Below are 71,977 nucleotides of genomic sequence, written 5' to 3'. Positions count from 1 at the left end.
CATTTATTTATCTAACAATTACCTACTTGGCATGTATCACTCACTAGACACGGTGAGAGTAAATAAGACAAAGAAAGGAAAAATATTGCAGACAAATAGAGACAATTACATTGCGGTGTAATAAATAATTAACTGTGATTCAGAGGCTGAATATAGTATAAGGACCTAACTGAATTGTGGAGAATCGAGAAAGACTTCTCAGAGTAAGTGACACTTAAATTTAAACTTGAAAAACAAGTAAAAACTAAGAAGTTAAAGAGTGTTTCAGGCACTTTGCATTGTGTACACAGATGCAAAGAAAGAACTCATCGCCTAGATGAGTAAATTTAAGTGTCTCATGTGCCTGAAAATAGACCTCTGGAGTGACAGAAGTTAATAAAGTTAAGGCAGAAAATGTAAACCTATTGGGAAGAGCTTTTGTAGGTTAAGTTAAAGAGGTCAGATTGGGCCAGGTGCCATGGCTCACGCCTGAAATCTCAGCATGTCGGAAGGCGGAGGTGGGTGGATCACTTGAGCCCAGGAGTTTGAGACCAGGTTGGGCAACATGGAGAAACCCTGTCTGTAGAAAGAATGTGGTGGCACATGCATGTAATCCCAGCTACTGGGTGGCAATGAGGAGGAAGGATCACGTGGTTCCAGGAGGTCGAGGCGGCAGTGAGCTGAGAAGGCACCACTGCATTCCAGCCTGGGTGATAGAGACGCTGTCTCAAAAACAAAACAAAACAAAACAGGTCAGATTGAATTCATTGATGTGAAAAAGTAGGTTTTATCCAACTGTGGCTTGGCTTAATATATTTTACATGTTAAAGTTACCATATATATAAAACAAAAAAAAGAAAAATAGATTGACTTTTTGATGATTGCTAGATGCATCAACAGATAGATGGATGATAGGCCATACAGTGGATAGGTACAGATTATAAATTCTATATAGAATATTATTGTATCAATACATGCAGAAAAATATCTCTAATTTAAACATGCAAATATAACTGAGAAAACATAAAACTGAAAATAGTAGAAACTGTCTTAATTTGAGAGTATCTTTGAAAATCTATAATAAATAAACTTACTGATGAAATAGAGGAAATTTTTTCATTAATATCAGCAATGAGACAATAGTGCCCATTATCTCTGCTTCTATTCAATATTTTATTAGAGTTATTTCTTAATATAAGGAAAACACACAAAAGAGTAGTAGTTTGTTTGTAACATAGAAATTACCTAATAATATTCTGATTGTTTTCTTCTTCTTCTTTTTTTTTTTTTTTTTTTTGTTTGAAGACAGAGTTTCACTCTTGATGCCCAGACTGGAGTGCAATGGCGCAATCTCAGTTCACAGCAACTTCCCCCTCCCAGGTTCAAGTGATTCTCCTGCCTCAGCCTCCCAAGTAACTGGGATTACAGGTGCCTGACACCACACCAAGCTTATTTTTGTATTTTTAGTAGAGACCAGGTTTCACCATGTTGGCCTGGATGGTCTCAAACTCCTGACCTCAGGTGATCCACCCACCTTGGCCTCCCAAAGTGCTGGGATTACTGGTGTGAGCCACCACACCCCACCGCTGATTGTTTTCTTTGCTGTTCAGAAACCATTTAGTTCCATGTAGTCCCAGTTTCTTATTTTTGCTTTCATTGTCTTTACTTTTGGTATCGTATCCAAAATACCACTGCCATAGCCAATGTCATGGAACTTTTCCCTATCTTTTCTTCTAGAAGTTTTACAGTTTATGCCCTTAATTAAGTCTGACATTTAAGCCTTTAATCAATTTTGAGTTGATTTTTTGTGTATAGTATAAAAGTCAGTTTTCATTATTTTGCATGTGGAGATCTCATATTCCTAGCACCATTTTTTGAAGAGACTGCCCTTTCCCCATTGTGTATTCTTCACACCCTTGACAAAGATCAATTAACCACAGATGTCTGGATTTATTTCTGGGCTTTCTATTGTGTTTCAGTGATGAATGTGTCTGCTTTTATGAGAGTACCACACAGTTTTGACTACTATAGCTTTATAATATAAATGGAAATCAGGAAGAGTGATTCTTCCAGCTTTGTTCTTTTTGCTCAAGATTTCTTTAGCTATTTAGAATCTTTTTCTGGTTCCATATAAATTTTAGAATTCTTTTTCTATTTCTGTGAAAAATGCCATTGGAATTTTGATAACAGTTTCATTGAATCTGTAGATCACTTTGGGTAATATGGACATTTTGACAATATTAATTCTTCCAGTCCATAAGCATAGGATGTCTTTCCATTTGTTTTTTCTTCCTCAATTTTTTCCATCAATGTTTTATACATTTCAGTTTATAGATTTTTAATCTCCTTAAATTTATTTTTAAATATTGCATTCTTCTTATGGCATTTTTAATTTTTTTCTCAGATAGTTTGCTGTTAATATACAGAAATGCAACTGATTTTTAACATTTCTTTTTTCTTAATTTTAGATAAATGTAGTACATGTGCAGGTTTGTTACATGAGTATACTGTGTGATGCTGAGCTTTGGAGTACAGATCCCATCACCCAGCTAGTGAGCATAGTAATCAATAGGAAGTTTTTAAACTCATGACCCCCCTTTTCACTTCCTCCTCTAGTAGTTTACAGTGAATATTGATCCCATGTTTGGATATGTAGCTCTCAGTGAATATTGTTCCATGTTATGTCCATGTGTGTTCAATATTTTAGCTCCCACTTATAAGAGAGAACATGCAGTATTTGGTTTTCTGTTCCTAAATTAATTTGCTTAGGATTATGACTTCTAGCTGCATCTATGTTGTTGCAAAGGACATCTATCATGCAAAGGATATTATTTCCTTCTATTTGTGGCTGCATAGCATTCTATGGTGTATATGTACCACATTTTCTTTATCCAGTTCAACACTGATAGACATTTAGGTTTAGTCCATGTCTTTGCTATTGTGAATAGCATGGCAATGAACATGCAAGTTCATGTGTCTTTTTGGTAGAATGACTTACATATGTCGATTTTGTACCTTGCAACTTTACTGAATTCATTTTTTGATATTAATAGTTTTCTGGTGAAGTTTTTATTTTCTAGATATAATACTATGTAATTTTCAAACAGAAATAATTTTACTTCTTTATTTCTGATTTGGATGACTTTTATTGCTTTTCCTTCCGTAATTGCTCTGGCTAAGACTTTCAGCACTAGGTTGAGTAGAACTGACGAGAGTGGACATCCTTGTCTTGTTCCAGATTTAGAAGAAAAGGTTTTATTATGCAGTATAATGTTAGCTGTGAGCTTGCCATATATGACCTATATTGTACTAAGGTACATTTCTTCTATCCTTAATTTGTTAAGGACACAGAAAAAGAAATACTCAACAAGATGAAAAGGCAAACTACAGAAGGAGAAAACATATTTGTAATCCATAAATCTGATACAGGGTTAATATCCAAAATACATAAGGAACTCATATCGCTCTACAGAAATACAAATAAACAATGTCATTTTAAAATGGCTAAAGGATCTGAGTAGACATATTTTTCCAAAGAAGACAAACAAATGGCCAAAAGGTATATGAAATGGTGTTCAACATGACTAATCAGGGAAATGCAGATGACCACAATGATATGTTACCTCACGCCTGTTAGAATGGCTATTGTCAAAAAATCAAAAGATAACAAGTGTTGGAAAGAATGCAAAAAAAAGGGAACCCCTGTATATTGTTAGTGGCAAAGTAAATTGGTATAGCCATTAAAGAAAACAGTATAGAATGTCCTCAAAAAATTAAAAATAAAACCACCATATGATGTAGCAGTACCACTTCTGAGTATATATCCAATGAAAATAAAATCACTATCTCAAAGAGAGATCGGAATTCCCATGTTCATTGCAACATTATTTACAATAGTTAAGATATGAAACAATGAAATGTCCTTCAATAGACAAAGGGCTAAAGTAGATGTGGTATATACTTTTATACAATAGAATACCATTCAGCCTTTAAAAAGAAGGAAATTCTGCCATTTACAACAACGTGGATGAACCTAGAGGACATTTTGCTAAGTACAATAAATCAAGCAAAGAAAGATAAATACTGCATGATCTAACTTATATGTGGAATCTAAAATATTCAAACTTATAAGAGCAGAGTAGAAGGGTGGTTGCTAGAGGCAAGGAGGTGGGGGAAATGAGAACATTTTGGTCAAAAGTTACGAACTTTCAGTTATAAGATACATAAGCTTTAGATATTTTAATGTACAGAATGTTGACTACGGTCAATAATGTATTTTATACTTGAAAAGTTGTTGACAGTAAGTATTCTCACCACACACACATGAAAAAAAGGTAACTATGTGAGGTGACAGGTATATTGATTAGTTTGATTGTACCAATTATTGAAAAATGTATTTGTATATCAAAACTTCACATTGGATATGAAATATATATATATATAATTTCTGTCAATTGTACCTTAATAAATACATAAACAGTACAGAGATACAAAAACAAAATTACATGAGAATAGGCAGATAAATATAAGAATTAAAAATGAAATGTATTTACATGATTGCCTTATACAAAGCTGGTAATACAAAAATAAATTCTATTTCTGTATGTCAGCAGAAAGAATTACTATGCCTAGGAATACGAAATATGAAAATACAAGAAGTCAAAGAGTACAGAAGTAATCTTTTGTTTAAAAAGTCAAAGAGAACAAAAGTCTAAGTCAAATACCACATGTTCTTACTTATAAGTGACAGCTAAACAATAGGTAAACATGTTCATCAAAAGACATCTTCAACTGAGTGAAAATGAAATTTACAAAGTCACACAAAATATTTGAAGTACATGTAATCAATAAAGTATTGATATCATATAAAATATTTTGGATCAATAATAAAAATGAATATCCCTATAGTGCACAAAATATCAAACAAGACTTTCAAGAAAGAGGAAATTCAGGTGGCTGGTAAACATGAAAATGTGCTCAATGTCACTAATATCATGAAAAGGAAAGTCTAATTACACATACTCATCAGAATTTCTCAAATAAAAATGAGTTGCAATAGCAAATGTTACAGATGAGAAGCAACTGGAATTTCCATACAATGCTGGCATGAGTGTAAATTTATACAGCCACTTTGAAAAACTATTTGGCAGAGAATAGTATACTAGAACATGTATATACTTTTATTTACCTTTTGCTGTGTAACACACCACTTCCAAACACAAGTTAAAGTCCTTGCTTGCCTTTTTGTGGCTGTTCTATTTCACTTAGGAAAAGAGAAGTTGTTTAATAGGTGCAGAGTTTCTGATTTGCAAGATGAACAAGTTCTGGAGATCTATTTTACAGTAATAGGAATATACTTGACACTACTGAACTTTACACTTAAAATGGTTGAGTTGGTGAATTTTACGTTATTTGGTTTTTAACCACATTTTTAAATTTTTTTTATTTGCTTTTGTGTCTGCAAGTCAATTTAGAGATCTAAGCTGGGCTTAGAATAGCGGCTCTCCTTCAAGCTTCATGTCACTTGGGTTTGACTCCTTTTGGTAGATTGGGGTTAGATTTGCATCAGATATATTCATCCTAGAGCTCAGGTTAAAAGAACAGAAGCTACTTGGGAAAAAACTCTTTTCATGGTGATGGCAGAAAACTTGCAATGTTTCTTTTGGCCAAGGTTTGAAACTGGCTATGACTTCTGCCCACATTTCATTGGTTAATATAAATCCCATAAAAGCCCAAAGTTTAGGGTTAGGAAGTTACATTCTGCCTCTCATAAGAGAAACTGCAAAGTCATATAGCAAATGACATAGAAAGGAATAAAGAATTGTGGCTAAAAATTTAATCTACAGCAATATGCTGTGACTCAGTGGTTTCACTGTTAGTGGATACCAAATAAATTGAGTGATATGTTACTTAAAGCGTACAAGTATGTTCCCAGCACTGCTTTCCACTATAGCCCAAACCTGGAAATAACCTAAATATCCATCAATGGTAGAACAAATAAATTGAAGTACACTCATATAATTTATTTTTGTGCAACAGTGAAATTTTACTATTATATTTACTAATATGGGTAAATCTCACAAACATTATTTAAGTGAAAGAAAACTAAACAAAAATCTTATATACTCTGTAATTCCACCCTGATAAATTTCAAAAACTGGAAAAACAAACATATGACCATAGAAGTTCAGAATAATGGTTTCTCAGGCAAGAAAGTGGGTAATGTTCTACTTCTAAATTTCATTGTGGATTGGTGTGTGTCACTTTGTGAATCCAGGTACAGACTTTGATTTGTGTACTTTTGTGTATGTTACACTATAATAAAAGTTTCTTAAAATTTAGGAAAGAATCAGATTGAAAGGCTAAATTGAAAATACAAAGGCAAAGGAATAATGGACAATTTCTAGTTTATGGATATAAATTGTTAGTTTAATATACAAAACACTATTGTTTTCTAATTGTTTCTTACTCCATAAATATATTAAAACTCCATGAGGACAAGAACTGTATCTCATTTATCTTTACAACCCCAGAACTATCAGAATAGTCTAAGTCATAGAGTAGTTATTCAGTAAATACATACTTAATAAAATGTTTAACCTTCTGTTTATAGCAAAAGTATCTAACAAATAAATGAATAAATACATTTCTACAATGATTTTGATTATTTTTATAATCGATTATCATGTGTCAGTTACTTCCTATTTTGAAAAATGAACTTATACCAATATCCATTTGTATGCTGGCATTAGGCATTTCTCTCTGTTATTTTTCACAACCTGCCCTCAACCTAAAAACACACTGGGGGCCTGGCTATGAGCCATCTGGTCCACAGCCCAGAGACAAAATTGAACTTCAGAGATCTGACACTTAGAATGGATTACTTATTTCCTCCTCTCCTCTCCTTTTCAACTATTCCCATTTCAGGCTGAGACTTATCCTGACTGTGCAGGAGGACGAATATAGAGGATGTGGAAGGAGAAAAACTGAGCAAAAGAGGGATATTTGGCTTTCATCCTTTTAGTTCTTCTTGGAGAGATGCCTGTAGAGCAAGGAAGTGAGATAGGTCTCTGAAATTCAGACCACGAAAAAGAAGAACAAACAAAGATGTGAAGGAATGCCAGGCATAATTTTAAAAGAAGGAACTATTGAGAAGAGAAGAGAAAAATAAGGTGGGTGGTATGGAAATGTCAGGTGATTTTGAAATGCTCTTTGGAGCAAAATAACAGAAGTTGAAGTTATTCAGTTCAAGGGCTGCAGAACCACACTCTTGTGTCTGTTTTACGGAAGGGAGAGGAAATATGGGTAAATGGGCTGGGATGTTTGGAAATAAGTCACAGTAAGTCCTCATGTCTTGTCCTTTGTCATCTCGAACTCCTGAGGCCCTGAAGAGGTTGGAGAGTGGGAATTGTACTAGGGAAGGTCTGGACAATCTTCATCCAGAGTAATGATTCACATAAACCAGACATCTGGGTGGGCTGAGGCAAGATAAATAAACCTATGCTTTTCACTTAGGCTATAAATCTGATATTTAAGGTGTGGTACAGCCACATTATTTCATAGTACTTCTTCCGTTCTACTCAGATATCCAATAACTACTTAGGGTTTCATTAATATGGCCAACACTTCCCTATTAGAAATCACATTCCTCGCATGTTTTATACCTGTGAACAACATGACTTTTACATATTTATATTGTCTATTGAATTAGCTAGTGTGAAATTTGCTGTTTAATTTTTGGTCTAAAATTTAGTAAATAAATTGGGCCTCATGGAATATATTTCTATGTCATGAGTCCTCCAAAATTCACCTTATTAGTACATCATTACTTTACCTTTGCCCTAATTTGTTAACATATCTATGTAATATGTTTATTCTTGCCTTAATAGTACCTATTTTAAATCATCTCAAATCCTTTCTGAAATGAGATATGTTCTTATTATTTAGGAATTTTTGGGTTGTAAATAACAGATAATCCAATTCAAACTGGCACTAGCAAGCAATAAATCTATTGTCCCACATAAGCTAAGAAATCTGGTGGTATAATGGTTTCAGGTACAGCTTGATTCAAAGTTCAAACTATTATCTGGATGCATCTCATAGAGCTGCTTCTTGTGACTTGGTTCTATTTTTAGGCTAAACACAGTAGTCTCGATACTTTCAGCTTATAAAATCTAGTCAAGAGGAAGAGAGAATTTGTTTCATCAGATGTTAAAATAAGCATCATTAGATGGAATTTTTTTGCTCCTGATTGTCCAGAATTGGAGCATATGCCCATCCTTAACCTGATATTTTAGCAAAGAAACTCCAATGTCCTGACCACCTGAGTTAGTGCATGGCACCTATTGCTCTCTGAAACTTTAGGATGAAGCAATTAGATGAGACTGGAGACAAAACAAACCAAAATAAAGTTGGGCCACTATTAGGATAAGTAGTGGGAGTGAACCACAAAAACCAAATGTCCAGCATTTTGGTATGTTAAATGCCACTCTTCTTGCTTCTTACTTCTCTGGGCATCATTTGTTGCTCTCAGTAACATTTTTGTTTTTGGTATCATTATTTCTTCATCAACCAGATTATTGGTGAGCTCTTACTAATCACCGAAGTATTGTTAGAAGTCCTTAATACCCACTGACATAGGGATGGAAAGTGATGTTGAAATTATATTAATTAGGTGGCTGGCAAGATGGCTGAATAGGAACAGCTACAGTCTACAGCTCCCAGTGAGATCAGCACAGAAGGTGGATGATTTCTGCATTTCCAACTGAGGTACCTGGCTCATCTCACTGGGACTTGTTAGACAGTGAGTGCAGCCCACAGAGGGTGAGCCAAAGCAGGGTGGGGCATTGCCTCACCTGGGAAGGGTAAGGGGTTGGGGAGCTCCCTCCCCTAGGCAAGGGAAGCCCTGAGGGACCATGCCATGAGGGACAGTGCATTCCCACCCAGATACTATGCTTTTCCCACAGTCTTCACAACCCACAGACCAGGAGATTCCCTCAGGTGCCTCCACCACCAGGGCCCTGGGTTTCAAGCACAAAACTGGGTAGCTGTTTGGGCAGACAGCTAGCTAGCGGCAGTTTTTTTGTTTTTTTGTTTTTTTTCATACCCCAGTGGTTCCAGGAACACCAGTGAGACAGAACTGTTCACTCCCGTGGAAAGAGAGCTGAAGTCAGCGAGCCAAGTGGACTAGCTCAGGGGATTCCACCTCCACGGAGTCCAGCAAGCTAAGATCCACTGGCTTGAAATTCTCGCTGCCAGCACAGCAGTCTGTAGTCGATCTGGGACACTCGAGCTTGGTGGGGGGAGGGTTGTCCACCATTACTGAGGTTTGAGTAGGTGGTTTTCCCCTCACAGTGTAAACAAAGCCACTGGTAAGTTCGAACTGGGTGGAGCCCACTACAGCTCGGCAAAGCCACTGTAGCCAGGCTGCCTCTCTAGATTCCTCCTCTCTGGGCAGGGCATCTCTGAAAGAAAGTCAGCAGCCCCAGTCAAGGGTTATAGATAAAACTCCCATCTCCCTGGGACAGAGCACCTGGGAGAAGGAGCAGCTGTGAGTGCAGTTTCAGCAGACAGAAACCTTCCTGCCTGCCAGCTCTGAAGAGAGCAGCAGATCTCCCAACAGAGCCCTTGAGCTCTGCTAAGGGTCAGACTGCCTCCTCAAGTGGGTCCCTGACCCCCATAGCTCCTGACTAGGAGACACCTCCCAGCAGGGGTTGACAGACACCTCATACAGGACAGCTCTGGCTGGTATTTGGTGTCCCTCTGGGATGAAGCTTCCAGAGGAAGGAACAAGCAACAATCTTTGCTGTTTTGCAGACTCTGCTGGTGATACCCAGGCAAACAGGATCTGGAGTGAACCTCCAGCAAACTCCAGCAGACCTGCAACAGAGGGGCCTGACTGTTAGAAGGAAAACTAACAAACAGAAAGGAATAGCATCAACATCAACAAAAAGGACATCCACACAGAAACCCCATCCAAAGGACACCAACATCAAAGACCAAAGGTAGGTAAACCCACAAAGATGTGGAAAAACCAGTGCAAAAAGGCTGAAAATTCCAGAAACCCGAATGCTTCTTCTCCTCTAAAGGATCACAACTCCCTGCCAGCAAGGGAAAAAAACTGGACAGAGAATGAGTGTGACAAATTGACAGAAGAAGGCTTTAGAAGGTGGGTAACAACAAACTCCTCCGAGCTAAAGGAGCATGTTCTAACCCAATGCAAGGAAGCTAAGAATCTCAAAAGAAGGTTAGAGTTATTGCTAACTAGTATAACCAGTTTTGAGAAGAACATAAATGACCTGATGGAGATGAAAAACACAGCAGGAGAACTTTGTGAAGCATACACAAATATCAATAGCTGAATCGATCCAGCCGAAGAAAGAAATTCAATCAGAGATTGAAGATCAACTTAATGAAATAAAGCATGAAGACAAGATTAGAGAAAAAAGAATGAAAAGGAATGAACAAAGTCTCCAAAAAATCTGGGACTATGTGAAAAGACCAAATCTACATTTGACTGGTGTACCTGAAAGTGACAGGGCAAAGGGAACCAAGTTGGAAAACATTCTTGAGGGTATTATCCAGGAGAACTTCCCCAAAATAGCAAGACAGGCCAACATCCAAATTCAGGAAATACAGAGAACACCACAAAGATACTCCTCGAGAAGAGCAACCCCAAGACACATAATTGTCAGATTCACTAAGGTTGAAATGAAGGAAAAAATGTAAAGGGCAGCCAGAGAGAAAGGTCGGGTTACCCACAAAAGGAGGCCCATCAGAAAAACAGCAGATCTCTCAGCAGAAACCCTACAAGCCAGAAGAGAGTGGGGGCCAATATTCAACATTCTTAAAGAAAAGAATTTTCAACCCAGAATTTTATATCCAACCAAACTAAGCTTCATAAGCAAAGTAGAAGTAAAAGCCTTTACAGACAAGCAAATGCTGAGAGATATTGTCACCACCAGGCCTGCCTTACAAGAGCATGTGAAGGAAGCAATATATATGCAAAGCAAAAACTGGTACCAGCCACTGCAAAAACATACCAAATTGTAAAGTCCATCAGCACTATGAAGAAACTGCATCAAATAAGGAGCAAAAAAAAAAAAAAAAAAAAAAAAAACAGCTAGCATCATAATGACAGAATCAAATTGACACAAAACAATATTAACCTTAAATGTAAACTGGCTAAGCACCCTCAATTAAAAGACACAGACTGGCAAATTGAATAAAGAGTCAAGAATCATCGGTGTAGTGTATTCAGGAGACCCATTGCATGTGCAAAGACACACATAGGCTCAAAATAAAAGGATGGAAGAATATTTACCAAGCAAATGGAAAGCAAAAAAAGCAGAGATTGCAATTGTAGTCTCTGATAAAACAGACTTTAAACCAACAAAGAACAAAAAAGACAAAGAAGGGCATTACATAATGATAAAGGGATCAATGCAACAACAAGAGCTAACTATCCTAAATATATATGCACCCGATACAGGAGCACCCAGATTCATAAAGCAAGTTCTTAGAGACCTACAAAAAGACTTAGACTCTAACACAATAATACTGGGAGACTTTAACACCCCACGGTCAATATTAGACAGATCAATGAGACAGAAAATAAACAAGGATATTCAGGACTCGAACTCAGCTCTAGACCAAGCAGACCTAATAGACATCTACAGAACTCTCCATCCCAAATCAACAGAATATACATTCTTTTCAGCACCATGTTGCCCTTATTCTAAAATTAACCACATAACTGGAAGTAAAATATTCCTCAGCAAATGCAAGAGAACAGATTTCATAACAAACAGTCTCTCAGACCACAGGCAATCAAAAGAGAACTCAGGATTAAGAAACTCGTGCAAAACCACACAACTACAAGGAAACTAAACGACCTGTTCCTGAATGACTACTGGGTAAACAGTGAAATTAAGGCAAAAAAAAATATGTTCTTTGTAACCAATGAGAACAAAGACACAATGTACCAGAATCTCTGGGACACAGCTAAAGCAGTGTTTAAAGGAAAAATTTATGCACTAAATGTCTACAGGAGAAAGTGGGAAAGATCTAAAATCAACACCCTAACATCACAATTAAAAGAACTAGAGAAGCAAGAGCAAACAAATTCAAAAGCTAGCAGACGGCAAGAAATAACTAAGATCAGAGCAGAACTGAAGGAGATAGATACATGAAAAATCCTTCAAAACTTCAATGAATCAAGGAAGTGGATTTTTGAAAAGATCAACAAAATTGATAGACCACTAGCAAAACTAATAAAGAAGAAAAGAGAGAAGAATCAAATAGATGCAATAAAAATGATGAAGGGAGTATCACCACTAATCCCACAGAAATTCAAACTACCATCAGAGAATACTATAAACACTTCTATGCAAATAAAATAGAAAATCTAGAAAAAAATGGATAAATTCCTGGAAACATACACCCTCCCAAGACTAAACCAGGAAGAAGTTGAATCCCTGAATAGACCAATAACAAGTTCTGAAATTGAGGCAGTCATTAATAGCCCACCAACCAAAAAAAGCCCAGGACCAGACAGACTCATAGCAAAATTCTACCAGAGGTACAAAGAGGAGCTAGTACCGTTCCTTCTGACACTATTCCAAACAACAGAAAAAAAGAGGGACTCTCCCTAACTCATTTTATGAGGCCAGCATCATTCTGATACCAAAACCTGGCAGAGACACAACAAAAAAAGAAAATTTCAGACCAATATCCCTGATGAACATCGATGCAAAAATCCTCAATAAAATATTGGAAAACAAAATCCAGCAACGCATCGAAAAGCTTATCCACCACAGTCAAGTCAGCTTCATCCCTGGTATAAAAGGCTAGTTCAACATATGCAAATCAATAAATGTAATTCATCACATAAACAGAACCAATGACAAAAACCATATGATTATCTCAATAGATGCAGAAAAGGCCTTTGATAAAATTCAACACCACTTCATGCTAAAAACTCTCAATAAACTAGGTATTGATGGAACGTATCTCAAAATAATAAGAGCTATTTATGACAAACCCACAGACAATATCATACTGAATAGGCAAAACTGGAAGCATTCCCTTTGAAAACTGGCACAAGACAAGGATGCCCTCTCTCACCACTGCTATTCAACATAGTATTGGAAGTTCTGGCCAGGGCAATCAGGCAAGAGAAAGAAATAAAGGATATTCAAATAGGAAGAGAGGGAATGTCTCTGTTTACAGGTGACATGATTGTATATTTAGAAAACCCAATTGTCTCAGCCCAAAATCTCCTTAAACTGATGGGAAACTTCAGCAGTCTCAGGATACAAAATCAGTGTGCAAAAATCACAAGCATTTCTATACACCAATAATAGACAAACAGAGAGTCAAATCATAAATAAGCTCCCATTCACAATTGCTGCAAAGAGAATAAAATATCTAGGAATACAACTTACAAGGGATGTGAAGGACCTCTTCAAGGAGAACTACAAACCACTGCTCAAGGAAATAAGAGAGGACACAAACAAATGAAAAAGTATTCCATGTTCATGAATAGGAAGAATCAATATGGTGAATATGGCCATACTGCCCAAAGTAATTTATAGATTCAATGCTATCCCCATCAAGCTACCAGTGACTTTCTTCACAGAATTAGAAAAAACTACTTGATCTTTCATATGGAACTGAAAAAGAGCCCATATAGCCAAGACAATCCTAAGCAAAAAGAACAAAGCTAGAGGAATCACACTATCTGACTTCAAACTATATTACAAGGCTACAGTAACCAAAACAGCATGGTACTGGTACCAAAACAGATATATAGACCAATGGAACAGAACAGTGGCCTCAGAAATAACGCCACCTACCTACAACCATCTGATCTTTAACAAAACTGACAAGAACAAGCAATGGGGAAAGATTCCCTATTTAATAAATGGCACTGGGAAAACTGGCCAGCCATATGCAGAAAACTGAAACTGGACCCCTTCCTTACACCTTATACAAAAATTAACTCAAGGTGGATTAAAGACTTAAATGTAAGACCTAAAACCATTAAAACCTAGAAGAAAACCTAGGCAATACCATTCAGGACACAGGCACATGCAAAGACTTCATGACTAAAACACCAAATGCAATGGAAACAAGAGCCAAAATTGACAAATGGGATCTAATTAAACTAAAGAGCTTCTGCACAGCAAATGAAACTATCATCAGAGTGAACAGGCAACCTACAGAATGGGAGAAAATTTTTGCAATCTATCCATCTGACAAAGGGCTAATATCCAGAATCTGCAAAGAACTTAAATAGATTTACAAGAAAAAAACAAACAATCCCATCAAAAAGTGGCCAAAGTTTATAAACAGACACTTCTTAAATGAAGGCATTTATACGGCCAACAAACATATGAAAAAAAGCCCATCATCACTGGTCATTAGAGAAATGCAAATCAAAACCACAATGAGATACCATCTCATGCCAGTTAGAATGGTGATCATTAAAAAGTCAGGGAACAACATATGCTGGAGATGATGTGGAGAAATAGGAACACTTTTACATTGCTGGTGGGAATGTAAATTAGTTCAACCATTGTGGAAGACTGTGTGGCAATTCCTCAAAGATCTAGAACCAGAAATACCGTTTAACCCAGCAATCCCATTGCTGGGTATATGTCCAAAGGATTACGAATCATTCTACTATAAAGACACATGCACATGTATGTTTATTGCAGCACTATTCACAATAGAAAAGACTTGGAACCAACCCAAATGCTAATCAATGATAGACTGGATAAAGAAAATGTGGCATATATACACCATGGAATACTATGCAGCCATAAAAAAGATGTGTTTATGTCCTTTGTAGGGACATGGATGAAACTGGGAACCACCATTCTCAGTAAACCAACACAGGAACAGAAAACCAAACGCTGCATGTTCTCACTCGTAAGTGGGAGTTGAACGATGAGAACACATGGACACAGGGAATGGAACATCACACATTGGGTCCTGTCAGGGGTTGGGGGCTAGGGGAGGGATAGCATTATAAGAAATACCTAATGTAGATGATGGGTTGATGGGTAAAGCAAACCACCATGGCACACATATACCTATATATCAAACCTGCACGTTCTGCACATGTATCCCGGAACTCAAAGTATAATAAAAAAGAAATTATATTAATTGCCAGTTGAACCATGAGGAAAGTGGAAATCAGAAATATTGGAATTCAGAAAATGAATGATGGTATTTTTATTTAGCTGAGATATTTATGTAGTTGGGGTATTGTTGAATACGACCATTTATTCACTCAATATTCAGCATAAGTTTATTTAGTGTCTCATACATATAACAGCACACTATATTCATTTATGGATGATGGAGTAGAAAGGTAGAAAAAATCAACTCGGGGTTAAGACGGTGAACTGAATCTCCTCCAGCTTATTCTGAGCACAGTCTTCACTCTAAAAAGCCATTGCCCAGTTTACCTTCTCAGCCTAACAAAGAACTATCTTTCAATTATGAGTACAAAATCAGATTTTCAGTTAAACCAACATGTTTTACAATGCATCTATTATAAAATGTCTGCATAAAAATTCTCTTTTGTCTCTTCAATAACATAACAAAATGAGAAATAAGCTTAAAATTAGTCACATTTTCTAAAATTGCTGCATCTGAGGATGGCTTAGAGCCTTCTGCTCCCTAAGCCCTAATGTCTGGGCCCCGTTTTGAGCAATTGGGCATTTAGTGACTTGCCTCTATTTTCCACAATCAACTCAGTAGTTAATTAAACCCAGTGCAATGTCCCCATGGCAATGGCTTTGGCATCAGGAGACCCACAGAAGAACCACCTGCTGCCAACAAACATAATGAAAATTCCTACTGCTTTATGGTCACTGTGAGCTGTGGCTTGTGATCTTTAGTCAATTGACATAAAATGGCAGGAGACTGGTTACATTTGACTTTGGTCTGGGTCTAAGACCATAGACCATCATCACATCTCTACCTCTGAGTAAATATCAGTAGCCTGTGACCCATTTTGACCTTTTTCCATTCTACACGTCAACTTGAATTCTGTCTCTTGTAGCCTCTATGTCCCTGGCTTCTCTTAGGGAGAGGCAGAGAAAAATGGAAGCACTCCATGAATAACAGACATCCATCTTGCTTGGACTAAGCATCTACAACCTTGAGAAACTGGGCAATGGACAGGAAATGAAAATAAACATCTATCCTCTGGCAGGACTTATGTTTTCACATTTCAGGTAAGAGAAGAAGGGTGATGAGCCCATGCAAGTGTACTACCAATAACAGAAAGAGAGACTCACAATTAAAAGTACATCAAATAATGTTAATCAGGATTATTTAAGTTTTAAAGTGTTTTTCTGCAAAATTGTGCATATAAATTTTATATATTCTTAAATTAACTGATTCATTTTTCTTTCTAAATTTTTATATGCACTCTGTTGGTTCTGATTTAATTTGACAGGGCACTCAACAATATTTTAATTAAAAATTTTAAATAATGACGTTTTTGTAGAAAGGACTGTATCAGATAGGATCTACACAAAGATATAATACCTAATATGTGCTGAGAACTTAATAAATGCTCTGAAAATAGTTATAATTGACAGATATAAAGACTAAGAAACCCTGCCCTCTGGGAACCCAAAAACAGAAACAGGCAAAAACACTAGCACAAGGACATAGACTTAGGAAAAGAACACCGTAAGTAACTGCTGCCAAAAAAGAGAAAGTAATTATGGATGAAACAAATATCTTCAGAAGGCAGGATAATACTGTGGAAATCACATTCTTCTGAAAGAGAAAAGACCTCTGTTCCATTGCTAACACATCCACTCAGTTGCTTTCTAGTCTTAGAAACTTCATAGCACTCTCTGAAGCTCAATTTCTTCATCTGTCTGATGAAACTACTAAGCTAGATCTTTAAGATCATATACAGCTGTAACTGTGACTCTGGCTTTCTGGAGACCTCTTGAGTAAGAGACAAGAACTACTGCAACATACCTTTCCCAGTCCTGAAAAATGAAATGATCTTTATTTTATTAAATCCCTCCCAAAACCAACAAAGGTACAGGAAGCAATGTGAAAGGTATGTTCTTCTCAAAACTAGCAGTGCTCTCTGCCCCTTTTCAATTCCAAGTTAAACTTACATAAATAATGTCTGTGAAACCACTCAACTGTTACAAAAGCATTGTCTCATCCATTTTAAAGAAATCTTAAAAGTTAGGTTAGCTGACATCAGAATGAATGAACCGCATTACAAAGATGAGAAAATTGATTCAGACTCATCAAAGTCCTGTAGCTAATACATAGCAAAGTTGAAAACTGAGGCCATAACAAAATTGTAGCAGAAGTCTTTTCCTTGAAATAGCTTTATCTGGAAGGAGAGTGTTGAATACTGCTTTCCCTTTCTCACCACACACACACACACACACAGATTGTACTGTAGTCTAGTGTTGGTTCCACCAGCTGTGTGAACTTAAGAGGAGTCCCCAAACTCTGATTCTCAAATTTCTTATCTTTATAATAAAGATATTAAAAGTAATAAAAACTTCATAAGGTTGCTGTGAGGACCAAATGAGAGAATATATGTAACAGTATTTTCACCAAATCTAGAACAAACAGAGCATGTGATAAATGTCAACTTGCCTTACATTATTACAAGATAATTCTAAATTTTGATTAATAAACTGATACCAAAATTGTGTTCTATTTTTTCTTCCTGGAAACATCAAAAGCAATATTGATAGACACAATGGAATAATGCTCCCAAAAAACATAACTGAGTTTATTTTTTCTTTGTTTTTGTCTACTTGTTTGCTAGTTTTTTGAGTGTGTGACCTCAACATGAAACATGAAGTTTATTGTAAGGAAACAGAAGAAGAGAAAAGGGAGAATAATTAGTGTGTCTTGTTTCATGGGCCTTTGTAAACTTACATTTTAATTCTGAAAGGCCAGTCAACATTAAAGAAAAGATTAGTTAGTTCAATCAAAATATCTAGATAAGTAATGGCATTTAGACTCAGCCAGTACTTTTATTAAAATTCTTACAGGTGAAATTCAAATACTACTTGTTCTTCAAAGCCTTCTCTAAAATTATTGGGTTTTTCCTCCAGATTTTCAGGACATTTTGTTTATACTTATTTTATAATGTTTATAGGCTATTTTATAATATGAATAGGTGTTTGATTCTTCTCTGAGAAAAGGGCAATGATTTTATTCATAATTATATCTATAGTGCTTAGATAGTAACAGAAATCATGAAATCGTAAAACATGAGAATTGTTAGACAATCTGCCCCAGTCTTTAGGAACTCAATAAATTGTTGAGATTGATGCCTAAATATGTATGGCCTCCCTTCAAGAGCAAAACAGAACTCCGTGGAAAACCAAGTTACTTTCAGTCAGGCTTGGAGAGCCTCAAGGGAAGAATAATTTCTCTTAAATTTTCTCTTCCTGAGAAAATACAGAAAAATCAGTTTCAATAACTTCCCATGAGTTAAATGCTTATTGCCTCACTGATGAAAATATTTCTGATACCAATACCTATAGAACAACAATAAAGTAATAAAACAGAAGTACTTACTAAGCACTCCTTATTTATGGGACAAATCTCTTTCATATATATTGCCTGAATTAATTCTCATGATAGCCCAGGAGGCAGGAATTATTCTTATCATACAAATGAGAAAATAGGCCTTAGAGAATTTATTAAGGTTTTACCACTAGAACTTGCCAGAGTCAGGATTAAAGCCTACATCTGTCAAAATGTAAAGCCTATTTTATTCCTACATTACTCAACTTTACATGTGCTTGTGAGAGGAAAATTTCAGATTCTACATGTAGAAATTTATTAGTAGTACTAAAAACTAGAGAATATAGAATTTGAAAGTTAATAGTATGATAGTAATAAATATGCCAACCACCTAGGCAAAAAAAAAAAAAAATATTGGGCGAAGAACCAGAGGAATAAGATAGAGGAGGAGGAGGGTGATTGCCCCTTTCATGGGGTTGAGGAAGGGAGTGATATAAAGTAGAACATGCAAGCAGAAAACATCCTTGCACTCTTCCAGGAGCAAGGAGAAGCAAATGTACTTACTTGCCCTATTTATATATTTAGATTAAAAGTTTTAGAAACTAAATAGTGCCTGTGTTATGATATTTCTCCAAGTATACTTAGTTCAGCCTTTTCATAACATATATAAAGAAACCTAGAAATAAATAAAAAATACATATCATTTTTCAAGGATGTATACAAGATATGTCTCCTGAGTGCTCCTATAATTTCAAATGCATATCCATCATCTCAATCACCACATTTTTAATAATATCTTCTGAATGGGTCTCACCCTTGAAACATGAACTAGAGGCTCGGGACTGGGTCTTATTTAAATGTGTATCTTCATTGCAGACCTAGTAGCTGACACATTGTTATAATCACACTGCTTAATACATGTGTACTATCTGATATTCTTGATTTGGTGGTTCTTAGGTAACATAAAAATGCATTGTCATTAATTTTGTTATTAATATTAGTTAAGGTGATTTTAATAATATACTTTTAATGGGATAATTGTAAGGTTATCTTTATGATTTTTCTCTCACTTATTTGAATTCTAATTTGCTCTACAGAGCAGCAAATGTACTAGGAATTGGGAATCACCTTAGGTACACAGAATTCTGATGACCAGATGCTCTCTTCAGTGCCAGTTTTCTATTGTAAACAGAGATTTCTCTTTCAGATTTAAATGGGCCAGACTTAGTTTTATGTGGTGCAGACATTCTTAGCATTCTTGACACTGAGCAATTCTTGTGCCTAGAAAGAAATAACACTGAGAATTCTCTTACTCTGTGAGTTCTAAGAAGTCTGTGCTGCCCATGAATAAAATAGATAATGTGGCAAGTTAACTCTCTTATTTATATAACAATTATTTATTGAGAAGGTGTTAAGTACTTAATATGGTTCTAGATGCAGAGGAGAACTCAGGCAAAGATACATAAAATTCACATATTTTCCTCAAAGGTACAAAATCTGGTAGAGAAAATAGATATAAGAACAATTCATTAGAATATTTCAAAATTAAGTAAATATCACATAATTTTGGCAATCAATGTCTTATGTGAGTTCTGAGGAAGAAACAACTCCTTTCACCAGAAGGTAGCAAGAAAGCTTTCAAAAAGGTAGATTTTAATGGAGGCTTCAGAAGAACCATAAAATATCTGTAAATAAAAGTGAATAACAAACTAATATGAGCAAGGAATAGAGGCAAGGAAGTCCAGAACATATTTGGGCAATAGTGATACATCCCATTAAGGTCTGAAAATGAGCACAGAAAGATAGTTTATTTCCCCAAAGGAAAGACTTTTGGAAACAATGAAGAGTTTGAACTCTATACTATAGCCATAAGTAAAATTTTTGAAGAGTGAAGCAATATAATACAATTTATATTTTAAAAGATTAGGCTGTCATCACGGGAAAGATGGGTTGCAGAGATGTAAGAGTGGCCATGGGAAAGGAGCCATAATGTGACTTCAGAAGGATTTAAGGGAAGTGATGAAAATGGACAGAATCCTGAAGAAAGATTGTGGTCCTCCCTGCCAGAGGAAAGACTCTGATATAGGTATTAGAGAAAGTGTAGACATATTCCACCTTGAAATTAATGAATAGAAAGAAGAAGATAATTTTTTTCCACTTTGGGACCAGGATAAAGCTACAGAAACAAGAGCCAGCATAATAAAAGTATAACTGACAATTCCTGCCAGGAGGTAAGGAAAACAGTGTTGAAGAGAATTTGAATCTAAGTTATGGAGAGACTAAAACTAAGAGTGGGGGTTTAGGTGTAACGAGAATGACAATTAAGAACCATTGAGTTATAGACAACTATGGTATATTCAGATGGTTTACTTTGCAACTGTAGGAAAGATTTTTTTTTTGAGAGAATACAGATACAAGAAAGCCAAAAAGACAAGCTTTGCAAGATAATCTAAGAGTGAAAGGCTAAGAATCTGAGCAACAGCCTCATGATGGGAATGGAGGTGAAGGGTTGTTTGAATCTGAAAAGTATCAAGAACTTTTTGGCTATGGTGTTAGAACTACTATGGAGACTCAAAGTTTGATGAACGCTTGCCTGATTTTAGCAACATCATGTCTTGGAAAAACAAGAGGGAGGAGAAAAGATGAGTTCAGAATTCAAAATCTGAGAACGCATGCTGATGATCAATTTTCTGTGAATCTACTTATTTTCAGGGATTTCTTTTGGTGCTGACTCCTCTTCTCTCCCTAATTGTCTCCTGATGATGTATGCTCCATGGAGCGGGTCAATGAGACTGTGGTGAGAGAGGTCATCTTCCTCGGCTTCTCATCCCTGGCCAGGCTGCAGCAGCTGCTCTTTGTTATCTTCCTGCTCCTCTACCTGTTCACTCTGGGCACCAATGCAATCATCATTTCCACCATTGTCCTGGACAGGGCCCTTCATATCCCCATGTACTTCTTCCTTGCCATCCTCTCTTGCTCTGAGATTTGCTACACCTTCATCATTGTACCCAAGATGCTGGTTGACCTGCTGTCCCAGAAGAAGACCATTTCTTTCCTGGGCTGTGCCATCCAAATGTTTTCCTTCCTCTTCCTTGGCTGCTCTCACTCCTTTCTGCTGGCAGTCATGGGTTATGATCGTTACATAGCCATCTGTAACCCACTGCGCTACTCAGTGCTAATGGGACATGGGGTGTGTATGGGACTAGTGGCTGCTGCCTGTGCCTGTGGCTTCACTGTTGCACAGATCATCACATCCTTGGTATTTCACCTGCCTTTTTATTCCTCCAATCAACTACATCACTTCTTCTGTGACATTGCTCCTGTCCTCAAGCTGGCATCTCACCATAACCACTTTAGTCAGATTGTCATCTTCATGCTCTGTACATTGGTCCTGGCTATCCCCTTATTGTTGATCTTGGTGTCCTATGTTCACATCCTCTCTGCCATACTTCAGTTTCCTTCCACACTGGGTAGGTGCAAAGCTTTTTCTACCTGTGTATCTCACCTCATTATTGTCACTGTCCACTATGGCTGTGCCTCCTTTATCTACTTAAGGCCTCAGTCCAACTACTCCTCAAGCCAGGATGCTCTAATATCAGTATCCTACACTATTATAACTCCATTGTTCAACCCAATGATTTATAGCTTGAGAAATAAAGAGTTCAAATCAGCTCTTTGTAAAATTGTGAGAAGAACAATTTCCCTGTTGTAAAATTAATCTTGATTCTGGCCAGGTGCAGTTTCTCACGACTGTAATCCCAGCATTTTGGAAGGCTGAGACAGGTGGATCACCTGAGGTCAGGACTTCAAGACCAGCCTGGCCAACATAGTGAAATCCTATCTCTACCAAAAAATATACAAATTAACCGGATGCTGTGGTGGGCTCCTGTAATCTCAGCTACTCAGGAGCCTGAGACAGGAGAATCACTTGAACCCAGGAGGCAGAAGGTTGCAGTGAGATTGTGTCACTGCACTCCAGCCTGGGCGACAGAGTAAGACTCTGTCTCAAAAAAAAAAAAAAAAAAAAATCTTGATTCTGCTCTTTCCAAACCGTAAACCACAAGTTATACAGGAAAAAATTCCCAGAACACAAATGATCAAGCAATTGAGCATTATGTTCAGGAACATAGATCATTTCCCGTCATCTCCAAATATAAAATTTAGAAAAACACAACTGCTTGCCACACTCACATGAATTATTGCCTATTGAAGGTTTTTTTTCAATTGATTAAAAAATAACAGATGGCTATTATGGGGAAGCATATGTATGTTCAGAATTTTAGGCTGTAGTAAATACTGTCACCCAATCTCAGCCAGGCTGAAAACTAACCCTGCAAAATGTGGCACAACCCTAACTCTCTGTTCTAGGGACTCAGGAAGCTTCTATCTCTAGGATTTTTCTAGATGTTTTCTGGACCTCAGTCTTCCAAAATCATCAGATCACAATTGTTAAATGAGATACTTGTTAAGCGTCATTACAATGTTTGATGCATAAGATATATCCAAATAATGTTCAAGTTAGAAAATTATGAAAAGTTATCCATTTCCATGCTTCTAGTGTATTAATGAAATACGATCATTTCTAATTTTGTATGCAGAGGCATACATCTAAATTTGGTCAGCATACCCTGAAGATATTCACAGGGGAATGGATTAATGACAAGACCTAAAATCACCCTAAATGACCAGGCAAGGCAAGCTAAAGATTAAGTCAATTTCACTAAATATTCACCAAGTGGAAAGCTTTGCATATGGAACAATCAATCTGTTCTCCATGCAACTCAAGAGTTTGCATGTACATTTGAGACCAGAACTTGAATTTGATGTTTTCATTCTCTGTCCTTTCTGCAGGAGTGATAGCAAAAAGGAAGTTTCACAATAGTGATGATTTCTCACATTATAACTCTTTTCAAGATCCACCTGTCAATAAAAGTCTCCTGATTGATTAATTTTGTTTCTAAGTTTTTTCCTTTTCTTCCACCAGTCTGTTCATCAATGACATATACCTTTTAGGGGTTGAAGCGGGAGGGAAGGAAGTGGAATGTTTTGTTCACAGGCCCTGTTTATTGTAGGACATCTGCCAAGAATGTAAGTCAATTGCATTTCTTCCATTTCTTTGAAGCTTGAAACTTGCTGCTGATGGGGGTTGAAAATCAGAGATTGATGCAAAATTAATTTCAGTGGCCCCCAAGTTGTCTTTTCCTTGGCCATATTGCCCACCCCAGGCCTCTAGCATATCAAGTTGATTCATGAAAAGTAAATGAGCTAAGTTTAATGTGTTAATTATTTATAGCTGCATTGTGTGCTACAGTTTAACAATGTTACTTCATCTAAACTTTAGAGCACACTGGGAAGTATATATTATAATCGACATTTTGTAGATGAGAAAAATGACACTCAGACAAATAAAATGACTTGCCTACTAATGAGTAAAAGAATTAATACTGAGTCCACACGATATATTTTCTTTATTAATGCTTTTATAATGCTCTCACATGACCTCTTGAAAAGACTGTGATTTTTTTAATTAATGGAGTAGAATGTGTAAGTATTCACCTTTAACAATAGAAGATTAAGCCATGGGTCATCTGTGGGAAGATATACTCTTGATGTTAAATAGTCTTTTAAACCTTGTTTCTTTCCAAGAGCTGTGGATACTATTATTTTGGTGTCTGACACCACAACACTGACAAGTGGGCAGGACCACTTTGTGTTAAAAGGTCATGAATATAAAAAATGACTCTCCTGGCATTTTATCCTTCCTCTTATTTTTTCCATGTGAATGAAAAATTAAGTTGACATTGGCCTGCACTCCCATGTGTTAAAACTGAACATCTTGCTCTCTCTGTTCCTCTTTTCACACATGTGCATACACACATATCTCTATTGTCCAGTCATATGTAATTTGCAGGAGAGGGGTAAGATTTTTAGATTTGTAGTTGGCCTTAGCAAGAGAGTAAAGTCCCTTAGGCCTTCTAACTAGGCCACATATGCCTGTTTAGCTTACAGAGAAATCTGCACTTGAATTTTAAGCATAAACTCAACCAATAATAATAAATTGATGTTTTGAATTCCCATTCATCATAGTCTATTATGTATATATGTTTTTGAATACATTATAGGGAAAAGAAAAGGTTATACCAAGTTAGGATTATGGAATTTCTGTTACCTTGGCCACAAAAAATTATAATAGCACTAAAACTAGATTTGTAGCCTATGAGGCTGGCTTTGGACTGATTTTCTAAGACATCCTTTAACATTGAACAGATCGATGACAATTGAAATCATAAGACAGCTCTCACCAAGTGCCAGGACAAGTACACATTTACACTAACAGAAGGCAACCCACATAATAGCTGTTTTCAGTGCCCCATATAAACCAATATCCAACCCCTCAGGTAAATTTTTATTTTCAAAAAAACATTTAGCGAAGAATCACATTCCACTCCAACTATCACCTTTAGATATCTCTTCCCAAATCTCTCCCCTAGATTGCCAGCCTCCTACTCCTTCAATTGATCCTACTTTCTCTTCCTCAAACCAAAAGCTTTTTTTAAAATAGATTCAACAGGCACATGTGCAGGTTTGTTATATAGATATATTGTGTGATGCTGAGGTTTGGGCTTCTAGTGTACTCATCACCCAAACAGTGAACATTGTACCCGATAGATAATTTTTCAGCACTAACCTCCCTCTCACCCTCCCTCATTTGGGGTCCTCAGTGTCTGCCATTTCCATCTTTATGTCCATGCGTACCCACTGTTTAGCTCCCACTTGTGAGAACATGTGCCAATCCTGAATCTCTACCAGAGTACCACTTCCGTTACTCACTCCATCTTATGCTGAGCATTCCGTTTCTCCCACATATCATGGAAGTCTAAAGTGCTTACCCACACTCAATATTCAATGTTATATTCTGTTATGTCCGAGGCTCTAACTCTCAAGGGTAAGCCAATAAAACAAAAGTAATGGCAATTATTTCAAACAGAACTGGTTTAATATAGGGAATTGCTTACACGAATGTGAAAATTTGTAAAAGCAAAAAGGGATGCTAGGGCAACACATTTGTATAATTAAGGAAAATGGCTACTCTGCTTAGACTTGCAATGGATGGAGAAAATGTGGTGTTAATAGAAACCAGGAGTTCAGAGAAGAAACCTTGGAGGTCCAATGCTAGAACCTTCCAGGAGTGGGAGTGGCCTGACAGTTGATTAAGTGATCTATTGGGTATACCCAGTGGGTGTGGGAGCATGCAGTAGTATCATGATTACCCAGAGGATTGGCATGGATGTGGCTGGTACCTCTGAGGGAACACAGCAAGTTTGGCACTAAGAGTGTTAAAGGAAACTGGAGGCTGGATCCACAGCTATCTACTGCTACTAGGAAATGCCAACAGGAGCTGGAAGCAGAAGGGAAGCACCTTCTCTTACATCCTTTTCTTCAGTGCTTAACAAGTATCAAAAGCCAGAAGGCAAGAGAGTTAAAGAAAAGGCAATTTGCAAAATATAGAAGAATGGGGTATTGCTGAGGGGCAACAGGTAAATAACTGTCATAGAGGCATTTATACCGAGGAAGATGAGTAGGTTTGTGTTTAGCAATAAAGAGTCTTCCACATCAAGGCTATATCTTCCACACAAGTTAGTGAGAGGTTATTTAAAAATACAGTTTGTTTTCCTATGCATTAATATATAACAGTCTTAACGGTTACAAAGATCAAGAGTTAATTAGGTTGATTGGGTAGTAATACTCAAAGAAAAAAATCCAACTCATAATTATTCTAAATCAGTTTATTTCCTGCTGATTTTAGTGAGATATTAATAGTTTCACACATTTTTAGAAAGTCAGCCATTGTAAAATAAAACATTTTGTTTTACATAGGCTAGCTGAGTCCTGGACACTTTTCTAGGACAGTAGGGGTCTTTCATTTGAAAAGGCAACTCCTCACAAAAGTGCCCATGCACATTTAAAAATGTGTGGAGCTATCCTCTTCTTATAATCCTTCATGATTAAATTGTGTCTGTGGCTGGGCATGGTGGCTCACACCTGTAATCCCAGCTACTGGAGAAGCTGAGGCAGGAGGATAACTTGAGGCCAGGAGTTTAAGACCAGCCTGGACAACAAAATGACTCCCCACTCATCTCTAAAGTAAATAAATACATAAATTAGCTCGGCATGGTGGCACATCTGTAGTCCCAGCTACTCGGGAGGCTGAGGTAGGAGAATTGCTTGAGTTCAGGAGTTTGAGGCTGCAGTGAGCTATGATTGTCTCACTGCACTCCAGCCTGAAAAAATAAAAATAAAATAAAATGTGTCTGTAGCACAAGTGTACCTGTTTTTAATAGGATGTTGACTCTAACAACCAGAAAATATAGTATGACTACATGTAATGGGAAGAGAGTAATTAAATCATGGCAAAATAAGATTTTAGAAACAGTCATTCTCTAGCAAATTATCTGACACTAACTGACTCAACTTCCGTGCATTGATTTCATCCTCTCTCAATGCTCACTGAGGTGACTTCCTATGTCCTTCCGCCAAAACTTCTGTGATTCCTGAGATGATTTTCCCAACCATTCCACTCTACTTTTAACTTTCCATCATGAAAACCTTTTGGAATTTGATTCCACTTTTTTTGCTTCTTCACTTTCATGTCTTAGGAAAGTTGTTCATTTCCCTTGATTAATCTTTATTAGCAAGGTCGAAAGAACTGGTGTTAAAACATAATGCAGTAATCATTCCCAAAGGATATGATAACACCGCTACAAAGCAGATGTTGTATCTGTGGTTGGCAAGAGACCAAAGGGGACATCACTGGTCATCAGTGGGGAAACAGCTCAGAAGGATCCTGTAGAAGAGACAAACTCCACAGAGCAGTGATTCAACAAAGTAGGGGGATGTGCTAGAGACCACAGAACTCTGATAGTTTAAGAGTAAATCCCTGAACAGCCTACAAATGAGGAAAGCAAGAGGACAGTGTAAGGTGTGAGATATATGAGATCCTTTAGGGAGCTCAACACACCTGTGTGAGGTAGATGGAAAGTGGTTGAAAAATAGGAAATTTAAATTAGTCAGCTCACAAAACTTCCAGAAACACATTTAACAATTTCTAGTGAAGGCCTATTAAAGTAAAGCCATTAAAAACTTTTCACGGGGATACAGAATGAAAAATGAATGAATACAGGCACGCATTATACAAGGATAGGATTTCTCAATTTTAGAGATGCCAATTAATCCTTATTTCACTTCAAAGTTTAAATAAATTCCAATCAAATACCTATTTTTGATAATATGATAAATATCCTTGAATTTCAAGTGCAAGATTGGTCATGAATTAATATTCAAAGAGCTTCTAAAGAATAGTGATAAGATTTGCTCTGTCAGAAAGTAAAATGTACTATAAAATAACTACTCAACCAGTGTGATATTAGAGCAAACTAGACACACAAATCAAAGCACAGAATGGAATATTCAAAAGTAATATTCAATTAGTGAGGAAAGGTTATTTTTTAAAGAAATAGAAGTATGCACATTGTTTAATACTAAAGGATGCCAATTAGATTATGTTCAAAATATAATCTAAAATAAAATAGATCAGATATTACCATATTTTCAAAATTATAGTGAGTTAAAAAGCAAATTTAGGTAAATGCATCTAATGTTGGAGAGTTCTCTAAATATAGACGAGCTCTACAAACATGAAAATAGAAGTTGTAAGCATGAAGGAAAAGATTTGAATGTGTAAATTATTTATATAACAATATGAAGTGGCTATTAAATAAAATTTAAAAATGAGTAAAAAATATTTTAAACACTTATGAAAGATAATTACTTCTTTAATTGTAGAAATGTAAATATCATAAAAGTAAAGCCAAATAATTTTTAAATGAAAAATATAAATAAATAAGCATTTCTAAAAGAAGAAATCATAGTCAATTTTTAGAAGAATTTTGAAAAATGTCCAATTGTGTAAACAATTGAAGTAATGCAATTTAAAACAAAGAATTATCACTCTGCTGCATCAATCAAATTTTTTTAAATTAATGATTTTATCATTCTGGAAATGGGAAATGAGACTTTTGATTACACATTATCTTTATGTGGACACTGGCTCATGCTTTCTAAAGGCCAGTTTACAATATGTATCAAAAATCATAAAAATGTATGTAGACCCAGAATTACTATTTTTTAAATTTCCTCATAAGTAATAATGAATGAGGATTAAGTGTTGCTATATCTCAAGGTTTTTTTTTAAGTCACAGTGTGGTAAAATGTGCAAAACTTAAAAGTCCAAGACTAACTATAATGCTATGCAATAATTTATAATATTATTATAGGTCTATATTTATTGATGTAGAAACATATTTTCTATGTATTCTATATAAAAAGGTAGAAAAAGGTGCAGATAATACGATCTCTTCTTTTAAAAATATTACATGTGTTTGTTTTGTTGGGGAGTTCCCAAGACCAACCCCACATTCAAATCTTTACTACCAGGACTCAAGACTCACAATAGGGTTGTCTTCACAGCTAACATTGATTACAGGAGCTTAATGAGAATTCACCACACAGTCAAATCATAAGACACAGGCAGTGTCTGCAGGAATCTATGTGCAGACTTCTCATGCTACCTCTCCCCATAAGAGTCATAGTGCATCCTTCCCCATCAACAAAAATGCAGCAACCTCTAGGTTATGTTTCTACCCAGGAAAACCCACTAGAAACGCAGTGTCCGAGGACTTCATTCAGAATTGGCCACATTGGCAACCTCTGCCTAGCATGTACCAAAATTCTGCATTCTTTGTACAAACAGAGAGGGACAGTGAGCCACCTTATCAATTAGGGAAAGATTTGTGTAAGGAACTGTTTGCCAGCCAAGTTTTCAGATGCTAGCCAAAGGCCAATCTTGCAAGCAGGCTTTCCTAAGAATAGCAGCAGTTCAGGCCTGCCATAAAACACTTTTCTCCACATTGTGCACATAGAAAAGTCAGAAACATATGTGAACATGTTAATAGAAGTGATTGATATCTGGGTGGTAAGAGTACAGATAAAAGTTTATTGTCTTCTTAATATATTTATTTATTTTAAATGTTTTATTTTTGTAGTCATTAATGGGGACGGCATTATGCACCCTAAGAGTAAAGTGAATGGATTTCGGAGTCTGTCACCAGCTGGGAAACCTGATGCTTTTCTTGATAACACAGTTTAAACTGCGTAGTGCTGTTTATGGCCATGTTGTTCCCAGGCACACTTCACTTGGTACTGACTGGGCACTGACTCCTCCTCCTACATGAGTGCTTGATCTTCTGTCTCCCATTTTATAGTTTCCGAAGCTAAATCTGCAGTGAATGAATGCCAATGCCCTTTTCCTACAGCAAAGGACTTTTTCTTGTCTCATTTATTTGGTTCTTATATTAAGTATAACACAAATGTTAAAGTTATATTCTTACCCATTTCACTTCATTCTGCATAACAAAATGATGCATTTGCCTCTGGCTTGGCTGTTTCTTTGTTTTGATACCTGTGTCAGGATTTACTGCATTTTTTATTTACTTGTTTGGACCTTGGTCCAGATTGTTAAACTTTTCTCTGTCCCTGTTTCATGCTGACCTTGAGTCAGTTCTTTCTCCCTATTGGCTCAGGGTGTTTTGCTTACAGAACATCTCTAACCTGCAGTAATATATCCTAACCCTTACTAGAAACCAATGCTAATACTTCCTAATTGCTATGATGCATTGAACTTGAAGGAACTGAAAGAGAAAAACCAAAAACGTTACTTTCTCAGCAATCTTCACTATCTTGAATATTCCCAAAAGTTAAGAATATGCCCACATATAAAATAAAGAAATTGAAAAGCCAATAATATTAGTGCTGATCAAATATAGGACACTAGTTCCGCATAACCAGTTAGCCACTCTATTTCTATTTTCCCTGTGTTCTCCTGTGCAGAAATTGGCAGATTCTGATGAACAAACCTCTAAAGGCTAGCAAAAGTAGCATCAGATGGTTATAAGGCTTTTTACAGCCCAGAAGGTCTCAGGGTCTGTCGTATGGAAATTGGTCGTATGCTAGTGCCCAGATCCAGGCAAAGTATGCAGGAGGCAGGATAATTTTGTATCATCTCTCAACTCCCTAGCTAGGTAAATCCACTTGGTCTTTCCCTGTAGCCATTCCTTGGAGTCAACCTTTTCTTCTATTTCTCCCCAAGCATAGACTAGCTAGTCAGATATCTTATCCAGGAGTGTTTTAGAATCTCAAAGATGTCAAATGTCTTTATGTAATCTCTATTTCACAGAGAAGAAAACCAAGGCTAGAGAGGTAATATAGCTTGTCCAATGTCCCACACAGCTGCTTGGTGGCAGGCAAGATTAGTACTTAGGCCACTTGGTTCTATGCCCAGACAAAACTTATAAACTTCCCTGATATATCATTCAACCCATGATCTGGGCAAGTATTGCAAACCCTGCCCAGCGGGAAGTCTTGTAGGTCCTCATGTGAGGGCTGTCTAGATCAAGAATTCCATTGCTCCCATTGACACTGTAAGGGGGAACCCAGGACTTCTATCCTGACTTTCACACATACCATTTATTACCTCACAATTGACATAAGATTTTTCTTTTATTTTCTGATCATGAAGATTGAATAAGACAATTTGTGTAAAGTTTTAAGTAATTTCCTTACACATATTAGGTCAACAAGTGATGGCCAGGGTTATTCACAATGCCTCCCCAACCCTAGAGTGTCCATGGGGGGCTTGCTACTTAACAGCAAAAGAAAGATAGCTAAAGTGGAAGAGGGAGTAAAAAAGACAGAACAGGATAATGGTGAAATTAATGAACCCTCCCAAATCACCTTTGTACAGTAAGTCCTCACTTACTATAATAATAATATTACAATAAATATTGTAATAAATTTAAGCTATCCATACATTTGCAAAAGATTAATAAAACCATGATTATTATTTACCCAATTTTAGGTGAATCAGTAAGTAATGGTGATCATAGTAGTGGAGGTTAAATTAAGGAATAAATGCTTGCCAAGAGAACATTGTAAAGAGCACCTCCTACCACAAGGCAGTTCAAAACAATCACAAATATGGCAGGCTTGCTGAACACTTTCAGATCACATCATTTATTGTCATGCATTTGTATCATTATTGTATATTTACAAATTTTTATGTTGAAATAATTTGTATTTTTCATTCATTTTCCAACTCGTTTATTTCAGTTCAGGGTTCTGGAAGGCCGAAGCACAAAGCAGGAGCCAAGCCTGAGCAGAACACCATTCCATCACAAGGTGCACTCACACACACCCACACTTACTCAGACTGAGACAATTTAGATATGCCATATGTGTGTGTGTGTGTATTTTGTATGTACTTATGAATGAATATTGGTATGAAATTTTTATCTCTCTTAACAATTCCCATTAAGGTTTAAAATCAAGGTTTTCTGGCCTCATAAAACGACTTGGGATTTTTCTTGTATATTCTCTGAAATATTTCTGAATCACTGAAATTTTATAATCTTTGTTGAAGCCATTGGGGACTGGATATTTCTTTATTGAAAAGTTTACAAATAATTCAGTTGTTAAATGTTTGTATAAGTCCCCAATTTCTTCCAGAATAAATCATGCTATTGTTTATTTTATTAACATTTCATTTATTTTCATCTAAATTATACATAGCTATATATAATAACCTTTACAGTATGTCCTTATTACCTTGTTATTCTCTGCAGCATCGGTAGTTATAGCTCTTTTATCATTTCTGATAATGTATATTGGGCTTTTGTTTCACTAATCAGTCTCACTAGAGATTTGTCAATTTTATCAGTTTTTTAAAAAGAACAAATTTTTGGTTTTGTTGGTATCTGTATGGTAAATTTGTTTCCTATTTTAACTATTCAAGTCCTATATAACTTTAAGGCTCTACATGCAGCTTTTGGTCTTTCTTCCTTTCTATGTTGAAAAGGAAGTACTTAGAAATATGTAGCTATAAATATATTTATGGGGATATTTATTCATTTTGCTCACTGATGCATGTCTAGAGCTGGAAGGGTGCCTGGTACATAACAGGCAATAAATATTTATTGCATACAAAATGAGTAGAATATATTACTAGAAAATCCCCATATGTTTGTATAAACCATGGAATACTATGCAACCATAAGAAAGGATGAGTTCATGTCCTTTGCAGGGACATGGATGAAGCTGGAAACCATCATTCTCAGCAAACTAACACAAGAACAGGAAACCAAACACCGCATGTTCTCATTCATAAGTGGGAGTTGAACAATGAGAACACATGAACACAGGGAGGAGAACATCACACACTGGGGCCTGTTTGGGGGTGAGGGGCTAGGAGAGGGATAGCATTAGGAGAAATACCTAATGTAGGTTACGGGTTGATGGGTGCAGCAAACCACCATGGCACGTGTATAGCTATGTAAAAAAACTGCATGTTCTGCACATGTACCCCAGAACTTAAAGTATAATAAAAAAAGAAAAAAAGAAAATCCCCATATGTTTAAAACTTAGAAAGCACACTTGTAAATAATAGCTTAAAAAGAAATCATATTTTCACAAGAAAATATTTTTAAATATTGTACATGAAAACTTGTGATATTTAACTAAAATAGTACTTAGAAGGAAATATACAGCCATAAATATATTATGTATGTATAGATAATGGTATTATTTTAAAAGATTTGTTAAACCTCCCAAATGATTCTAGATTTTTGCATTTCTTTCTTTAGTTCTGAGTGTGTGTGTATATATATACTGGTGGCTTCCTAAAGAATTAAAATTCATGCATTATAAACCGAACCCCTCTATCATTGGTAATTTTATTATAAAACCTAGTATATCGCATTTTAATACATCTATACCACATTCCTTGGGGTTTTGTAAGCCTTTAGTTATTTAATTTTTACATCTCTATTAGTCAGCCTTTGTTAGGTTATTCTCCAATAGCAAATAATGCTAAACCCTAAATGGCTTAGAACCACAAAGCTCTGTTTCTTAAACAAGTTGTGTGTGGGTATCAACCCTCAAACAGTTCTTCTTTTTTTTTATTCTGTGATTAAGACTGAAGAAACAGCCCTTAAGAGAATAGCATGCTGTTCTCACTAAGGGAGAAAAAACAGGATGGTAGAGCTGTGCCATAGTTCTTAAAGCTTCTGCTTAATTTTCACAGCACCCATGGTCAAGAGATTGGCTTGAAATTTTCTTTTGTTGTACTACTTTTGTCAGAATTTTTAGTCAATATTATGCTAATGTTCAGTATGTACACATTCACTCCAGATCTACTCTCTACCATTCTTCACCCAGCTTTCTTTCTCAGAAGACTGATCTATATGGATCACAGTAACAGGGTATAAAATAGAAGACACAAAAACTGGGATGCTGCTAATCCCAGATTATTCCATTGTCTATGGTATTTTCCTATCTCTTGAATTTCCTTTATTTTGATGTGCTATTTATTTTCTAGTGGACCTTGGCTGAAACAGTGATTAGGAGCAAGAGTAACTTAAGAAAAAAATTCCTGAAAATGGGATTCTTGGATTGGGTTGCTTGTATATCTAATGAGTACACAAATAACTTCAGTGTTGGGGTAAAAAAGGATGAATTCATCCCAGCATTTAATACTTTTTTTTTTTTTTTTTTTTTGAGACGGAGTCTTGCTCTGTCACCCAGGCTGGAGTGCAGTGGCATGATCTCCCCTCACTGCAACTTCCGTCTCCCAGGTTCAAGCGATTCTCCTGCCTCAGCCTCCCGAGTAGCTCGGACCACAAGCACACACCACCACGCCCAGCTAATTTTTTTGTGTTTTTAGTAGAGATGAGGTTTCGTCATGTTGGCCAGGTTGGTCTCAAACTCCTGACCTAATACCATTTTAATTAACAAATAAACACCAGTAATAGCATAGGATGAATTACAGAGGGAGGGCAAGACATTGGGTGATCATGTGGTTGTTGGCAATAACAGAGATTTCAGAGATTTATTAAGCTTCTGGCTTTTCTTTACTATCATAGAGAGTAAGCATAGACGAAAGGGAAATTATAAGTAATAAGCATTTTAAAAGATGTATGAAAAAATCAAAATGTTTTTATGACAGATGTGAAGGATCATCCAGGGGTTTAGGGCAGCCATGGCTAAGGATGAAGCACACAAACTGATTATACATTTAGCTGTCAAATATCAGCCTGACCAGCGCTCTTCTGCTCAATAAGAAGTAAGACTTTGAGACATGAAATGGACATTTTTCAGCAGATCCATGTGAGGCTGAGATCTTGATGACCCATTTCCTTTAAATTACCCTTACCGCCCCCGTCCCCCGACACACACACAGGCGCACACACCACATCTAAGGTAATCAACCATACTCAACATAAAAGACTCAGGGATTGCACCTGAAATAATTGCCCCATCACTTAACTTTGTTTCTAGGCCTACAACAGGAACTGGATCACAGTATAATCAGATAAAGAGGTACAAGGTTGGCTCTGAGAACAGATAAACTGCAAAAATAATAATAATTAATAATAATAATAAAATGCCTTCCAATTTGTATCTGTGGGAGTTAGGAGGGTATATTTAGGAAAGAATTGTAAAGACTTTAGCCAAGGGAGAGGAAACATAAATTGGAATTCAGTCAAACTCATTGCTATGGGAGTATTCCCTTGGGCTTCAGAATTTAATATATTGGCTCATGCATGCAAAAGTGGCATTAATATTTTGCTAGCTAATAGACTAAACAAAACCTAAACTAAACATTGATCTATGGTTAATAAGTTGGAAATGTCACATCTTTTAACTCATTGTAAAGGAATTAATTCAAAGATTCAGAGAAATAGATGTGTTGGAATGAATTATTTGGACAGCCTCCTTGGCTAATCCCTAACCACTGTTACACAGAGGACCTGGAAAATAACCACCTACCAATGCATTAATAAATGCATCAATAAATGCATTGGTGATGAGAATATAAACATCTTTGAAGTGTTCTAAAGAAATTGTCATTAGTAAACTAGAGATGACGGTGATGATGCTACAGAGAAATTGAGCTCACTGCTATCAATAAGAATAATAGTATTCCAGAGGATGGAAGGCAGGAAGTTACATGAAACTGTCAGGGAGAAGATATGGAAAATAACCAATATAAACCTGAAGTTCAGAGTAATGAGAGGAGTTTTGTCCTGCAGAGATCTGTAGAAATGGCTAATGGATAAGGGATTTCTAGCAATGAAGCAGATGAGCAGACAACTAAAGTGATGTTTGACATTTATTTCATGTCTGACAAACAGATAAAAGTAAGTTATAGTGTTTTAATTCATGTCTTTGCACCCAATTGCCAATTCAACACCAATTCCCAAACCCAAAACCCCTTGATTGTGAGGGTAGATGGGGAATTTTGAGGAAAGACACAACAGCATGGCCACAATTATATCCTGAGAATCTTGTTCCAATATTTCCCTAGAGAACTTTGCCATCTACTAAGGTATCTGTGTACTGGATAAAGAAAAATACCCAGGCCTTCTAGGGATCATAAGATATACTGTCTATTAACCTGTTCAGATCCCAAGAGACCCAAAATGCTGCTATGATCTACTTTTCAGAGTAGGGACTTATGGAGCTAGAGTATTAAATGGAGTCTTGGCTCAAGTTTACCAGGGTTTAAGGCTGTTTGAAACTGAATTTGGCTCCTGTGAAAGTTGATTTTTTTCTTGTTTAATCTTGTTCCTATTATATTCCCTTTTAAATGTCAATTCAAAGTTCAGGAAGTTCACCAGCCCCATCACTCCTCAGTGGTTCATGATCTATATATTTGCTCTTTACCTCGGTGTGTCTCAACTTCTTGACTTTTTGGTAATATCTTCCGGAATTGTCAGATTCTCCTTGGGAGCTAATTACTCCCAAATACCAGGACAACATCACAGGTTAGTTGCTTTTCCTGAATACTAATTCTTTGTTAAAGTCTGATGCCTTCGATCTGATTTTTTTCCAATATTTTTGTAGTTTTTCTAGTGATTACTAGTCTGTGGGCTGACTAAAAATTTCTAGCTCACTATTCCCCAAAGAGAAACTCTAATTAGTATACTTTAACTAAAGTAAATATCTTAAAACATAATATATACACTAAATGGGACGTAAATCATAAGGGTTTAGCTTGATGAAAGTGTTACAAATTGAACATATCTAATAAATAAATTAAATATTATGAGAACACTGTAGGGTTCCATTGTACTGCCTCTCAGGTATTGCATTTATAAATATAACTTCTATCCTGACTTCCACCACCATCATTGTGACCTTTCCTTGATCATTATATAAATTGAATCATACTGTGCTTGGCCTGTATCTCTACATATCATGTCTATGAGAATCTTATTTTCTTTTTGTTTTTCTTCAGTAGACTTTATTTTTAGAGCATATTTAGGTTCACAGAAAAAATACACAGAAAATATCAAATTCCGTTGTGGCCTCCCTCTCCTGCACAGTTTTTCTTATTATTAACATTCTGAATTATTGCTGTACATTTTTTATTTATTAAACCAATGTTGACACATTATTATTAACCTAAGTCCATATATTTTACATTTGGGTTCATGCTACATATTTTCAGAACTGCAAAATGTCATAGTCACAATTAGAGTATTATACAGAATAGTTTCACTGTCCTAAAAATGCCTTGGGCCCCATTTATTTTTCCCTCCCCTCCTTCTCTGAATCCTTGGAAAACACCAGTGGTCATTTTATTATTTCAATAGTGTTGCTTTTTCCAGAATGTCATGTAGTTGGGACCACATAGTATATAGGCTTTTCAGACAGCTCTTTTCCACTTAGCAATACACATTTAAGGTTCCTCAATGACTTTTCATGGCTTGATAGCCCATTTATTTTTCTATTTATCTGTTCTTTCACCAATACCACACTGTCTTGATTACTGTAGCTTTGCAGTAAGTCTTGAGGTCAGATAGTGTCAGTTCTTCAACTTTGTTCCTCTCCTTCAATATGTTTTAAAATGTTGACTTTATTTTTATTCAGATAGGGTAAGACCAGCAGATAGAGAGATGACTGCCATTGAAAGATAGTTGATTACTTAGAGTTCCTGAGTGCCTGAGTGGGAAGGTGGCATATCACGCCACACATGAAGTGCCATGGGGAGAACACCAGAGCACAAAGTTCAGTTGTAGGCAGAAAGCAAAGGGAAGTTTTGGAGAGTCTTCAGAGTGGTTTTGAGGCAAAGCAGGGTAAGTGGTTTTGAGCAGGTTTAGAATTGGATAGTTTAAACAGTTTCACTGGGTTCCAGGACTATCCTTAGTTGTCTGACACCTGGCCCCAGGGGGATTAGGAAAAGGAAGTAGTGTCCCTCAGTCCAAGAGCATGCAAAAATAGGCAATTGTGGGTATGACTTCTGGATGTGTTTGACTGCACATGAAATTAAATTCATTTTCTATCTCTATGAATCTGCTAACCCTAGGAGGGCTGCTTTTTTCCTGGTCAGGAAGGTCCAGATGTCAAAGCATCAAATATGGGAACTAGAAAATCTCTTTAATATCTAATTTTTGACTCCCCCATTTGTTAGATTCTGGTCTTTAATTTCTGTCAGCCTCATCCTGTGATTCTCTCAAATCAACAGCTTGAGTTTGTAATTTCATACAGGTAAATAAATGTCCTCAGAATAGAAGCAATTTCCAGTGTTCCTCTGTGGATTTTATTTTCTTCAGATTTTGGCCTAAAAATTCCTACTATACCTTCAACTTGTCAATAGGTTTCTAAAATTTTTTAAAATTTTTCCCAGCAATTTTGTTTTCAGAAAGTTTTCTCATGTGACCAGCCAAGCCACTACAAGAAATAGTTCTCAGTCTTCCTCCTCACTCCTTTTTCCTTTGAGTGTCCTAGGCACAAAACATTCAGTATTGACTTTTTATTCCTAATTCTTATATTTCTACTTGGCTTATTATTCCAGAATGTTTTTATTCATGAAGTCATTTGCTGAATCTCGGCCCTGGCTGTGGTCAAGGCAATCCCTGCTGGGGGTGCTCATCCTTGTAGCTGCCCTGTTGTTAATGTCACAATAACACTGAACATCATTTTACCTCTTATTACACATAGCTCTGCTTACATCTGTCTTCTCTACTAGAGCAGATCAATTCATACATTTTATCTTTGTATCACTATAATGTCTCATATCCTGCTCTCTAAATCATGGTACTCAATGAATGGTTCCTCGATGAAAGTCATTTCCTTACAATAATTCCTAGGACAGAATTAAGAAATCCAGTTATTTGAATTTTTTCCAGGTTTTGATTTAGGAGAACAGAGACTACTTAGGTAATTCCCAAAAGTGCCAAGCAACCAGCACTCACCAACCCCTGCCTTCATCTCTTAGGCCTTATCAAGGCAGTTTTATTGTATATCTCCTGGTTGGAGAATTTGGCTTCTCCTGGCATTTCAACATTTTGTAGTCTTGATGTCAGAAAATCACTAGAATACTTATCTACACTTGTAGTTCTTTGCAGAGATGGAATGTTTTATTGCCATTTGAATTTTTTTCTTCTGGTATTAAATAATATGTCCTTGTTCAAGGTTAGTCATTTATTTCCTCTCTTGTTTTAGCTCTTACTAAGTCTCAGAAGGCCTTACTCCTTAGAATCCCAGAAGGCTATAAATACTCTCAAATACAATTATATAGAATCTGAATTGACATATTAATATAAACCAGACTATTTTCAGCTCTTATTTAAGACTTAAAAAGGTTTGGACAACTAAGTCTCCATATAAGCCCTTTATGAAATGCTTCAGTGCATTTTCTTCCAATTATTTAATCTTCTGGGACAGATGTCATTGATTTTACAACTGACTTTCTGCTGCCTCTTTCAATATTTAAAAGACCTACCAGAGTATAAGTCAACAAAGTCATATGGCAGCTTCCTTGATCTTTTGAACATAAGTAGGTAAGTCTATTTTCTTTGTCAGTTACTATCTAAAGAAAGAAATATTTTCTACCAAAAATTCAGGTGTGAATTCATTAGCAGTTTTTATTGTTATAAAAAGGATTCTGAGCCAAAGTAAAACTTTATTTGCTCTTTTCTTGAAATGAAAAAGCTTCCACTCTGCTAGAGTGCACACACACAGATACAGACACATATACACACACACACATATACACCCACCCCATCTTAATATATCAAATTTAAATGCTGAGATGTCAAGCAACAGAAGTAACTAGAAAGGCAGGAAAACTCAGCAGTGTAGATTTCTCCTTTTAAAGTAAAAGATGATTTTGAAAAAAAATAAAAATTTAAAAATAATACGGATTATAGTAGAACAAAGAATATATTCCAGAAAAAAATAGCAGATGAGAAAACTCATAAACAAAAGAAGAATGAAATAAACCATGCCATAATTTATTAAGTATTTAATTAGTGTCTGTTGTGTGCCCAGTATTGTTTGCAGCTGCTGCGGATTGTTTAGAATACGTTGCTATGCCCCCTGCCTCAAAGAAAGAATGTAAGTAAGGTTATGAGGCATCCACATAGGCAAATTGGTTATAAAGTAATACAAGATATTACCTAACCTGTTCCCATACATGCATGATTTTAAAGTCCCTAAGGGCTATGAAGAGAATGAGCATCTGTATGGACTCTAGTAGGCAGGGAAGGTTTATTGGAGAACATGGGACATGACAGGGATTTGAATATGAAAAACAATGGGCAAAACAAGTATATGAAGCAACCTGAAAAAAGATATAGAAGCAGTACTAGTGTTGAGGACAAGATTAGAGGATATTTTTTATTTAACAAAATTCTCATGAAAGTCACAGAAAAAGAAGCTAATGATTTAGGGAGACATTGCAATTTGTTTGGTTCATAAAACTGTGATTGAAATTAAGCAACATCCTCTTGACCTTCCTTGCCTTTGAGTGTTTTCATCAATCATATCGTTGATTTGCCTACTTTCCTACCCCTTTTTCCTTTTTTTCTTATCTCCCTAATATTAAGATTAAAGAGAATAAAGCTCATATTGTAAAATTTGATAATTCAAAAACTTGGATAATTAAAATTGGATTATTCCAGAAAAGTCAGAAATGTTCAAATAAGTTTTACTTGAACAAGCAGTGTGGAACTATGCTTTCATCCCTTGGAAAAAGTATATGAGCAGATCATCTTCTCACAAGGTAAAGAATGGGTGCCATAAAATTTGGTAAGTAGAAAGTGGATTTGAAGTTAGAAGACTTGAATTCTGATACTGGATCTACCACTTGAGCATATTATTTAATTTTTGACATTCTAATCAAGTCAAAATATTTGAGCACATGATAAATCACAAACTATGCTATATTCTAGGGACTCATTTTTTAATTAAAAAAAGTTATTCCTGCATGTGAGAAGCTTATAATCTATAAAGAGTGCCAAATATATAAAGAGGTATGTTCAATGCAACATGTTAAATGCAAGGATGAGGATGTTCATGGGTTACTCTGCCCAGGAGAGGGCACTTAGTACACTTGCCTTACCCGTGAGATAGCGACAGACACTTTTGCTATCTACCAGGATGTTAGAGTCAAAATGAAGTAGCTTACATGAAAGCATCTTATTTTCCGCAAGGTCTGAAACAAAGGAAAAAGCTGTTGTAGCAGGTGTGTGGAACTACCTAAGCAAATAAACCACAACAGAGATGATGAACAATGAACAAACTCAAGTGTGTCATGTCAAACAACTCCTAACATCTTATAGCCATTAAAGTAGCCAACAAGTTGGGAGATGTTGAGTTGTGCAAATATTACATCTGGTTTCTCCTGAATCTCTGAAGCTGATTCTGAAAGTAAAAATGATTAGGGCTCTGGGAGGAGGAATAACCTAGACTATAAAATAATGGGAAGTTCCTGAGATAGGCTCTTCTCTTTCCATTTAGCACTTTCTGGCTATTTTATTTGCAAGAGATTCAAGGTGTGTTCACGTTATTTCCTCTCCTTTCTTCAATAGAGAGAAGACTTAACCTAAGTCTTCCTGCTCCACCCCTATCCCTAGTGATCATCAATCTATTTTGTTTCATAGACAGATACATCATAACCTTGTGACCCAGGTTTTACACTTGGGTCCCTTCACAGTTCCAGAAACATACAGAACAAATGTCATAGAATCATGAAAGAGAATTCAAAGGCTATAGACTCCTTAGATAAAAAAGGGCAGATTTATTAAAGAACCCTGATTTAATCATCCCACAATGTATACATGTATCCAAACATCACATAATACCCCATAAATAGGTATAATTATTAGTTGCTAATAAAAAATAAATTAAAAAGAAAATAATTTTTAATGTAAAAGTAACAGTTCTTTCTTTAACTGTGCATATTTAAATTTTTGCTCAATTTTAAAAAAAGAATCTCAAGGATAAGAACACTTGAGTCAAATGCAGGGAAACTCTGTCCTGATTTAAGGATCCAGGCTCTTCTAGTGTTCAAATATCAAACCAGGATATTTGCCTCTCAACTCCTTAACTGCATAAGCAGCTGACACATAGATTGGAGTTACTATGTGTTAAGTGCTGTTTCAAGTACTTTACTGATACCATCTAAGTTCTTACAACAATCCTATATAATATGTTCTATTATTATTTATGTCTTACAAATGACAAAAATTGTCACACTGAAGTTCATAGCTCTAAGTGGCAAAGGCAAGTTTCAAACTCTAGCATTCTTGTTCCTGAGTTCATGCTCTGAGGCACAGTGTTTTAATGCCTTTACAATAATGCTAATTAAATGGATTGTGATATTAGGAAAAGAAACCAAATTACTAGGATAGAATATACATCCAAGGACCAAATACATACAGTACAAGAAAAATAATTTAAATTTTCTATTCCATATTAAAGGTAATGTTCTTCTTAAACTGAGAGAATTTTTTCACTTTGTCAAATAGTTGGATCCTTTTAACTTTGGGGTATTTATATACTGTAGATAATCATTTCTCTGTTACTTCAGATTAATAATTTTTTGGAAAAATCATTAAAGAGGCATCTATATCTAGATAGACTAAGAGAAAGAGATGTTAACATTATGAATCTGACAATATACTTAAAGTGAAGGCGTTGGGAAAATGTTCGTATTACAAAGATAGTTATCATTTTGTCTCTTTCAAACACATTCACAGAAAGAAGTTCTTCAGATGCGAGGTTTCAACAAAACCACTGTGGTTACACAGTTCATCCTGGTGGGTTTCTCCAGCCTGGGGGAGCTCCAGCTGCTGCTTTTTGTCATCTTTCTTCTCCTATACTTGACAATCCTGGTGGCCAATGTGACCATCATGGCCGTTATTCGCTTCAGCTGGACTCTCCACACTCCCATGTATGGCTTTCTATTCATCCTTTCATTTTCTGAGTCCTGCTACACTTTTGTCATCATCCCTCAGCTGCTGGTCCACCTGCTCTCAGACACCAAGACCATCTCCTTCATGGCCTGTGCCACCCAGCTGTTCTTTTTCCTTGGCTTTGCTTGCACCAACTGCCTCCTCATTGCTGTGATGGGATATGATCGCTATGTAGCAATTTGTCACCCTCTGAGGTACACACTCATCATAAACAAAAGGCTGGGGTTGGAGTTGATTTCTCTCTCAGGAGCCACAGGTTTCTTTATTGCTTTGGTGGCCACCAACCTCATTTGTGACATGCGTTTTTGTGGCCCCAACAGGGTTAACCACTATTTCTGTGACATGGCACCTGTTATCAAGTTAGCCTGCACTGACACCCATGTGAAAGAGCTGGCTTTATTTAGCCTCAGCATCCTGGTAATTATGGTGCCTTTTCTGTTAATTCTCATATCCTATGGCTTCATAGTTAACACCATCCTGAAGATCCCCTCAGCTGAGGGCAAGAAGGCCTTTGTCACCTGTGCCTCACATCTCACTGTGGTCTTTGTCCACTATGGCTGTGCCTCTATCATCTATCTGCGGCCCAAGTCCAAGTCTGCCTCAGACAAGGATCAGTTGGTGGCAGTGACCTACACAGTGGTTACTCCCTTACTTAATCCTCTTGTCTACAGTCTGAGGAACAAAGAGGTAAAAACTGCATTGAAAAGAGTTCTTGGAATGCCTGTGGCAACCAAGATGAGCTAACAAAAAATAATAATAAAATTAACTAGGATAGTCACAGAAGAAATCAAAGGCATAAAATTTTCTGACCTTTAATGCATGTCTCAGACAGTGTTTCCAAGGATTAAGACTACTCTTGCCTTTTTATTTTCTCCTATTCCAAAAAGAAAAAAAATGCAAGTCAATCTACACTCTATATTGTCCGATGTCTAGTTAAAAAAAAAGAATTCACACTTGGCAAAAAGAGAAAAGCATGAGAGTTTTTCAAGGAAAGACACAACCAAAACAAATATAAGGACAAGAATTGCTTTTCCAGTTGGAGAGACAGAACAGAGTCTGAAGTGGCTGGAAGCATTTTTATCCGGGACACAGGCATTCATCTAGTAATACATTCATCTGTGTACCAAGTCCCATTCAAAGAGGAAAAATTAAAATGAACAAATGTATAGTTTATGGTGGTTGGGACTGGTTAGGTGAAAAGATGAACACTGAAAAAAATATGATAATGCAAGATAATCAGATCAGTTAAAAGAATATAAATAAAAGTTATGAGAATCAAAGGAATGAGTATTTATTCCATCTGAAAGAGAAAAAGATTTAGAATAAGTGGGATGAAAAGAAGGGAGAGAAAATTTAAACTGGGCCTTAAATGGAGAACAAGATATTAATACTAAGAAACTGGGTTTTACAGTGACAAAAATGTTAGTCGATATTATCAGAATTGTTGATAATTCTAGATTTTTATTATGTTAATCATAAGTTAAACATTATTTTTATTTATAGTTCTTGTTTTGTTTTCACTTAGCTATATGTTTAAGTCTTTCAGATCATGTAATTTTATTTAATAATAGACTAAAAATAAACAATAATGACATCCTCATGCTTGATGATCAAATAGAACACAGTGCTCTGAAGAGGCAAAAATGGCCATAATCTCTATGATGATCATAGTGTAATATTTATAAGAACCTAACATTTTATTGATTACAATAATATAATTTGAATTATAAACACTGATCAGGATTGATTTTAAATCTAAACTATCATTTTCAAGCTACATAGTTTAAGAAATGTTATTTAAAATATTAAAACCGATAAGCCTTGAATTTTTTCATCTGGACAACTAAGATTTCTTTTTGAGTAAATATGTGAACTATCTCATTCTCACAGTGCTTGGATTCTAGTTGAGGAAGTCAATTACTGTTAATGAGATCCTTGTTCTGCCCAGAGACTAATCCATACTAGAATTAAAATGTGCTGATTTGTTAAAATTATGTTACATCTCACAAATGAAAAGCTGAAATATCATTATTTGTATGACTGTAAAAATTACATGTAAATTTCTTTTGAGACAGGGTTTCACTCCCGTCACCCAGGCTGGAGTGCAGTGGCTCCATCTTGGCTCACTGCAGCCTCCACCTCCCGGATTCAAGCTATTCTCGAGCTTCAGCCTCCCGAGTAGCTGGGACCACAGGCGCCCACCACCATGCCCGGCTAATTTTTGTATTTTTTGTAGAGACGGGGTTTCACCATGTTGGCTAGGCTGGTTTCAAACTCCTGTCCTCAAGAGATCTGCCTGCCTCACCCTCTCCAAGCGCTGGAATTACAGGAGTGAGCCACCGCCCCTGGCCAAAATATTTTTATATAACAAACTAAACAGCATGCTCTCTTCCCTCTGTAAAGCACCCTGACTGATTTTCATGGCACAATGAACACTTAATGTTTAACAGATTACTTTCCATTGTGCCTGCATATTTCTGCCCCTACAAGTTGGGGTGGGGGTTGGGGGTTGTGCTCAAAACCACTTCTAACAGTTGTATTTATTATTCTATTTATTCTACTTGGAAAATGTAATTTTGTACTATGTAAACTAATAAAGTATGATTGCAAAAAAATCATCTGTTTTTAATACAGCCAGGTGAGTATTTTGGAAAGACTAAATATGAGGAAGAAAATAAAATCAAAAATTCTAGAAGTCTTATTCATTTGGATTTGCAAGTGTCTCTAAGTTGCTGCTTATATTTAAATTCACCAAAATGAATGTAATGCATTATGAGTGGGCTTATGCTAGAGGTACTCTGAAGAACTCTGATCAAGTAGTCTAACACTCAAAGTAAAAGCTTTATCCTTACATGAATATACTCACAAATATATGCATTTTAAGTGGTTCGAGTTAAAATAAAACATTTTAGTATATGAGTCATCTTTTTTATTTTCAACTCTGTCGGACTTTGGATTAATCAACCAATTACCTGGTCCTGTTGGGCAGATGTGAGGATTCTATTGTTTATTTTTAACTATGTAAAAAAGTATCTTTCTATAGATGAGAATAGAAATGTAACATGCAAAAGGAAGTGTGCTGATATTGTGGGTGTATGGTTTATTAGTTTTCATTTAAAACTAAGTCCATATGATTTTATAAACTGTTCTACAATTTAAGAAAGATGTGTATGCAGTTACAACTCTTGTTTGTCCAAGTTATTCCTCAACCCCCCAGATGCCTTGTTAGCAAGAAATTCACTATTTCCTTCTCGAGGCGTTCTATCCTGAATTTTTTGGAAACCCTGTGGATTTACACATTTAAAAGGGGAATCAGAGTGGTTTCCATACCAAAGACAAGAGACAGCTGGTTCACTATGTGCTGCTGTCCCCCCTGCCATCCACAGTATCATCAGTAGGATTGTTCCTACATGGCTGACAGGCAGTGCTGGTTTTCTCACTCATCACAATGGGCTTCCCAACAGGCATGGTTCTTTGAGGGATATTAATTTCTCCCAGGTAAATTAAGACTCTCTCACACTTGTTCTCTCCAGGTTTCAACTATGCCCCCCTTTAATTCCCATTCACAATTCTGTATGAACCACCAGCTTTCCTCAGGAACACTGAGTCAGAATTTGTTCTGTTGTGTAAGCACTTCAGACCCCAAGTTTCCATCACTCTTTTCTCCATGGGGATAAGTGTCTACTACACAAGAGCTGCTCCTTTCAAACACTCAGAAGACAATCTGATCATAACATTATGTGTACATGTATCAAAACATTACACTGTATCCACTAAATATGTACAAGAAAAAAGTTGAAAGATCTAATTACCCTTTTTCTTCCCCAAAACAATGGGACAAATCACTTGTAAGGCAAATATACACTTGCAACTTTAGGGTCTCCCCTATATACCTTTTCAAGTGTGTCTACCTACCTGTGAAAATTGCTTCTGGTGATTTGAAGGTGGTTTTCTCACTAGAAAAATGGAAAAATTAAAGAAAAAAAATTTGAAATTAGGACTGACAGTATACTTCCTCTAGCAGGGTATTCCATAGCAGCTGTTATCTTTTCAGTAATAAACAATGAAAATGTAAGCTTGAAAAGGAAGATTACTTGAAGTGTTCCATAAAATGTTACATTTAACTAGAGCGTTTATATATGTGTGTGTGTATATATATATATATATATATATATTTTTTTTTTTTTTTTTTTGACGGAGTCTCTCTCTGTCACCCAGGCTGGAGTGCAGTGGCACGATCTCCGCTCACTGCAAGCTCCGCCTCCCGGGTTCACTCCATTCTCCTGCCTCAGCCTCCCGAGTAGCTGGGACTACAGGTGCCCACCACCACACCTGGCTAATTTTTTGTATTTTTAGTAGAGACGGGGTTTCACTGTGTGAGCCAGGATGGTCTCAATAGAGTGTTAATTTTAAGGAAAACAATTTATGTTTGCTGTCTCCATTAAGTAACCTAGGAAAGTACCTATTTCATGTCTCAAAAGAGGAAGTCATAGTTTTCTTTCACTTTTAATGATGTGAATATCACATTTTTATCGTGGAGAAAGAAAAGCTCTCTTGAAAGAAGAGATTGTAAGATTTTTTATTTTTTTGCCCATTGTTTTTCTAAAATCATACATTAATATAAATGTTAAATAATTAATATTTTATTATAAATATAGGTGTTTTAACAAAAAGTTCAAAATGTAAATGGTTCTTTTGAGTTTTTTATTATTTAAAAACTAAATTTGCTTATTTTTTTAAAATTATTCCCTTTGTATTATATAGTTAATTATTTTTGCAACTAATAAAGAACTAAAAGAAACTGAATAATAAAGAAAAATATTTTTCATACTACAATACTGATGTCAGATTAAAATTCTGGCTCTTTTAGCAAGTATTTATTTTTATTTAAGAAAAAGCTTCTGATACTACTTAGCCATAAAAAGAAAGAAAATAATGGTATTTGCAGCAACCTGGATGGAGTTGGAGACCATTATTCTAAGTAAAGTAACTCAGGAATGGAAAACCAAACATCACATGTTCTCACATACCAGTGGGAGTTAAGCTATGAGGATGCAAAGGCATAATGATACAATGGACTTTTGGGACTGGAAGGGAAGGTTGGGAGGGGGTGAGGTATGAAAGACTACACACTGGGTACAGTGTACGCTGCTCCTGTGATGGGTGCACCAAAATCTCAGAAATCACCACTGAAGAACTTAATCATGTAACCAAACACCACCTGTTCCCCAAAAACTACTGAAATAAAAATTTTAAAAATGTTTTTAAAAAGTTTCTGGCTTACTACTTACTGGTCCTGGGTAGAAACTAAGTGACCAGACAACATTATCAGATATTTGACATGTATAACGACAAAACTGGGTATAATCAGCAACTTTTAATGAATTGGAAGAAGTATATATGTGACTGAGGTAAAAAAAAAAAAATACCCAAATACACAAGTATATGATATGTACATATAGTTTCCAATCCCAGAACGCATATTTTTTAAAAATCATACTCCTACTCTTCTTTCAGTCTGAAACTATGGCATTTAAGGGAGTTTTTCCATGAACGTATGACTCGGCACGAAAACTCCGAAGCCTGGTTTCCAGCTAGTTCTGCTTGATATAGCAATACCAAGAAGAAGTAGACTCTGTGGTCAGTCAGAGATGGACCTGAACCATCAGGGGGCAGCCCTCCAGGCAGAACATGTGTTTTCTCACTTTATCTGTGTGAAGAGACATCCAAGGATGAGGTTTACAACAAATCCTGGAAAGTTGCTTTAGTCTTGCCATATTCTGACAAACCTAGGACAAAAGTCAGACCAATGGAAAAAGGATATTTGGGGGAAGAAATAGATAGAAAAACCTCTAAGGATAATCCTTGAATATGATTGTATCTATATAAATGTTCATCAGTAAGACCCCAAAACACAAACAATCTTAATAATCCAGTAGATGCGGTAACCTACTTTCAGATCATCAGTCATCATTCTTCGCAGACTACCTAGTGTGGATTAATGGGACGATGGACAAAGGCTATGTTGGCAGTGGGGAAAGCTATCTATATACTCGGCAAGATTTATTTGCCTCATAAAAGCTCACCTGGCTACTGCTCACTGCTAGATGACAACAATACTTATTAACCCTGATATTTTGTATTTTCTTCAGTTTGGTGCAACTCTGTCTTACATTTGCTGAAATGACCTATTGAGAACTCAGTATGTTGTTAACTTCAATAAAACATCTCGAAACCGAAGTATGCCATCAATTGTGGAAGAAACATTTAATATGAAACAGTAATTGATATATGGTGGGCTTCTGGGAACCCTAGGAGTGAGGTAGAGGGTTCAACTCTCAACCATCAATGTCTAATTTTACTCAAAATATTTTCTTCTCAACCATTTCTCTCTGCCCTAACCCAATTCTTTATTGGCCTACAGAATTTGGAGCCCAAAGAAAGAGCACTTCCTCAAAAGCAGTCATTGGATCAATGAGACCACTGGTCATTTCAGGTTTCCGAAGCTATTGAACAACCAAGAAAATAAAGGAATATGGTGTCACTTAGGGTGGCTTATCTGAGCATCAGATAGAAATTAGGTTACAATTATATTATTAAGATGAGAAGAAGACATAGAATGTTGAGAATCTTTTTGTAGGCCTTACTGCACTACCCTGCCTAGAGATAAAAGAAGACACCCACAATCTCATCAAGGCAGTTTCTCCAAGAAGTCTGAGTTGTCTGGAATAAATATTTACACCAAATGCCAATCAACTACTAAGCTAAATGAAGTTAAAAAAATGGCAAGAGCAAATGAGTAGATTAAGCGTAAGTAAACAGCAATTATATCACCATAATCCATGGAAGAACTGAGGATTATAACCCCTAATGGTATTTCCAGTTTTTAAAATTTTTCTCTTTAAATTTCTTCAAAAATTCATGTTATTTAACAGTATGATGGTGGTACTTAAATTTTCCACCTAGTCCAAAGACTGTGTAATTCTGAGATGGTACTATGACAGGACTAAAGCACATGAACATCAGCCAGAGGTCCTTCCTATGGCTAATTTGTGACTTTAGGTAGTCTCCTTTTAGGAGCAGTGAATACATTTCATTTTATTTTATGATGCTTAATCCAAGAGTCATTCTCTATTCACATCTTTTTCCTAACTTTGGAGTATCATAGATTACTGCAACTGCCTCCTAGCTGGTCACTCTGCTGCCACCTTTATCCCCACAGATAACTCTCTGAATCCATCTGCTCCTCCTCTCTCCCTCCATCTCTCCATTAGAACCACAGTCTCCTCGGACTCCCTAAAACCCCAGGCATGCTCTAGGCTTCAAGCCTTTGAACTGAGTATTCTTTCCCAGTTATGTGTGCAACTGCTAACTTGCTCACCTCTTTCATGTCTTGGCTTAAATGTCCCCTTCTTAATGAAGCCTTCCTGAATACCCTATTTAAAATCATCACTCCTAACACCTCTACTCTTTTACCTCAATCCACTTTTTTTCTATAGTACATATTACCTCTAATATATGACATAATTTACTGATTTGTCCTGTTTAATTTTTTCTTTCTGTGCACTAGAATATAAACTCCTTAAAGGCAGGATTCTGTGCCTTTGTTCACTAATGTATCCCTTGACTAGAAAAGTGGCTAACACACAGTAGGTGTTTATTTAATAATATTTTATTAGATTAAGAATGGACATTTTGGGAACTATATAAAGGAAGAGATATGTCTGTGTATTCAAACACGTGGACATTGCTGTAAAGCCCAGCAGTACAATTTAATGGAGATCTACTATTTTCATTATGTCAGTATCCCTCTTTCAGGGAACATTCTTTTCCTGACTCCATGAAAACCAACTGGGGAAACAAATTACAGGAAATCATTATTTTGACCACAAGTTTGGACTTGTGACCCCAGCAGAGCAAATCCTTTTCTCTTACCCAGGATTTAAAATCTTGAGTAGAGACACAGAGGGCTGGAAATCATCCAGTGATAATTCCCTAAGTAGATGACTAACAAGATGCTACAGCTAAGATACTCTGGAGTTGTTGAGTTGTTCTGTTTCCCTCACAAGGCCTGGCTACTGAGTTCTTTCTTCATGTACATGAACTGCCCACAAAACTTTCAAAAATCTTCACTTTTACTTACACAATCAAATTTGAAGAACTTTAAAGAGTCTGAGATTTTGCACTTGTTGCAAGCCTACAAAGTTAGGTCTGCTTCAATTTCATGGATGCCAGTAGAAGACTCCTGGGTTCAAGACAGACGACAGCTTATTACTCACAGTAATAGTGGTAGCCAGACTATCAAAATTTGTGCTGAGCATCAGTTCCCAGAGAAAAATGTGAAGAGGGCTGGAACATCTGCACATATAGTGATGTATATTACAGGACAGGAACCCAGAGCTTAGTGACTACAACAGCCTTAATGTTTCCTTAGGCTTGACTGAACTTTAGACAGGCTTTTTCCTGACTCCAGGCACCTGCCCTCCTTTTTCTTAAAAGGTTTACTTTAGAAAACTTGTAATTGTAAATTATTTCTCTGCCCCCCCGTGATATAAATCTTTTTAAAAGCCTTTGTTAATTTTAGAATCCAGAAATATTTTTCTTAAGGACCTGAGAGCCATCTCTTTGAAATGTAATCTTCAAACAAGACAGTACCCTTATCTCCCACTTTCTATGGGAGAGTAGAAGCCTAACTTCAGTGGATGCCTCACTAAAGTCACAAAACTTCTACTTCCTGTCACAAAGATATCAAAGCCTTATTTTCCCTTTTGATATTACTTCTCTGTGATATACTTCTCTACTAGCTTACCTCAACCTTTAAAAACCATCTTGCCCCTTGTTTAGATGAAGTTGCCTAGTTCATACCAAGTTTTGGTCTTGCTTCTCTATTGAAATGCACTTAAATACAATTTTGCTTGGCCATTTAACATTGTCTAGCACAAATCTGCTTTGACATAGGGAAGTTGAAACTTTTATATGGACAATAAGCACACCTCAAAGAAAAAGACAATTATCTCTCTCTGTCACCACAGAAACACTAAGGAAAAAATATTCTGAAACAAAGGTTCCAGAGTGCTCCCACAATGAGCAGAAAAGTGAGACACATGGACAATTATCTCCCAACAGCTAATTATGTACCTTGAAACTAAGGGACTCTAACATCCTTTATTACATATTTTTCTGTTACAGACATCCCTCTGTATCCATAGGGATTGGTTCCAGAACTCTTACAGATACCAACATTTGTGAATGCTCAGGTACCTAATATAAAATGGCATGGTAGTTGCATAAAACCTATGCACATACTCCTGTATACTTTAAATTATCTCTAGATTACTTATAATATTTAATACTATGTCAATAGTTGTTATACCTAATTGTTTAAAGAATGATGACAAGAAAAAGTCTGTACATATTTATTACACATGCAATTTTTTCAAATTTTTTTGTAGTAAAAATTATTAATTTTATTACCTCTTGATTCTTAAGTATACCTCTTTTTAATGATTTTTGTGCCCAAATAGTAAGTGTTCATAAGACACTTCTGTTACATACTGAAATACAGCGGTTGTGGAAAAACACTTGGGTGATTGAGTGGTGTGCTGAACTAGTTTATTTTTATCTTTCATAAATCACCATTTTTATTTGAAAGAGTGACTGACAAACTATATTTCTCAAAAATGAATAAAGTGAGCCTGTCTATTCAAGGCTAATAACTAATAGTATTCGTTGCCAATGATAAAATTGGCAATGGATCAAGTGAAAATTAGATTTTTAGAGAACCTGTATCTAGTACTGTGAGCTTGATAGCGTCTCAATATTTAAAGGCTTTTCTGGGAAAATTGGTGATATTAACTAATGTGATTTTTATACTGTATAAAGAAATATATCAACATTTGGAAGATCTACATAACACAGTGAACCAATATTTTCCAAATGACCAATTAATAATGTTTACAAAATTATACATAGGAGAAAGATCCATTCAGTGTGCAAGATAGACCGATGGATTTTAATGTAGCAGTACAGAAAGTTCACTGACAAGTTTTCAGAATGCTCATGGAAAATATCCTTTGAAAAACTTTATCATTTTTCAGATCATGGTGTAGTATCAAAGAAAAATATCCACAACTATATAAAAAGACTATTAAAATTCTCCTCCCCTTTCAAATTACCCATCTGTGGAAGTCTGGATTTTCTTTACTTCAACTAAAACAGCATATTTCAAAAATTGAATGCAGAAGCAAATAGGGAATCCAACTTTCTTCTGTTCAGCCAGATATTATAACAGATTCAAAAAAGTGTAAAATAATGCATCTCTTCTCAATATTTTCTGTTTTTAGAAAATAGATTTTTAATAAAAATACTTATTTTAATATGAAATTTGATTATTTGCAATGATTCCAATATATAAATATTAGAACACTTGTCAGTTTTAATATTTGATATGGTGGGTGTTTTTTGTTTCTTTGTTTTTCATTTGAAAATTCTTATTTATTTTTACTTTTTTTAAAATTACACTTTAAGTTTTAGGGTACATGTGCACAACGTGCAGGTTAGTTACATATGTATACATGTGCCATGTTGGTGTGCTGCACCCATTAACTCCTCATTTAACATTAGTTATATCTCCTAATGCTATCCCTTCCCTGCCCCCTACCCCACAACAGGCCCCAGTGTGTGATGTTCCCCTTCCTGTGTCCATGTGTTCTCAATGTTCAATTCCCACCTATGAGTGAGAACATGCAGTGTTTGGTTTTCTGTCCTTGCAATAGTTTCCTGAGAATGATGGTTTCCAGCTTCATCCATGTCCCTACAAGGGACATGAACTCATCATTTTTTATGGCTGCATAGTATTCCATGGTGCATATATGCCACATTTTCTTAATCCAGTCTATCATTTTTTGGACATTTGGCTTGGTTCCAAGTCTTTGCTATTGTGAATAGTGCCGCAATAAACACACGTGTGCATGTGTCTTTATAGCAGCATGACTTATAATCCTTTGGGTATATACCCAGTAATGGGATGGCTGGGTCAAATGGTATTTCTAGTTCTAGATCCCTGAGGAATCACCACACTGACTTCCACAAGTTTACAGTCCCACCAACAGTGTAAAAGTGTTCCTATTTCTCCACATCCTCTCCAGCACCTGTTGTTTCCTGACTTTTTAATGATTGCCATTCTAACTGGTGTGAGATGGTATCTCATTGTGGTTTTGATTGGCATTTCTCTGATGGCCAGTGACCATGAGCATTTTTTCATGTGTCTTTTGGCTGCATAAACGTCTTCTTTTGAGAAGTGTCTGTTCATATCCTTTGCCCACTTGTTGATGGGGTTGTTTGTTTTTTTGTTGTAAATTTGTTTGAGTTCATTGTCGATTCTGGATATTAGCCCTTTGTCAGATGAGTAGATTGCGAAAATTTTCTCCCATTCTGTAGGTTCCCTGTTCACTCTGATGATAGTTTCTTTTGCTGTGCAGAAGCTCTTTTGTTTAATTAGATCCCATTTGTCAATTTTGGCTTTTGTTGCCATTGCTTTTGGTGTTTTAGACATGAAGTCCTTGCCGATGCCTGTGTCCTGAATGGTATTACCTAGGTTTTCTTCTAGGGTTTTTATGGTTTCAGGTCTAACATTTAAGTCTTTAATCCATCTTGAATTAATTTTTGTATAAGGTGTAAGGAAGGGATCCAGTTTCAGCTTTCTGAAACTGGCCATATGGCTAGCCATTTTCCCGGCACCATTTATTAAATAGGGAATCGTTTCCCCATTTCTTGTTTTTGTCAGGTTTGTCAAAGATCAGATGGTTGTAGATATGCGGCATTATTTCTGAGGGCTCTGTTCTGTTCCATTGGTCTATATCTCTGTTTTGGTACCAGTACCATGCTGTTTTGGTTACTGTAGCCTTGTAGTATAGTTTGAAGTCAGGTAGTGTGATGCCTCCAGCTTTGTTCTTTTGGCTTACGATTGACTTGGTGTTGTGGGCTCTTTTTTGGTTCCATATGAACTTTAAAGTAGTTTTTTCCAATTCTGTGAAGAAAGTCATTGGTAGTTTGGTGGGGATGGCATTGAATCTATAAATTACCTTGGGCAATATGGCCATTTTCATGATATTCGTTCTTCCCACCCATGAGCATGGAATGTTCTTCCTTTTGTTTGTATCCTCTTTTATTGCGTTGAGCAGTGGTTTGTAGTTCTCCTTGAAGAGGTCCTTCACATCCCTTATAAGTTGGATTCCTAGGTATTTTATTCTCTTTGAAGCAATTGTGAATGGGAGTTCACTCATGATTTGGCTCTCTGTTTGTCTGTTATTGGTGTATAAGAATGCTTGTGATTTTTGCACATTGATTTTGTATCCTGAGACTTTGCTGAAGTTGCCTATCAGCTTAAGGAGATTTTGGGCTGAGACAATGGGGTTTCTAGATATACAATCATGTCATCTGCAAACAGGGACAATTTGACTTCCTCTTTTCCTAATTGAATACCATTTATTTCCTTCTCCTGCCTGATTGCCCTGGCCAGAACTTCCAACACTATGTTGAATAGGAGTGGTGAGAGAGGGCATCCCCGTCTTGTGCCAGTTTTCAAAGGGAATGGGCTTCCAGTTTTTCCCATTCAGTATGATATTGGCTGTGGGTTTGTCATAGATAGCTCTTATTATTTTGAGATACTCCCATCAATACCTAATTTATTGAGAGTTTTTAGCATGAAGCATTGTTGAATTTTATCAAAGGCCTTTTCTGCATCTATTGAGATAATCATGTGGTTTTTGTCATTGGTTCTGTTTATATGCTGGATTACGTTTATTGGTTTGCATATGTTGAACAAGCCTTGCATCCCAGGGATGGACTTCATGTCTAAAACACCAAAAGCAATGGCAACAAAAGCCAAAATTGACAAATGGGATCTAATTAAACTGAAGAGCTTCTGCACAGCAAAAGAAACTACTGTCAGACTGAACATGCAACATACAGAATGGGAGAAAATTTTTGTAATCTACTCATCTGACAAAGGGCTAATATCCAGAATCGACAATGAACTCAAACAAATTTACAACAAAAAAAACCCCATCAACAAGTGGGTGAAGTATATGAACAGACACTTCTCAAAAGAAGACGTTTATGCAGCCAAAAGACACATGAAAAAATGCTCATGATCACTGGCCATCAGAGAAATGCCAATCCAAACCACAGTGAGATACCATCTCACACCAGTTAGAATGGTAATCATTAAAAAGTCAGGAAACAACAGGTGCTGGAGAGGATGTGGAGAAATAGGAACATTTTACACTGTTGGTGGGACTGTAAACTTGTGGAAGTCAGTGTGGCGATTCCTCAGGGATCTAGAACTAGAAATGCCATTTGACCCAGCCATCCCATTACTGGGTATATATCCAAAGGATTATAAATCATGCTGCTATAAAGACACATGCACACGTGTGTTTATTGTGGCACTATTCAGAATAGCAAAGACTTGGAACCAAGCCAAATGTCCAACAATGATAGACTGGATTAAGAAAATGTGGCACATATACACCATGGAATACCATGCAGCCATAAAAAATGATGAGTTCATGTCCCTTGTAGGGACATGGATGAAGCTGGAAACCATCATTCTCAGGAAACTATTGCAAGAACAGAAAACCAAACACTGCACGTTCTCACTCATAGGTGGGAATTGAACAATGAGAACACATGGACACAGTAAGGGGAACATCACACACTGGGGCCTGTTGTGGGGTGGGGGGCAGGGGGAGGATAGCATTAGGACATATACCTAATGTTAAATGACGAGTTAATGGAGTTAATGGGTGCAGCACACCAACATGGCATATGTATACATATGTAACTAACCTGCACGTTATGCATATGTACCCTAAAACTTAAAGTATAATAAAAAAAAAAGAAAAAAAATTTGCTATTTTACCCACAAATTCAACTCCAAAATTATCTCAGGTTTTTTCTTCTGAAAGTTCAGTATTTCCTTTAGAATATTTTTCTATGAATAAAGTTAAATTTTAGGAATTTAGGTAGCACTATATTTCCCCTGGCCACGCCAGAATGGGATGTCATTGAATACTATAAAGCACAGATTCCTGATGCTCTTCACTGCTTGACGTTCCATTTTTTATATTGCCATTTCTTTGCAGTATCCTTTGTACCTTACAGAGTAACTTTGCTCACTATGTCTTCTTTTTCAAATTAGGCTTAACATTTTCAAGTAGCACCTACACACAAGCACACACATACACTGGTCACCTGAAATTTAGGGAAGTCAGTCTTTTTATAACATTAAATTCAGTCATCCAAAAATGTGAACCATTTTTTCCATTTAAGATATTTTTATATGACAATAATTATTTAATAGTGATTAAAAAATATTTATTAAATTAATCTCTAGATAATTTATAGTTTGTATTGCTACTTTTTGTAATATCCATATTGGATTTTACTTTCTATTAATAGTTAATTACATAAAGAAATGCACTTCACTTTTGTTTGTTCATTTAGTGTCCAACAAATTTACTGAATTATTTTAGTGCCAATAGTTTATCCACTACTTGTATTTGACAACTTTCAAATGACGATACTGTCCTATAATAATGAACATTTTAATTTCTCTTCAAATCTTTATATTTCACTTGTTTTTCTTGTCTCCAAATATTTCATAGGATTTTCAATGGTATATTAGAGTTAATAGTAAAATAATAACCATTCTTGTCTAGTTCTTAATATTGAATGATAGGTATATAAAGAATCTTTAATAAATATGGCCTTTTCTATAAGTTTTTGTTTATAACATTTACCAATGATAAGAAAATTCGATTCTAATTTGCATTTGTTTAAAGTTCTTTTTTAAAATAACTCTGTGTTATAATGTATCAGGGCTTAGATTTCTAGTTGGTCCTAAAATGTCCCATTTATTATCTTTCTTAGTAAAGGAAATCCTCAATTTTTAATGGGCAAATGATTAACCTAAATAAAGATACTCCCCAGCTCCTTTGCAGCTAGAATGTAACTAAGATGTCTTGTAAGTGTGGAATGTAAGTGAAAATGTCATATGCCCCAGAAAATGTCTTTAAAGTGGTGGCGGTGGGGGAATAATATTTATCTTCTCTACCTCCCTAACTAAAATGTGGATGTGATGGCCAAAACACCAGTGGTCTCTTTTAAACCATGAGAAGGAATTCACATGTTAAGTCTCTCAGAAAATAAAATATCATAAACCTGAGCCCTAAAAATGTCATAAAGCTGTCCTACAAGTTATAAACTGCCCCTCTCTGAATGTATCTTTTTCATGGAAGGAAATGGACACATATTTTGTTTAAGTCAATATATGTAAATTTTCTATTATGTTCTCTGTTTAAAGGGTTCTCTCCAGGCAGATATGACAATATAGTATCCTTGATAGTCAGTCAAACTCTGGTCAGGTTAGAAGACAGAGCCTGTTATATAGTAAAATATGGAACTAAAATAATCCTAAGCCTTGGGCAGTATTCTGAAGGATGTTAGGTTCCTGGGCTTCTCTAATTCTCCTACAGCATCCCACAAGTATGAGTAGATATCTTTAGACTTCAGACTTTGATATACCTGTGATTTCACATATTAAAAATTATTTCAAGCATCTTTGATGCAGAACAATGTATTATCTAGTATAGATTTAGGTAGCAATATTTAAAGTTCTTGCCATTTCCTAATCTTCCTCTTGAATGGGAGCTCCTCAATAGGGTGTTTAAAAATGCTAACTAACAGCTGCTGGAAGTATTCCTTAATAGAATGATTGACTTGGTGAACAGCTGTCTCTATGTTGTAAATTCAAGATTAATTTACAAATACGATGTGCTACGTAAAATATTTTAAAGTAAATTTCAAACAATACTACACTAAATATAACAACAGGATATATTTTAAATAAATTATATGACAATAAAGTAGAATATCATACACTCACTAAACACAAAGGAGAAGAAAAATTCTTCAAAATATTGCACAGGTAATACCTTTTAATTTTCTTCAGATACATTTTTATTGTAAATCAATCTTAATTTGCACCTACCCAAATATTGAATAATCACATCTGCTTATTAAGTAGACGGGCGGAATTCACCCAGAAGAAAGGGATCTTTGTCTAACTTTGAGAGTCCAACTACTCTTTTGAATTGCTAGCAATAATACATAAAATTCAAATTCATTCATTTTAAATGTAAAGATCAAATTTTCACAAGTGGATACAGTCATGTAACCAACACCACATTCAAGATATTTCAATTTCATCACTCCAAAAGTTTCCATGCACACTTAGCACTCAAACCTTTCCCCCATCCATGACCCCAGGCAAGCACTAATCTTCTGTCACTATAACATGTCTTTTTTTATAATTTCATATAAATAAAAATATGCATTGCAGTATAGAAATACATTATGCAGTCTTGTGTCTGAGTTATTTCACTTAGCATAATGCTCTTGTTAGTCATCCATTTTGTTGAGTATATTAATAGCGTTTTTTCCCCCATCTTTTTATGGCTGAGAAGTACTCTATTGTATGATTATGACACAATTTATTTCTGAATTCACCAGTCAAAGGACATTTGGATTGCTCCCAGTTTGGGGCTCTTATAAATAAGGCTGCTGAGAATATTCACATACAAGTCTTTGTGAAGAAAATTGTCTTTATTTCTCTTAAGTAAATAACTAGGAATGAGATTACTAGGTTACATGTATTCACATTTACAATAAATCAATCAATAACGTACTAGGTATGTTTAACTTTGTAAAATACTACCAAACTGTTTTCAAAACTGTTTCAAAAATAGCTGTACCGTTTTGCAATTTTATCAGTGATGTACAAAAGCTCCTTTTGTTCCACATCCTCTTCAACACTTGGTGCTTCAATAGACTGAATTTTTGTCTCTTCCCAAAGTTTGTATTTTGAAATCCTAACCTTCAATGTGATGGTGTTAGGAGCTGGGGCCTTTGGGAGGGAATTAGGTCGTAAGAGTGGAGCCCTCATTAACAAGATTAGTGTCCTTATAAAGGGGACCACCAGAGCCCCTCTCACGTAGTATTACACTATGTGAAGATACTACAAGAAGATGGCAGTCTGCAGCAAAGAAGAGGACCCTCACCAGAACCTGACTAGGCTGCTACTCGGATCTGGAAATTCCAGTCTCTAGAACTCTGGGAGATAAATTTCTATATTTTGTAAGCCACCCAGTATTTGATTATTTGTTGTAGCAGCCTGCACTAAGACAGTACTTTCAGGGTTTTTTTATTATTATTATTTTAAGCATTCTAGCGGTTGTGTAGTAATGCCTCATTGTGGTTTCAATTAGCATTTGACTAATGATGATGAGCATCTTTTCATGAACTTATGAGCCACTTACATATCTTCTTTGATAAAAAGTGTATTCAAATATTTTGCTCTGTTTTTGTTATTGAATTGTTTTTCCTGTTATCGAGATATAGGAGTTTTTTAAAGAATATTCCTCGGCCACTAATCCTTTATGAGATATATATGTTTTACAAATATTTTCTCCCCATCCCTGCTCTGCATTTTCTGCTTCTCAATAGTGTTTTCTGAAGATCAAATTTTAATGGCTCTTATTTTTTTGTGTACTATCTAAAAAAATCTTTGCTTAACTCAGTCACTCGAATTTTTCTATGTTTTCCTTTAGAAAGTTTATAATTTCATCTATTACCCTTAAGTCTATGACTCATCTTAATTTTCTTTACGCTTCTATCGTTTTGGAAAACATTGTGATGAATTAGCATTATTTCTTCTTATACATTTAGTAGAATTCAACAATAAAGCCATCTGGACATATAGTTTCATTGTGTTAGGTATTTCAATTATAAATTCACGTTTTTCAAAGATATATAAGGTTATGTAGATTATCTATATATTTTTGAGTGACTCTAGGTTGTTTCTTTTAATAAATTTCTTTAATCTAAGTTGCTGAACTTACCAGCATAAAGTTGTTTTATTACTTTTATCATATTTATGAAATCTGCATGAATAGTACAATCTCCTCCCTTTCATTCCTGATATTAGTAACTTGTGTCTTCTCTTTTTTGCCTGGATAGAGATGTAACTGTATTAATGATTTTTCAAAAGAGTTATCTTTTGATTTAAATAATTCTTTTCTAATTTTTTACATCTTTAACTCATTTATTTCCCCTGTTGTTATTTTTTTCTTTCCACTTGTTTTGGATTTAATATGTTCTTCTTTTTTCCAGTTATTTAAGGTAGAAGCTTAGCTTATTAATTTTACACATTGCTTTTTAAAATTTTAATTATTTAAAGCTATAATTTGTGCTCTGTGCATTGCATTAACTGCATCTCACAAATTGTATATGTTGTATTTTCAATTTCTTCTAACTCAAAATACTTTCCAGTTTTTATTTTAATTTTCTTTGACTCAGCGGTTATTTGCATTTCCAAATATATGGAGTTTTCCAGAACATTTCCTATTTTTGTGTTCTTGCTTAATTGTATTATGGTGACAGAACATTCTTCATATGATTTCAATCCTTTTAAATATATTAAGGTTTGTTTAATGACTCGGAATATAGACTTTCTTGGTGATGTTCCTTGTGCTATTGAAAAGATTATGCTTTCTGCTGTTGTTAGATTGAAGGTTTATGTCAACTAGGTCAAGTTGGTTGGTAATGTGGTTCAGGTCTCTAGATCTCAGAGATTTCTTATCTCCTTTCTGTAATCCCTCTACAATTTCTAACAAAACATTTGGCACCCAATCAGAAGCAACAACTGGATTATTAGAGATTAACCCAGTATCTTGACAGTAAAAACATTGCATGGCTTTTTTACCGCAGCATAAATACCACATGTTCATAGGGCCTGTATTTCTACTCTCAGAAAAATGAAAGGGTTTTTTTTTTTGTTTGTATTTGTTTGTAAGATAAAGATAATGTACCAGGTGGCCTTATTTTATGAATAAGCAAATAAAGACCTACAGAGAGTTATACTATTTCTTAAAACAAGACCAAGGTGAGGACCAAATAAACAGTTTTCTTTTATTCCAAATGATCACCTTTTAAATGGAAAGTTGAGAATCCCTACCCCTAATTCAAAATTAAGCAGCCCTCAACAATGTTTTCAAAGAAGAACACATATATAAGTCTACATTTCTGGCACGGTTCACTTCAAACATTTACTAATTTCAGGCAAATTTAGATAGAGAAATTAAGAGAGAAAGCTGTTATGTTTTCCGAATCAAGATGATAGGCAACTTTCTATGAGATAAAAATTATTTTAGAATAAAGTTCCATGTAGCTAAGAGATTAATCCAGACACGAAAAGTTTATTTCCTGGGTGAGGGATACACTGATTGGGCGATGATTATTTTAGAATTGTAAATCTAGCCACCATATTTTTTGTTTCTACATATGTATGAGGTACATGTGAAATTTTGTTACATGTATAGAATGCATAGTAATCAAGTCCATTGATGGATGTTTAGGTTGATTCCATATCTTAGCTATTGTGAATAATGCTGCAATAAACATGCAAGTTCAGGTATCCCTTTGACATATTAGTTTCTATTCCTCTGAGTAGATACCCAGTAGTGGGATTTCTAGGTCAAACAGTAATTTTATTTTTATTTTTTGAGAAATCTTCATATTGTTTTCATAGTGTGCGTGCTAGTTTACATTCCCACCAGCAGTATATGAGAGTTCCTTTTTTTCCATATCTTTGTCAACATCTGTTTTTGTTTATTTGTTTGTTTTACTTTTTAATAATAGCCATTCTGAATGGGATAAGATTGTGTCCATTACGGTTTTGATTTGCATTTATCTGGTGATTAGTGACATTGAGCATTTTTTTCAAATCATATTAGCCATTTGTATGGTCTTCTGTATTTTGGGCAGCCTCTATTTGATTTTATTTTGCTTTAATCTCTATTATTTTTGTTCTGCTAATTTAGGGTTTAATTAGATCTCTTTTGGTTCTTTGTGTTGTGTTGCTTGATTAATTTGTAATATTTCTACTCTTTTGATTTAGACATTTCTTGCTATAAACTTCTCTCAACACTACTTTTGCTGTCCCCCACAGGTTTTGTATTTAGGGTGTTGATCACCTGAATATAAAACATTTTTATAGCATTTTTGTTACAAAAATGTTAAGTATAAGCACTCTACCCTGCCATCAAACATTGAATTTGTTTCTTCTATCTTACTGTTATGTTTGCACCCTTTAGAACTCCTCCCTTTATCCTGCTTCTTCCTCCAGCTCACCCTTCCTAGTCTCTCATCAATCTTTCCCCTCTCCATCTCAATGTGATCAAATTTTTTAGTGATATAAGTGATATAAGTGATAACATGTGATATTTGTCTTTTTGTGCCTGAATTATTTCACTTAGGATGATCTCCAGTTCCATCCATCTTGCTGCAAATGACATAATATCATTCTTTTTCAGGGCCAAACAGTATTCCATTTTGTGTATACATATCACATTTTCTTTATCCATTCATCCATTGATGGATGTTTAGGTTGATTCCATATCTTAGCTATTGTGAATAATGCTGCAAGAAACATGCAAGTTCATGTATCCCTTTGATATATTGGTTTCTATTCCTCTGGGTAGATACCCATAGTGGGATTTCTAGATCGAACAGTAATTCTATTGTTATTTTTTGAGAAATCTTCATATTGTTTTCATAGCTCGAGTGCTAGTTTACATTCCCACCAGCAGTATATGAGAGTTCCTTTTTCTCCATATCTTTGTCAACATCTGTTTTTTATTTGTTTGTTTTACTTCTTAATAATAGCAATTCTGAATGGGATAAGATTGTGTCCACTGCGGTTTTGATTTGCATTTTTCTGGTGATTGGTGATGTTAAACTTTTTTTTCAAATCCTGTTACCCATTTGTATGTCTTCTTTTGAAAAATGTCTATTCATGTTCTTTGCCCACTTTTTCATGAGATTATTTTCTTTTGCCTGTTGAGTTGTTTGAGTTCCTTGTATATTCTGGATATTAGTCCCCTGCCAGATGAGTAGATTGCAAATATTTTCTCCCATTTAACAGATTGTCTCTACACTTTGTTATTTCTTTTTCTATGCAGAATCTCTTTAGTTTAATATAGTCCCATGTGTCTATTTTTATTTTTGTCACCTGTGCATTTAAGGTCTTAGTGATAAATTATTTGCCTAAACCAATGTACAGGAGAGTTTTCTCTAGTATTTTTATAGTTTTGGGGTTTATGTTTAAGTCTTTAATCCCCATCTTGAGTTGTTTTAATAAGATGAGAGACAGTGATCCAGTTTTATTTTTCCACATGTGGCTATCCAATTTTCTCAGCACCATTTATTGAATAGGGTGTCTTTTCCCCAATGTAAGTTCTTGTCAGGTTTGTAGAAGATTAGTTTGCTATTAACATATGCCTTTAGTTCTGAGTTTTTTTATTAGCTCCACTGGTCTGTGTTTATATATTTATAAAAATTTCATGCTGTTTTTCATTATGATAGCCTTGTGATACATTTTGAAGTCACATAATGTGATGCCTCCAGTCAGGCTTGCTTCAGCAATTTAGGCTCTTTTTTGGATCCATATGAATGTTAGGATTGTTTTCTCTGATACTATAAAGAATGACATTTGTATTTTCACAAAGATTGCATTGAATCTGTAGATTATTTGGGGCAATATGGTTATTTTAAGGATATTAATCCTTCTGATATGTGAAAATAGGATATTTTTCAATTTGTTTGTGTCACCTACAATTTCTTTCATTAGCGTTTTAGAGTTTTCACTGTAGAGATCTTTCACCTTCTTGGCTAAAGTTATTTGTTAAGTATTTCATTGTTTTTCTAGCTATTGTAAATGGGGTGGCTTTCTTGATTTCTTTCTTGGTTAAATCATTATTGGTGCATAGAAATGCTACTAATTTCATATCTTCATTTTGTATCCTGCGTTATTACTGAATGTATTTACCAAACTAATGAGTTTCTTGGTGGAGTCTTTAAGTTTTTCCAGATATAAGATCATATTAAGAGCAAAGAGAAACAATTTGACTTCCTCTTTTCCATTTTGAATACCTTTTACTTCTTTTCCTTGCCTGATTTTCTCTGGCTAGGGCCTCTAGTACTACGTTGAATAGGAGTTGTGAAAATGGGCATCATTGTCTTGTTCAAGTTCTTGGAATGTTTTCAACTTTTCTTCATTCAATATGATGTTACCTGTGAGTTTGTCATATACGGCTTTTATTATTTTGGGGTAGTTCCTTCTATGCTTGGTTTGTAGAGAGTTTCTATCATAAAAGAGTGTTGAATTTTATCATATGATTTCTCTGTATCTACTGGGATGATTGTATGGTTTTCAGTTTGTTGATATGTTGTATCATGTTTATTCAGTTGTGTATGTTGAACTAACTTTGCATCTCTGATATAAATCCCACTTGATAGCAGTGGAATTTATTACCCACTTTTGATTACCTTTTGGATGTGCTATTGAGTTTTGTTTGCTAGTTTTGTTCTTGAGAATTTTTATGACTATGTTCATTAGAGATATTGGTCTATAGTTTTGTTTTTTGTTGTATCCTTTTCTAGTTTGGGTATCAGGGAGATGCTGGCCTCATTGAATGACTAGGGAGAATTCTCTCCTCTTCAATTTTTTGGAATAATGGCAGAAATTGGTTTTAGTTCTTCTTTTTACATTTGGCACAATTCAGCTGCGAATCCATGCAATTCAGTTTTTCTTTGTTGGAAGATCTTTTATTCCTGATTCAATCTACTACTCATTATTGATCTACTCTGGTTTACTATTTCTTCCTGATTCAATCTCAGTTGCCTGTGTATTTCCAGGAATTCTCTATTTCCTCTAGGTTTTCCTGTTTGTCAGCATATAGATGTTCATAATAATCTCTGATGATCTTTTGTATTTTTGTGATATTCATTTTAATGTCTCCATTTTCATTTTTGATTTTGTTTCTTTGAATCTTCTCTCTTCTTTTCCTGGTTAGTCTATCTAGTGGTTTACCCATTTTGCTTATCTTTTCAAAGAAGCAATTTTTCATTTCATTGGTCTTCTGTATTTTGGGCAGCCTCTATTTGATTTTATTTTGCTTTAATCTCTATTATTTTTGTTCTGCTAATTTGGGGTTTAATTAGATCTTTTTTAGTTCTCTGTGTTGTGTTGCTTGATTAATTTGTAATATTTCTACTCTTTTGATTTGGACATTTCTTGCTATAAACTTCCCTCAATACTACTTTTGCTGTGCCCCACAGGTTTTGGTATGTTCTGTTTCCATTTTCAGTTATTTCAAGAAATTTTTTTATTTCCATGTTAATTTATTCATTGACCCAGTGGTCATTCAGGAGCATGTTCTTTAATTTTCGTGTATTTGTATAGTTTCCAAAGCTTATCTTAGTATTGATTTCTGGTTTCATTCCAACGTGGCATGAGAAGATGCTTGATATAATTTTGATTATTTTTAATTTGTTGAGACTTGTTTTGTGGTCTAATATATGGTCTACCATGGAGAATATTCCATGTGCTAATGAAAAGAACCTGTATTCTGCAGCAGTCAGGTGACCTGTTCTGTAAACATCTCTTAGGCCCATTGGCCTAAAGTCTGATGTAAAGCTATTGTTTCTTTGTTGATTTTCTTGCTATATGATATATTTAATGCTGAGAGTCAGGGGTTGAAGTTTTCACTATTATTGTATTGCACTAAATCTCTCCCTTCTGATTTAGTAATATTGGCTTTATGGATCTGGGTGATCCAATGTTGCATGCACATATTTTCAAAATTGTTATATCTTCTTGCTGGATTGATTATCATTATATTATTTGTCTTTTTCTAGTGTTCTTGACTAAAAGTTTGTTTTACTGGATATAAGAATACCTTCTCCTACTAGTATTTGGTTTCCATTTGTGTGGCTTATCTTTTTACATTCTTTTAGTTTCTATCTTTATGTGTATTTACCAGTAAGGTGAGATTTTTGTAAGCAGCATATAATTGGATTATGTAATTTTATCCATTTAGCCATTCTATATCTCATAAGTGTAGAATTTAATCTATTTAAATTCAAAATTATCATTGACATGTGAGGCTTTATTCCTGTCACATTATAAATTATTTTCTGGTGGTTTGTATATTCTTCATTCCTTTATTTTTTCCTTGTTTGTCATTGTGGTTTGGTGGATTTCTAGATTGGTACCGTTTGAGTCCTTTCTCTTCCTCTTTTGTATGATTGCTTTACCAGTGTATTTTATACTTTTGTGTGTTTTCATGATGGTAAATGTGCTCCTTTCACTTCCAGGTTTAGTACTCAGTTGAGCATTTTTTTTTTTTGTTAACTTGTTATAGGCTTTAATCCCTGGAGCATTTCTTATAGGACATGCCTAGTGTTAACAAATTTTCCTCAATATTTGCTTTTCTAGGAAAGAGTATTTCTCCTTCATTTATGCAGAATAATTTTGCTTGGTATAGTTTCCCTGGCTGGCATGGTTTTTCTTTTTTTCTTTCACACTTTGTATTCTCTTCTGACCTGTGAGATTTCTGCTCATAAATCTACTGTTAACCTGACAGTGAGAGGTGACAGCGTGCTGGCAGTCCTTACAGCACTCGCTCGCTCTTGGCGCCTCCTCTGCCTGGGCTCCCAATTTGGCAGCACTTGAGGAGCCCTTCAGCCCACCACTGCACTGTGGAGCCCTTCAGCCCACCACTGCACTGTGGGAGCCCCTTTCTGGGCTGGCCAAGGCCAGAGCCAGCTCCCTCAGCTTGCAGGGAGGTGTGGAGGGAGAGGCGCGAGCGGGAACCGGGCGCCGCACACGCTTGCAGGCCAGCTGGGGTTCGGGGTGGGCGTGGACTTGGTGGCCCCCCCTCCCCTGCAATGAGGGGCTTAGCACCCGGGCCAGCGGCTGCGGAGGGTGTACTGGGTCCCCCAGCAGTGCCGGCTCACTGCGCTGCGCTGGATTTCTCACCCGACCTTAGCTGCCTTCCCGAGGGGCAAGGCTCGGGACCTGCAGCCAGCCATGCCTGAGCCTCCCACCCCCTCCATGGGCTCCTGTGCGGCCCGAGCCTCCCTGACGAGCACCACCTCCTGCTCCACTGCGCACAGTCCCATCGACCACCCAAGGGCTGAGGAGTGTGGGCACAGGGTGCGGGCTAGCAGGCAGCTGCACCTGCAGCCCAGGTGCGGTATCCACTGGGTGAAGCCAGCTGGGCTCCTGAGTCTGGTGGGGACGTGGAGAATCTTTATGTCTAGCTCAGGGATTGTAAATACACCAATCGGTACTCTGTATCTAGCTCAAGGTTTGTAAACACACCAATCAGCACCCTGTGTCTAGCTCAGGGTTTGTGAATGCACCAATGGACATTCTGTATCTAGCTACTCTGGTGGGGCCTTGGAGAACCTTTATGTCTAGCTCAGGGATTGTAAATACACCAATCAGCACTCTGTATCTAGCTCAAGGTTTGTAAACACACCAATTAGCACCCTGTGTCTAGCTCAGGGTTTGTGAATGCACCAATTGACACACTGTATCTAGCTACTCTGGTGGGGACTTGGAGAACCTTTGTGTCCACACTCTGTATCTAGCTAATCTGGTGGGGAGGTGGAGAACCTTTGTGTCTAGCTCAGGGATTGTAAACGCACCAATCAGCACCCTGTCAAAAGAGACCACTTGGCTCTACCATCAGCAGCATGTGGGTGGGGCCAGATAAGAGAATAAAAGCAGGCTGCCTGGAGCCAGCAGTGGCAACCCACTCGGGTCCCCTTCCATATTGTGGAAGCTTTGTTCTTTCGCTCTTTGCAATCAATCTTAATACTGCTCACTCTTTGGGTCCACACTGCCTTTACGAGCTGTAACACTCACCAGGAAGGTCTGCAGCTTCACTCCTGAAGCCAGCGAGACCACGAGCCCACCGGGAGGAACGAACAACTCTAGACGCGCTGCCCTAAGAGCTGTAACACTCATTGCGAAGGTCTGAAGCTTCACTCCTGAGCCAGCGAGACCACGAACCCACCAGAAGGAAGAAACTCCGAACACATCTGAACATCAGAAGGAACAAACTCCAGACACGCCGCCTTTAAGAACTGTAACACTCACCGCGAGGGTCCGCGGCTTCATTCTTGAAGTCAGTGAGACCAAGAACCTACCAGTTCCGGACACAATACAGTTTCCTTTATGAGTGACTAGAGACTTCTGCTGTTTGGGGGATTTGCTCTTTATCATTTCCCTTAGATGGTCTGATTGTAATGTGCCATGAAGAAGACCTTTTTGTCGTGTACCTGGCTGGGGATAATTGAACCCTATACTTGAATGTTTAAATTTCTTTCTATACTTCAGAGATTTTCACCTATTATTTTACAAAAATAAATAGGTTTTCTAATTTTATACCAGTCATAAATAATAATTTATACTATTTATAAATAATAAATAGATTTTCTAATTCTTTCATTTTCTTTTCACTCTCAGTGATATGGTTTGGTAGTGTCCCCACCCAAATCTCATCTTGAATTGTAGTTCCCATAATCCCCATGTGTTGAGGGAGGGACCCAGTGGGAGGTAATTGAATCATGGGAGCAGGTTTTTCCTGTGCTGGTCTCATGATAGTGAATAAGCCTCACAAGATCTGATGGTTTTATAAACAGCAGTTCCCCTGCACAAGCTCTCTTGCCTGTCACCATGTAAGACATGCCTTTGTTTCTCCTTTGCCTTCTGTCATGTTTGCGAGGCCTCCCCCACATGTGGAACTATGAATCCATTAAACCTCTTTTTCTTTATAGATTACCCAGTTTCAGGCAAGTCTTTATTAACAGTGTGAGAACTGACTAATATACTTGGGGATAGTGATAAGCCATATATTTGGTCACTTTATTTACTCCCAAATGTAATAAACGCTTTGCTCATCTTTTTAACTCTTTTTCTTTAACTTTGTCTGAGTTGTTTCAAAGACTTTTCTTAAAGTTCTGATATTTTTTTCTGCCTCATCTCATTTATTCCTGAAGATTTCAAATGTATTTTGCATTTTCTTCAATGAATTTTTTAGTTCCAAGATTTTTGTTTGGTTCTTTTTAAAAATATCTATGTATTTGGCAAATTTCCCATCGATAAACTATTTTTTTGACTTCTCAGTAATATTTTTCAGAATTTTCTTTTATCTCAGTGATCCTCTTTAAAATCAATGTTTAAATTATTTATCTGAGATTTCTGAGATGTTTTTATTAATACTTATTGCTAGAGAATGATTGCATTCCCTTGAAGGTGTCGTATTTTCTTGCTTTTTCATGTTTATTGTGTCCTTACATTGATATCTGCACATCTGATGTAACAGTTGCTTTCTTTTATTTTTTGAATTTACTTTTGTAGAGACAACTTTTTCCTGAAGACATATCTATCGATTGGTCTGGGCAGTTTGGATTTGACTCTGGGTGTATGCAGTAGTATAGTCTCTGCATATCTTTGGCTCTAAACAATGCTAGGGGTATCTGTGGTTTCCTATCAGGGTTAGGTTTTAGTTATTAGTGGAGGTTGTGGTGACGTTGTGCTGGGGACTAGGAAGCCAGGAGGGTCAGTCTTCAGGCTTCAGTAGTAGCAGCAGCGGGCTGTGCATGCCTATCTTTGTGCCCCAGGGTGGTGTACCCTGGCACCTGTGTTGGCGGTTACCAGTGGGCTGATTCTTGAGCCCCCAAGTGGCTTGCTTGGATGACTATAGTGGTAGCAGTGAGCCAGGTAGGTGAGCAGGTTCTCAGGTTTCTGGGCAGCCAGCATGGTAAGGGCCATGGCAATAGCAGTAGTGGAATGACTCTTTAGGTCCCAAATAATGTGGGCTAGTGTTGGTGGTGTCTGTGGTATGGGGTAGTCCCCAACACCCCGAGACACACTGCTTTCAATCTCTCTTGCTCCCTGTAGCAGCAGCACTACAGCACCATGAAGAGGGGAAAATCCCAGCTGTGGAGCCTGTGCTGCTAGTGGAGTCGTAGCTGTGACTCATTCCCCCAGACAGGTAGCCTCCTGGCTCATTTGTTCCAGTCTCTGGTAACAGAAAGAGAGGATGTGTGGAGGGGCAGAAGGGCTTCATTCTCTGTTCATGAAGCCAAGCACAGAGGTCACTCTGCCAGTGAGAGGGGATTTTGTTCTTCCCTTGCAATGCTAAGGACAGAGTTTGTGCTGCTGCTAAGGTCAGGATCACTTCTCAAAGCTCTAGACAGGGAGCTTTCGGGCTCTGAAAAGCATGTGCTATACCAAGCCCCTTTGGGCTCCTGGCCCAACTCAGTGAAGCTGGCTACTCACTTTCTTCTCCTTCTGTACCTCAGATCTTTCCCATCAATTCTCTGCTGGACTCTAGTGTTCTCCTCTAGATGTTCTCTTTAATGTATGATTATCAATTTATAATTTTTCTTCTTCTTTCCAAAGATGTCTTAAGTTATTGAACTGGAATCTTTCAATAGCCTCTTTCTTAGGGAAAAAACTAAAATTTTCTCATATTCTTGACAAACATAGAAATTTACAGTAATGCTAATTACAGTAACCAGTTCTTTTCTGACATCTTGTATTCCCTTAATTTCTATCTGAAAATTTAAAAATATACTTCAGTTCTTTCTCTATTTTCCCATGACGTATGTATTTTGACAGCCTATTTATTAAATATTATCAGCTTTTTTGATGAAACTGTACCTCTCTTTAAAATAGGGACCATCATCTTTATCATAGGCAGTACTTAAACTGAAAAACTGGAAAATTACTTTTAATAATTACCAACTTTCTATTTGCCTCTTTATTTGACAAGAGCAAAATCCCAATAATGTTTAACTTTCTGTTTCTTTTATTAATACTCTCAGACTTCTTATCTTGGGGGCCCATAAGACAAACCTTTTCCATGGTAGTGCTATTCCCATACAGATGGTCCTGATGTAAGATGTACTAAGGGCCCCAGTACAGGCTCAGAGCCTTTCCCTAATTCCATCACAGTGACTGCTGAGACCATTTTGTAACTCTTTATATTATTTTGGTAATGTTTCAAGAATGAATTAATGTAGAGCTCATAGAGAATAATTCTTCTTGATTTTAATACAGGTTGGCATTTTTTCCATAATGTATTGTTTAACTTCTAGTT

General features: G+C 36.2%; 2 protein-coding genes across 2 annotated transcripts; both read left to right on the top strand.

Moving 5' to 3' along the window:
* The first annotated feature begins 15,924 nt into the window (after window positions 1-15,924).
* Window positions 15,925-23,952, top strand: OR10K2 (olfactory receptor family 10 subfamily K member 2). Its single transcript, NM_001004476.2, has 2 exons — window positions 15,925-16,229; window positions 21,235-23,952. Exon 2 carries the CDS (start codon window positions 21,296-21,298, stop codon window positions 22,232-22,234), a length of 939 nt encoding a protein of 312 aa, NP_001004476.1. The 5' UTR covers window positions 15,925-16,229; window positions 21,235-21,295; the 3' UTR covers window positions 22,235-23,952.
* Window positions 42,696-43,640, top strand: OR10T2 (olfactory receptor family 10 subfamily T member 2). The gene has a single exon (NM_001004475.1). It carries the CDS (start codon window positions 42,696-42,698, stop codon window positions 43,638-43,640), a length of 945 nt encoding a protein of 314 aa, NP_001004475.1.
* The last annotated feature ends 28,337 nt before the right edge of the window (window positions 43,641-71,977 follow it).

This window comes from Homo sapiens, chromosome 1, assembly GCF_000001405.40.
Source record: "Homo sapiens chromosome 1, GRCh38.p14 Primary Assembly".
Taxonomy (NCBI): domain Eukaryota; kingdom Metazoa; phylum Chordata; class Mammalia; order Primates; family Hominidae; genus Homo; species Homo sapiens.
This window is presented reverse-complemented; position numbering and strand designations above follow the sequence as displayed.

Coding starts and splice junctions, on each gene's coding strand:
- OR10K2 (NM_001004476.2), top strand. CDS start 21,296: ATGGAGCGGGTCAATGAGACTGTGGTGAGAGAGGTCATCTTCCTCGGC.
- OR10T2 (NM_001004475.1), top strand. CDS start 42,696: ATGCGAGGTTTCAACAAAACCACTGTGGTTACACAGTTCATCCTGGTG.